Raw genomic sequence first — 72089 nt, 5'->3', positions numbered from 1 at the left:
AAGAGGGGGCAGAATCCATGCGGGAGTCCATGGAGATCAACGAGGCAGACTTCCACTGGCTGCGCCACGTCCTTTCCTCTGAGCACGCTCCCTGGGAGCCCTCCGGCGCGGAGCACAGCCCCGACATCAGCATCACCACGGATACGGGCCAGACCACTCTGAAGCTGGGACAGACCACTTCAGAAGGGGAGGAGTGTTGGGAAGAACCCCGACTCCCTTCCTCTGGTGGGCCGGACGTTGACCCCTACCCTGAGCTACGCCCCTGTGTGAGGGAGCCGGGGGCGGAACCCGGCGGACCCCCAGACATGGTGCAGCGCAGCCATGCCCTTGTTTACCCCGACATCACCAACTTCCTGTCCGTGGATGCCCGAGCACATTCCCACTTCTTACGCTACAGCTAGTGTACCGGTAACTTTATTGTGGACGAGGGGGAGATGTCGCGCACTGAGATTGATTCCTGCGACCAGTACTCCATGGCGGCGGAGAAGGACTCGGGCCGCTCGGATGTGTCAGACATGGGCTCTAATAACTGCTCCCTGGCCGATGAGGAGCAGCCTCCCAGGGACTGTCCCAGCCACCGCTCCCTGAGCACAGCAGCCCTTTCCCTGAAGCTACTGAAGAACCAGGAGGCTGACCAGCAGAGCGCCCAGCTCTTTGTCCAGTCTCTGGCCGGCCTGCTACCTCGCCTGCTGGGGATGCACAGCACAACAGACGTGGACACTTCTCTGTAGAACTTCTCCTCCAAATTCTGCTCTGGTGTACAGGCGGGTAAGAGAGAGATTTTTATTTAACATTTTATTTAACTAGGCAAGTCAGTTCTTATTTACAATGACAGCCCACATCAGCCAAACCTGGACGATGCAAGGCCAATTGTGCGCCGCCCTATGGGACTCCCAATCACGGCCTAGATACAGTGATACAGCCTGGATACAGTGAGGATATGAAGGGAGATAGCATTAGATAATGAAGAGAGGACGTGAGATGACATCCGATGTCATTGAAACTTCCATTAAAGTAATGATAGTATCTTATTCTGCTAAGACATCATCTAATATTTCTAGGTACCACTGTTTGATAGAGACACTAAGGGATAATATTGACCTTATGTTCTCTCCCAGGTGGCATCCACTCTCCAGGTTCACACTACCCTCATAGCCTGAACTGTCAGGCCCTGATGAACGCTGACGGCCTTTACCTGGTCTCCTACTACGCCTTGCTCCTCAGCCTCAAACTCTGCTGGCAGGACTACTACCGCAGGAGGTCCATGCCCGTGCTGGTCAGCCTGGTGAGTGGAGGAGGTGGAGTCTATCTTAGTGCATAATAATATGATAAAAGTGGACTCTGAAATGATCCGCTGTCCCATCGCGCACTAATGACTCCTGTGGTGGGCCGGGCGCAGTGCGCGCTGACACGGTCGCCAGGTGTATGGTGTTTTCTCCAACACATTGGTGTGGCTGGCTTCCGGGTTAAGTGGGCATTGTGTCAAGAAGCAGTGTGGTTGTGTTTCAGAGGACAGACGGCTCTCTACCGTCGCCTCTCCCAAGTCCATACGGGAGTTGCAGCGATTAGATGCTACAGCCCAATGGGGTTGAATCAGACCCTTAAACAGGATACAGTACATCCACATCTATTGACAAAGACCCCTTGCCTGAAAAGGCACCAATGGGAGATAAGTCAGAACCTACACTATATCTATCTGTGTATTGACCCAGCAGTTCTGTAATGTGCTGTAGGCAGGCAGTAAACAGGCAGGCAGTGAACTAAGTCCAGTTAGAGAGACCTTGAGAGATTTAAGAGCTATAAAGGCACTCTGCATGACAATAACATCTCATACACGGAAGTAAATAGTAGAACTGACAACGGCCCCTTTGTCAATCAGTGTAGATGAAGGGGAGGAGACAGGTTAAAGAAGGATTTTTAAGCCTTGAGACATGGATTGTGTATGTGTGCCATTCAGAAGGTGAATGGGCGATGCCTTTGAATGGGGTATGGTAGTAGGTGCTAGGCGCACCGGTTTGAGTGTGTCAAGAACTGCAACGCTGCTATGTTTTTCACACTCAACAGATTCCCATGTGTATCAAGAATGGTCCACCACCCAATGGACATCCAGCCAAATTGACATAACTGTGGGAAACATTGGAGTCAACATGAGCCAGCATCTCTGTGGAATGCTTTCGACAGCTTGTAGAGTCCATGCCCAACGAATTGAGGCTGTTCTGAGGGCAAAAGGAGGGGGGTGCAACTCGATATTACGATGGTCTTCCTAATGTTTGGTATGCTCAGTGAATACCGATGTATTCTTGACCAATAAAACGTAGAAATGCCTCATGAGCTTAGTTCAACTGTTGTACACCATCAATACCCAAAATAGAAGCATGTTTTACTCCAATGTTTGTAAACTACGTAAATGTAAACAAACACTGTATAGCCTCAAAACATGGTTAAAACTATCATTTAGATATCATGGATGGTAAGTCCTTGCATCTCCAGACCCATCCATCAGCTTTTTACCAAAACGGAGGCAGGATGCCGCTTTGTTATTGTTTCAACTACAGATTCTAGCTTCAAGGGTCTGACTCAACCCCCATTGATCCTGTTTCATACATATAGGTTGATACATGGTTCAATGCACAGATAAGGGTCTGACTCACTTACTCAACCTTTAGGCATAGTGTTTGCCCGCTACATCCTGACGGGCTGCTGGAAGAACCTGATGGCCACCCTGTCCACCCCCCTGACGGGGCGCATGGCGGGCAGCTCCAAGGGCCTGGCCTTCATGCTGGGGTCTGAGGGGCTGAAGGAGCAGAGCCAGAGGGAGAGAGACACCATCTGTCTCAGCCTGGATGGACTACGCAAGGCAGTCAGGCTCAGCTGTGCTCTAGGTAACAGGACCCAACACCATGGTGACTGGAGATAATGCCTGCCTGACTGACTAGAATCCCTAAACAGGAAGGATGTACTAAACCCATTAGCTAGTGTGTTTACATCCGAGGCAGGCTGGGTCAAAGTATTTGAAAGAAAACAAAAACGATTTAATCACGTCTGGTTTAGAGATGTTTCCAGGAAGACGTTTTAAGATAATCATATTCCTGAATACGCAGTTGGCCTATTTGTGTAGCTATTGAAAATAGATACTGTATGAATTAAGGCCATAAAGTGTTGTGATTCTCCATTTGACTGCAGATGCTGCTATTGGCCAGGCCAGCTTGTCTTATTTACTCTCATATCTAATGAATATTCATGCATTCTCTAGGTGTAGCTGCCAATTGTGCCTGTGCCCAGATGGCAGCAGCCTCGTGTGTGCAGGAGGAAAAGGAAGAGAGGCAGGTGGGCGGGTCTGGAGATGCCATCACACAAGGTACGTACAGCCCCTCACATAGCATACTGTGCTATCTGTACATAGCGGTTCAATGGGCTGTTTCAAACTAAGAGACCCACTGTACTATAAAACTACAGTAAACACAAACAATTACTTTGGACTTGTCATTACTGCACAAGACAGGATACACAATAAAAAATCTCTATTTCAGAAAAGATCCCATTGTCACATTTTTTTTTGGAGTGGTTCTGGGATCTGTTCTGGTCCTGTGTGTGTTCCCAGTCAAGCAGCGTGTGGAGCAGAAACTGGAGCAGATGGGACGTCCTCAGGGGGTGCGGCTACACACGGCCCATGTGCTCTGCATGGAGGCCATCTTTAATGTCGGCCTGGAAATGGGCAGCCACAACCAGGACTGCTGGCCCCACGTCTTCAGGTAACACAGCAAAGCTGTGGCAGAGCAGGCGATGCAGAGAGAGAAGAAGAAACACTCTCCATAACAACTCAGAAAAGGCTGAGACAGGCATTCATGACAGCTTTGACGGATGCGTTCATGACAGCTTTGATATTGGATGCGTTCATGACAGCGTATGACAGTGGATACATTCATGACAGTGTAGGACAGTGGATGCATTCATGACAGCGCAGGACAGTGGATGCATTCATGACAGCGTAGGACAGTGGATGCATTCATGACAGCGTAGGACAGTGGATGCATTCATGACAGCGTAGGACAGCAGATGCATTCATGACAGCGTAGGACAGTGGATGCATTCATGACAGTGTAGGAGAGTGAATGCATTCATGACAGTGTAGGACATTGGATGCATTCGTGACAGCGTAGGACAGTGGATGCATTCATGACAGTGGGTGCATTCATGACAGTGTAGGACAGTGGATGCATTCATGACAGTGGAGGACAGTGGATGCATTCATGATAGCGTAGGACAGTGGATCCATTCAGGACAGCGTAGGACAGTGGATGCATTCAGGACAGCATAGGACAGTGGATGCATTCATGACAGCGTAGAACAGCGGATGCATTCATGACAGCGTAGGATAGTGGATTCTTGATACAGTTGCAGCCACAGGTTAATAACACTCATCTCTGTAACGACACTGAACAATACAGTAGCGTACCTGTCTCTGTCTACCCAGGGTTAGTGAATATGTCAGCTCTCTGGAGCACAGCCATTTCAGCGACGGAAGCTCCCAGGCCACCATGACCATCACCCAAGCCCAGCAGGCCGTAGATCTGGGGCTGGATTTGTGCGGCGAGGCCAGTCCGGACAGAGAGATGTGGACCTGAGCAGCCAGCCGGTCATTCAGCCCCAGTCCATCCAGGAGCTGCTGAGAGAGCAGCAGGGGGAAAGACCTGGACCGCAGCCTGATGACGGGGACCAGTGCATCCAAGGCCGTCTGCACTCTATCTACACAGTACCGTATTATAGGCTACAGGACTGTAATGTTTTGTCCACGGTCTCTGAATCACATACTCTGTTTCATATTGTGATTTCTGTTTCATTGACTTTCATGTCTGAATAGCAATATAAAACAATGTAGTTGCTGTTGAGGAATGCTACTAGGCTGAAACACAAATGTTTAAGTCAGTAACAAAACAGCCGGCCATGTAAAGAAAGTAGCCACCAGGTGGCAGTGTGGATCAAGCGCAGCTCAAATACTTAAAAGTATTTGACTGTATTTGACCCAGGCCAGTACTGCTGCATTTACACATGCATGCAAATTCTGATATTTTTCCACTAATTGGTCTTTTGACCAATCACATAAGATCTCTTCTTTTCAGATCTTTTTTTAGAGGTGATCTAATTTGTCAAAAGATCAGGATTGTCTGCATGTGTAAACGCAGTACTGCTACTATTGATTGTACAAAGAGTCACATGGTCATGCAGCATGTTCTCTTCTGGACATAGGCCATGATGGATGAGCTATAGCCTGATGGTTGAGAGAATGCCAAGCTGTCATCAAGGCAAAATTGCTTCCAACACTCTACTCAGCAAACTGGATGCAGTTTATCACAGTGCCATCCGTTTTGTCACTAAAGCACCTTATACCACCCACTACTGCGACTTGTATGCTCTAGTCGGCTGGCCCTCGCTACATATTCGTCGCCAGACCCACTGGCTCCAGGTCATCTACAAGTCCATGCTAGGTAAAGCTCTGCCTTATCTCAGTTCACTGGTCACGATGGCAACACCCATCCGTAGCACGCGCTCCAGCAGGTGTATCTCACTGATCATCCCTAAAGCCAACACCTCATTTGGCCGCCTTTCGTTCCAGTTCTCTCCTGCTTGTGACTGGAACGAATTGCAAAAGTCGCTGAAGTTGGAGACTTATCTCCCTCACCAACTTCAAACATCTGCTATCTGAGCAGCTAACCGATCGCTGCAGCTGTACATAGTCTATCGGTAAATAGCCCACCCATTTTTACCTACCTCATCCCCATACTGTTTTTATTTATTTACTTTTCTGCTCTTTTGCACACCAATACCTCTACCTGTACATGACCATCTGATCATTTATCACTCCAGTGTTAATCTGCAAAATTGTAATTATTCGCCTACCTCCTCATGCCTTTTGCACACAATGTATATAGACTCCCCTTTTTTTCCACTGTGTTATTGACTTGTTAATTGTTTACTCCATGTGTAACTCTGTGTTGTCTGTTCACACTGCTATGCTTTATCTTGGCCAGGTCGCAGTTGCAAATGAGAACTTGTTCTCAACTAGCCTACCTGGTTAAATAAAGGTGAAAAAAAGGAGGGAAAAAAAGGGTGGCTACTTTGAAATATATTTTGATTTGTTTAACACTTATTTGGTTACTACATGATTCCTTATGTGTTATTTCATAGTTTTGATGTTTTCACTATTATTCTACAATGTAGCAAATAGTAAAAATAAAGAAAAGCCCTTGAATGAGTAGGTGTGTCCAAACGTTTGACTGGCAAATAATTTCATAAAAAATCCTACAATGTGCTTTTCTGGATTTTTTCTTCTCATTTTGTCTGTCATAGTTGAAGTGTACCTATGATGAAAATGATAGGCCTCTCTCATCTTTTTAAGTGGGAGAACTTGCACAATTGGTGGCTGACTAAATACTTGTTTGCCCCACTGTATTATTCTATTTTTTTTTTTATGATAATGGCGCCGGAGGGGACGGCTGCCATTTTACGGGCTCCTAACCAACTGTGCTATTTGTTTTGTTTTTTAGTATTGTTTGGAACTCATTTTGTATATAATGTTGCTGATACCGTCTCTTATGACCGAAAAGAGCTTCTGGACATCAGAACATAAAGAAAATAATCTTAATGAGTCTGACGCAAAGGATATACTGATTTGTCGAGACAAGGCCCAAATCCCCGTCATTAGTGTGAAGAAAAGACAAAGCAAAAGGGGGAGGGTGCCTTGTGAGAATTCGCAGACGAGTAAGTAAACCACCACTACCCTCCGTATTATTGGCCAAAACAAACTGGACATTCTACGATTTAAGAATATCCTACCAAACAGGACATTAAAAACTGTAATATCTTATGTTTCACCAAGACATGGCTAAACAACGACACGGAAACTGGCTGGTTTCTCCATGCATCGGCAGGAGAGAGCAGCTATATCTAGTAAGGCGAGGGGAGGGGGTGTGTGTCAATTTGTCAGTAACTGCTAGTGCGAGATGTCTAATATTAAAGAAGTCTCAAGGTATTTTTTTAACCTTTTTTTAACTAGGCAAGTCAGTTAAGAACAAATACTTATTTTCAATGACGGCCTAGGAACAGTGGGTTAACCTCTAGCGACGAGCAATCCCATATCCGGGAGCGTAATCATAGCCTCAAGCGCATTACCATAACGCAACGTTTCCTATTCATGAAAATCGCAAATGAAATGAAATAAATATATTCAAACACAAGCTTAGCCTTTTGATAATAACACTGTCATCTCAGATTTTCAAAATATGCATTACAGCCAACGCTAGACAAGCATTTGTGTAAGTTTAGCATGGCATAATGCTATGCTAGGCTGTGCTGGCAGCAGGCAACATTTTCACCAATATAAGAAAAGCAACCAAATTAAATAATTTACCTTTGAAGAACTTCAGATGCTTTCACTCAGGAGACTCCCAGTTAGATAGCAAATTTTCCTTTTTTCCCAAAATAATATTTTGGTAGGCGAAAAAGGTCACGTTTGTTCATCCTGCTTGGCTGAGAAATCGACAGAAAAATATTCAACTATAACGCATTAGCATAACGTGACTTTTTCTATTCATGAAAATCGCAAATTAAATTAAATAAATATATTGAAACACAAGCTTAGCCTTTTGTTAACAACACTATCATCTCAGAATTTCAACATATGCTTTTCAACCAAAGCTACACAAGCATTTGTGTAAGAGTATTGATAGCCTAGCATAGCATTAAGCCTAGCATTCAGCAGGCAACATTTTCACAAAAACAAGAAAAGCATTTAAATAAAATAATTTACCTTTGAAGAACTTCAGATGTTTTCAATGAGGAGACTCTCAGTTAGATAGCAAATGTTCATTTTTTCCCCCAAAATTATTTGTGTAGGAGAAATCGCTCCGTTTTGTTCATCACTTTTGGCTAAGAAAAAAAAAACGAAAATTCATTCACTACAACGCTGAAGTTTTTTCCAAATGAACTCCATAATATTGACAGAAACATGGCAAACGTTGTTTAGAATCATCCTCAAGGTGTTTTTCACATATCTATTCGATGATAAATCCTTCGTGGCAGTTGGGTTTCTCCTCAGTTGCAAACGGAAAAGTACTGCAGCTGGAGATTACGCAATAATTGCAACGGAGGACACCAAGCGACCACCTGGTAAATGTAGTCTCTTAGGGTCAATCTTCCAATGATATGCCTACAAATACGTCACAATGCTGCAGACACCTTGGGGAAAACGTGGAAAAGGTAAGCTGACTCCTAGCTCCTCCACAGCCATATAAGGAGTCATTGCCATGAGGCGGTTTAAAAAAATGTGGCACTTCCTGATCGGAGTTGAGCGGTCGGAAATCGCGCTCATTGGTCATGGAGCAGCTCCCTTTTTATCTGTTTTTTTTCTGTAACATCAGTTCTGTGGCACTCACAGACAATATCTTTGCAGTTTTGGAAACGTCAGAGTGTTTTCTTTCCAAAGCTGTCAATTATATGCATAGTCGAGCACCTTTTCGTGATAAAATATCTTGTTTAAAACGGGAACGTTTTTCATCCAAAAATTAAAATAGCGCCCCCTATATCCAAGAAGTTAACTGCCTGTTCAGGGGCAGAACGATAGATTTGTACCTTGTCAGCTCGGGGGTTTGAACTTGCAACCTTCCGGTTACTAGTCCAACCACTAGGCTACCCTGCTCACCTGAGGTAGAATACCTCATGATAAGCTGTAGACCACACTATCTGCCAAAGGAGTTCTCATCTATATTATTCGTAGGCATCCATTTACCACCACAAATCGATGCTGGCACTAAGACAGCACTCAATGAGCTGTATACGGCCATAAGCAAACAAGAAAATTCTCATCCAGATGCGGCGCTTTTAGTGGCCAGGGACTTTAATGACAGCAAACTTAAATCCGTTTGACCTAATTTCTACCCATATGTCACATGAGCAACCAGAGGGAAAAAAACTCTAGACCACCTTTACTCCACACACAGAGACTCATAAAGTGGTCAGATGACACAGATGCTACACGACAGGACTGTTTTGCTAGCACAGACTGGAATATGTTCTGGGATTCCTCCAATGGCATTGAGGAGTATACCACCTCAGTCACCAGCTTCATCAATAAGTGCATCGACGACGTCATTCCCACAGTGACCATACGTACATATCCCAACCACATATCCCTCAGACGAATCATCAAACAGGCAAAATGTCAATACAGGACCAAGATTGAATCCTACTACACCGGCTCTGAAGCTCGTCAGATGTGGCATGGCTTGAAAACTATTACAGATTACAAAGGGAAATCCAGCCGCGAGCTGCCCAGTGGCGCGAGCCTACCAGACGAGCTAAATGCCTTTTATGCTTGCTTCGAGGCAAGCAAAACAAATAAAATGTTATTTGTCACATACACATTGTTAGCAGATGTTAATGCGAGAGTAGCGAAATGCTTGTGCTTCTAGTTCCGACAATGCAGTAATAACCAACGAGTAATCTAACCTAACAATTCCACAACTACTACCTTATACACACAACTGTAAAGGGATAAATAATATGTACATAAAGATATAAGAATGAGTGATGGTACAGAACAGCATAGGCAAGATGCAGTAGATGGTATAGAGTACAGTATATACATATGAGATGAGTAATGTAGGGTATATAAACATAAAGTGGCATAGTTTAAAGTGGCTAGTGATACATGTATTACATAAAGATCGCAAGATGCAGTAGATGTTATAGAGTACCATATATACATATGAGATGAGTAATGTAGGGTATGTAAACATTATATTAAAACCTGTTATGGCTAGCGTTCACCTAGGGGAACTCCCCCCCAATTCAGCTGAAAAGGTAGCACGGGAAATTCAAAAAATATTCTTTAGAAATATTGAACTTTCACACATTAACAAGTCCAATACAGCAAATGAAAGATAAACATCTTGTTAACCTCTCTGCGCACGGAACCCGCTAGCGGGCTGAAATTCCACAACATATGGTGATCGCTACATAAATAGTCATATTAAACGCTACATCAATAGTCATATTGAAAATACAAGTGTCTCACATGTATCGAAAGCCTAGAATCTTGCTAATCCAACTGCGTTGTCAGATTTAAAAAAGGATTTACTGTGAAAGAATACGATGCAATTATCTGAGCATAGAGCCCCATAATTTTTTTTTTTTTAACCAGCACAGGCGTAACATAATCACAAACTGCATTCAAATAAATAGTTTACCTTTGACAATCTTCGTCTGTTTGCAATTCCAATGCTCATTGTTACACAATGAATGATCCTTTGTTTGATAAAATCCGTTTTTATAGCCTAACACGAAACATTTTGTGAACTGCTTGTGTCGTGAATTCCGTCTCATTCCATTTTCAACGACACATTCCAGGTAAATAACCCACACAGAACGTGACTTTTCCAGTCATGTTTGGTTTCACTGCAATTGTTTGTAACACAATCAAACCTGATGGGCCATTTCACGGGACGTATTGACTGAAAGAAACCGATTTGAAGACAACAAGTCATAACATCATTGTGCACCAATGATTTGCCCGCTGTTTCGTTGATTGACTGTCTTTTAACCCAATGACCACTGATCGTCTTGAAATCTAGCTGGGTGGATAGCCAATGAGCTGAGCTAAACGGCAATACGCCATGTTTATGTGTTGCAAGACCAACCCATGTAGTAAGCTCCAGCATAACGAGAGTCATTCGCTATTGAAGTTTCATACCGGAAGGAGAAGCACATATTACGCACTGCATTGTTTGTGGAACGCGCAGATTCAGCTGTTTATATATCAATAATTATGGCGACTAAGTCAGGGAAAGCTAAATCTATGTCTAGATATACAGATGTACATACAATTTTAGATTAAATTGATTGGGAAGGTGAGACAGAGATTGTTGTAGGACGCTTCATTTAGCGATTGTGGAGGAATATTTTTTGAACGGGAGAGGACATTGTTTTGGACTGGTAAGTTCTTATCATGCTAATGCCCTTGTTTGAAATTAATAATATAAAATATTATTTGTGATTTTTTTTTACATTTTAGAAGCAATATACAAACATGTAATGTCATGAAATATGAGATGCATGTGTCTGCCGCCCCACCCCAACCCACATGAAATAGCCTATTTGAGGCTGTTGAGGAGAGGGCAGGACCACATCAATGGCCAAAGTGAAATGGAGACAGTAGATCTAGCTGGTCTGTCGTAATATAATAGAGACAGTAGATCTAGCTGGTCTGTCATAATATAATAGAGACAGTAGATCTAGCAGGTAATAATAATATAATAATATATTCAACCTAATATATTCAACCTTCAACTCTCTATATATATATGTGTTTATTATACCTGTTGATACAGGGCTCATATGTGAAACTATTCTAACTGAACATTTTCTTTCAAAGTGACACTGACTCCGAATGGGAGTCTTATCCGGTGTCCTGTGTGAATTTAAGTATGCTCACTCTAATTCTCTCTTTCTCTCGGAGGAGGACCTGAGCCCTAGGACCATGCCTGGCATGATGACTCCTTGCTGTCCCCAGTCCACCTGGCCTTGCCGCTGTTCCAGTTTCAACTGTTCTGCCTGCGACTATGGAACCCTAAACTGTTCATTTTTACTTTTGAGGTGCTGTCCTGTTGCACCCTCTACAACCACTGTGATCTGCACCCGGAACAGCCAGAAGAGGACTGGCCACCCCTCATAGCCTGGTCCTCTCTAGGTTTCTTCCTAGGTTTTTGCCTTTCTATGGAGTTTTTCCTAGCCACCGTGCTTCTACACCTGCATTGCTTGCTGTTTGGGGTTTTAGGCTGGGGCTATATAACTTGATTTGATAAGAGGACTGAGGGTCTTCCAAATATTGAAAGTGTGTAAATAGTTACCCATGTTATTTTGTAAATGTATATATATATATATATATTTTTTTTTTCATATATTTTTGAATCAATAATTATTATTTTTTCAATTTTTTTCTCCATTTTTTGGGGGGTGTGTGTTAGAATACCATTTTGGTATTTTGTATATAGTTATTTGTTTCAAAATGTATACCTTCACCAATTTGGCCACTTGGGTACATTTGGGCTACTTGTGTGGGATACCTGGGCGACTTCATGATAAATGTCATGTAGCACACTCATTTTGGAAGTTATCATTCTGAAACTTTGCACAAGTACTGTTGCCATCTTATATTTTTTCACTGAAATTTTCCCCATCATCCTATCTGAATGTTTGTTTTATCTTGTTCATTTTAAAAATGATACAAAAATAAAAATCTTGTGTTTTTTTTCATTGTTTTATCTAAACCAGATCTATTGTGTTATATTCTCCTACATTCAATTCACATGTACACAAACTTCAGAGTGTTTTCTTTCAAATAGTACCAAGAATATGCATATCCCTGGTTCTGTGCCTGAGCTACAGGCTGTTAGATTTGGGTATGTCTTCAGGCAGAAATTGCACAAAGTAGGGGGGAGCTGTAAGAGGTTTAACCTGTTATGGTTTCAGAGTGACAACTAAAAATACAATTTCGTAACATTAAACATTCTTGAAAATGCAAGTGTCTTACACCCTTCAAAATATTAGAATCTTGGTAATCAAACTACGTTTTCCAATTTAAAATAGCTATTACAGAGAACAAATACCATGCTTTTGTTTGAGAAGAGCAATCAACAACAGAAACATTTTCCGCCATGACAGTTTTTACACATTCACATCTGAAGGTAAAATTATGACTTACATTCTGATATCTTGCTCTTATTTCTCTTCCTGGGGGTCCCAGTGATCAAATGAAGTCCCGTTTTCTTTGATAAAATCCATTTTTAGAGCCTAAATCGAAACATTTTGTAAATCGTTTGTGCCGTGAATTCCATCTCTATCAATTTTTTACAGAGCATTCGACGTGATTACACACCGTAAACAATCGTTTACCCCGTAAACAATCGTTTATCTAGTCATGGTTGGTTTCAGTGCATTCCTCTGGATGTTTGCAACACAGCCAAACATCATTGTTTTTTTTGCGGGGAATATTGACTGAAGTGAACTGATTTGAAGACAACAAGCAATGACTACCTTACGCACCAATAATTTTAGGGAAGCTTTATTGATTGACTATATTTCTGCCCAATGACCATTGATCTTCTTGAAATCTAGCTGGGTAGATAGCCAATGAGCTGAGGTAAACGCCAGTATGTAATGGTTTTGGGTTGGACCACCATTCCTTGTTTGCAATCGCACGCGCAGGGAACTCCATTCTCGCCTTGACGATCAGAGGAGTTGCTGTAAGGCTTTTTACGCGCAGCTGTATTTCGGAAAGTTGTATTTTCAACGATTTCATTGAAGATATCATGGCGAATAAATCAGGAAAAGCGAAGTCAAAGTCTAAAGTGAAAGTGAGACATTTTGTTTGAGGAATCTTGGAGTGTTATGATTCAAACAAACTGAGGAGCCGTTTCTGCAAGGACAGGACGTACTTCTGGACGGGTAAGTGCCAATGCAATGACATGTGTGGTTTGTTTGGGTGTGTGTGTGTGTGTATATATATATATATTTTTTTTCTCCCCATGTCAGATTATATTTTCCATTTTTTTATTCAAATGGAATGGAGTAGAACAGCAAACACACACGTGGCCACTGCGCCTGCTACTCCTCTCCATTTCCATATCAAATAGCCATTGGGTGCTGTTCAGGAGAGGGCAGGCCCACAACAATGGCCGGAGTTGAATGGAACAGCACTTCACCTTAGTGACTGTTCCCTCTGCTCTATACAATATATATCTGTTTATTTTATATGATGATAAAAGGCTCATACAATACAAATATTTTTTTAATGTTTTCTTTCACAGTGATAGCGACTCTGACTGGGAGCCCCCGGTGCCAAGCTGCCCGCTCTACCTCTGCCCCCAGTGGTGTTCATATGCCACAGTTCATTACTGCAGGCATGACTGTGCCTTAGGGCCAAAAGGGCACACCATGGAGGCATCGTTGTGTTCTGTGTCGCATGAAATGCACCACTTGTTCAGTTTGCCTCTGCTTTACATCAGAAAGAGACTGATATGGGACATGGCACAGGCAGCAAAATATTGTGACAAGGACTTCCAAAGGGTGTACTGTTTTTTTGTGTGTGTGTGTGTGTTAGAATTGCTTGATATGTTGTATATAGTTATTTGCACTGCTGTATATAGTTATGTCATTTCACCAATTCTGCAACTTGGGTACATTTGGGCAACTTGTGTGGGACACCTGGGTGACTTCATGCTAAATGTCATGTAGCTTACCCATTCCTGAAGTTATCAGTCTGAAACTTTGCACACCTACAGTTGCCCTCTTGTGTTATCCATCAAAATTATCTCCAGCATCCTATTCTAGTACATGTAAAAGATGACACTACAACAATAAAAAACAGAAAACGTATGCTCTTTCTTTCTCTTTTCTTCCACCAGATCTACTGTGTTATATTCTCCTACATTCAATTAACATTTCCACAAACTTCAGAATGTTTCCATTCAAATAATACCAAGAATATGCATATCCTTGCCTCTGGGGCTGAGCTACAGACAGTTAGATTTGGGTATGTCTTCAAGCGGAAATTGAGAACAAAGGGATGCAGCCATAACAGGTTTTAAATTCATGTCAGTTCTTAAACATTTGCAGAGTCTTCTGAAGGAGTCTGAAGGAGTCTTCTGCCCTGGGATAATCAATGTTCTAATGGACACTTACATGGCCATTTTCCCCCTATGGAGTGGAATACTGCTGGGTAACCTTACAAGATATTGTAATGTGACCAACACAACATTGCAATCAGCGAAATCACAGGACACCAACTGCTATGTGGAACAGTAGTTCTGGATAATGAAGCATTCCATTTTGCAAAAGAAGAAATTCCTCCATCCAGCTGAATTCATTTTGAAAATGCATGCCACCCTCCAAGGAAGGTATATGGAGCACATAATAAAACATGATCTGCCAGAATCACTGTTCACTAAATCCCCCTACCGCAACAAGCCGTTGGACCAGGAAGAGGAGCAGTGGGCATAGAGACAAAGAAAATACTCACCTCACAAATGCAGGTCAAAGTATTTCCAGCCTCCCAGATAATTACTTGAGACAAAGAAGAAGGGTAAAAAGAAACCAGCAGGGAAGGCACACCACAAGAATATATGTAAGCAAGTAAGCATGTAAGTTTTTATGACATAGTGTGAAAAACTCTTGGCTGCTGGCTGTCACTTTTAGACATGCGCAAAGCAGACTGAAAGGTAGCTATTGACTTGAACTAGATGTTATGCAATATGGGTGTATATCTACTGCACGCTTCTTAGGTGTATAATTGACATGACCAAGAAGCTATTGAAATTTAAAACTATGAAAAATGTACATTACACCAGATGATTTCACAGTACACAAACAAGAGTGTGCAATATATAAGGCTAGTCCGTGGACATTCTAAAGTTTGAGTCCAGTAGGTCACATGACCAAAGAGCTATTGAAGATTTAAAATTTGGAAAAATAAATGTAAAAACATGTGAGATGAAAATGGACAAACTAAAGGTTGTGCAATGTGTAGGCCCACTGAGTGGACATTCTGAACCTTGTTTGAAGTCAGTAGGTTACATGACCAAGAAGCTATTGAAATGTTAACGTTTTAAAAATTAATGTAAAATCGAGTGAGATGAAAATGGACAAACTAAGGTGTGTGCAATATATAAGGGTAGTCAGTGTACATTCTGAACCTTGTTTTAAGTCAGTAGGTCACATGACCAAGGACTTATTGAAATGTTAGTTTGAAAAATTCATGTAAAACGGTGCGAGATGAAAATGAACAAACTAAAGGGTGTGCAATGTGTATGCCCACTGAGTGTACATTATGAACCTTGTTTGAAGTCAGTAGGTCATACAGCCAAAGAGCTTTTGAAATTCAAAAAAGTAAATACATAATTTAAAATAGTGCGAGATGTAAATCGACTAAATGTTTTCGGTCCTTAACTGCTGTTGGAGGACGTAAGGAAACCTACAGGCGAATATCCAACCTGGAACTGTCTTTACCTCGGTTTCCCCATGACAGTCAGACTCTGTGCTGGCTGTTTTTGTTTCCCGCCGAAAGGCAGATCATGATTTGGCCAGATTACAAAACAGACGCAGCCGGAGACAGTCAAACATCCTGACCCTGTTAGCCCAGTTAAACCCTTAATTTGGGGGTTAACATTTCCATACATCAGCAATATTTCGGGGCTCTTCCAATGCTTCATCCATCCTACGCTTCAAACACGAGTCTTGTTAGCTACAGTAGCTAGCTGGATAGCTAGCTCGCTTTAAAGTTAACGTTAGGTCAATTAAATACCGGTCGTTCGGAAATACGTTAGGTGCGAGTTGCTGTATTTTGGTTAGTGTTCTTACATTTAAGCAATTTAAATGGAACATTAACTTACCATATCATAAACGTTCAAAATGATCATCTCGTTTGCCATAAGGAATTTCTTCGGGTCCTGATGCACTTTCGCCAGTTTTCTTTTTCGATGCACACACTCTAACTAGTTATTTTTACTTATTTGTTGCACTGGTTTTATCTAGTTAGCTAGCTTCCTAACTACTAGGTTAATAGTACAAACAGGCAAATTATACCTTCAGTTCAGCAAGTAGTTCACAAGAGTCCCGCATCCGAAAGCTTTGTGCAATTTTCTCCATAAGCAAACAGCTGTGCAAGGCAGTCGGCTGGCTGGCAATATAGCTACAGTACTGACTGGGGACAGTTTGCGATGATATAGAGTTGTTAGTGAGCGTGCATCTTTTCTGCGTGAAATTGCCATTTAAACATCAAAATGAAATATCTTCTAATAACTATTTTTCGAAGTTGAATATTATTTCCCCACAAAAATATCCAACTGAAAATGTACACAATTCTCAGATAACGGGTGGCCACTGTCGTGCTGTAGTGAAGCGCTTTGTAACGATACATCGACAGTCGTTTAATCAACATGGAAATCGCTGATTTCACAGCTATCCATTAATCAACCTAACATTTATAAATACATCTTATGAAGACTCTGAGAAACGTCATCAAATAGCTATTGCTTTAAATAATCCATCTAATCTAGCAAAATAGTCATGAATGACAACTGAAGGTTAGACATAACTACCCAGCTTTGGTTTATATTCTCCTTGGTTTATTATACAATTTTTGAAAAAGCACCAAGAAATCAAGACAAAAAGTTCAAAGTTAAACATTACTTTTGGGATTGGTTCTTAAACATCTTATTTCAATTTCATTAACTGCAGAGACATGTTGGAGACCATAACAATCTATAAAATACTTTACTCAAAAATACATAACTGACATTAAACATATAATTACAAATAGTAAGATTGAAATAAAACCACTTTTAGTGAAAGTATTTGAATGACCTATTCATATTTATGCCTTTTGGTTGCCAGCAGATTCCTGAAAATAGTCACATATCGACAGTAACTGTAGCCCAGTATACAGAGTGAGAAAAGGGTAAAAACAATGGCCACATATGTAGTTAGATGCTGATACTTCCTGAAATGAAAAAGAATGCAAAGATAGTTGGTGCACAATTGACCTAGAACATTTAACAAATATGTCAGGTTATTTATCATAGCCATTTTCTCTGCCCCATAACTTACGGAATTGTAATGCCATAGGTCTGGACTGCAAACACAGCATGAAGATCACAGAAGCTGAGAAGAGAAAATAGATGAAGCTGGTTGAAGGCAGTGTTCCATTTTATTTTAATCTTTGGTATAGAAAAATACCAGGACCTGCTGAAAAGCACCGACAGACATGAGGTTAAAATGTGTTTGACAGCTGCCACCTGTTACTACAATAAATTATCAGCAGGGACCAATGACTTTCTAGGCATGCACACATGTAAGTCACACAAACAAGTCCACTCAACAATGTCACCTAAATACATTTCTGAGGTGTATACTACAAAGCAGGATCAATGACTTAGCCAGTTTACTTGCCAAAATATTCTGATATGAAGTTCATTTGAAAGATAAGCTTGAAATGTGATTAATCTAATTGATTCAACAACCAAAAACATATCTATGATTCCAACACCATCATTAAGTAAGCCTGATCACCAATGATGATGAGGCAGCCTATAGGGAGGATGTCAGAGACCTGGCAGTGTGGTGCCAGGACAACCTCTCCCTCAATGTGGGCAAGACAAAGAAATGATTGTGGACTACAGAAAACTGAGGGCCAAACACGCCCCCATTTACATCGACGGGGCTATAGTGGAGCGGGTCGAGAGCTTCAAGTTCCTCAGTGTCCACATAACTAAGGATCTATCATGGTCCAAACTCACCAACAGTTGTTAAGATGGCACGACAACATCTTTTCCCTCTCAGGAGGCTGAAAAGATTTGTCATGGGCCCTGAGATCCTCAAAAAGTTCTATAGCGGCACCATTGAGAGCATCTTGACAGGCTGCATCAACGCTTGGTATGGCAACTGCTCGGCATCCAAACGCAAGGCGCTACAGAGGGTACTGCGTATGCCCCAGTACCTCCCTAGGGTCAAACTCCCTGCCATGCAGGACCTTTATACCAGGCGGTGTAAGAGGAAGGTCCTAAAAATAGACTTCTCTCTGCTACCACATGGCAAGCGGTACAGATGCGCAAAGTCTGGGACCAAAACCCCCAATCTGTAAGACCGCTGAACAGTTAACCAAATAGCTACCCAGACAATTTACACTGACCCCCTTTATTATTTATCTTAATTATTTTGCACCGTCTTGATGCAGTCACTCGACTCTACCCACACACTCACATACTACACTGACACTCCCAACACACACATGCTTATTGACGCCACACTCACATTAGACACTTTCACACACGCTGCTGCTACTCAGTTTATTCTACATTGAACTAAAATAAACACAACATGTAAAGTGTTGTTTCACGAGCTGAAATAAAAGATCCCAGAAATGTTCCATACTCACAAAAAGCTTACTTCTCTCAAACAAAGTTGTTTACATCCGTTAGTGAGAATTTCTACTTTTCCAAGATAATCCATCCATCTGACAGGTGGAGCATATCAAGAAGCTGACTAAACATGATCATTACACAGGTGCACCTTGTGCTGGGGACAATAAAAGGCCACTCTAAAATGTACAGTTTTGTCACACAACACAATGCCACAGTTGTCAAGTTGAGGGAACGTGCAATTGGCATGCTGACTGCAGCAATGTCCACCAGAGCTGTAGGCAGAATTGAATGTTCATTTCTCTACCATAAGCTGAAAATGTCCCAGTTCTTCCATGGCCTGCATACTAGCCAAACATGTCACCCATTGAGCATGTTTGGGATGCTCTGGATCGTTGTGTATGACACCGTGTTCCATTTCCCGACAATATCCAGCAACTTCGCACAGACATTAATGAGGAGTGGGACAACATTCCAAAGACCAGAAATCAACAGCCTGAACAACTCTAGATGGAGATGTGTTCACACCAGATACTGAGGTTTTCTGATCCACATCCCTATTTTTTTTAAGGTCTCTGTGAACAACAGATGCATATCTATTCCCAGTCATGTGAAATCCATAGTTTCGGGCATAATTTATTTATTTAAATTGACTGATTTCCTTGAACTGTAACTCAGTAAAATCTTTGAAATTGCTGGATGTTGCGTTTATATTTTTGTCAGTGTATATTCTGATGGCCTAGTCACTTTTACCCCTACACATGTGTACATACTGTATTACCTCAATTACCTTATACCCCTGCACATTGACTCAGTCTTGGTACTCCTTGTATATAGCCTTGTTATGGTGTAACTATTTCCTTCTTTATTAAGCAAATATTTGTCTTACTTTTTAACTCTGCATTGTTGGGAATGGGCTCATAAGTAAGAATTATACTGTAAAGTCTACACCGGTTGTATCAGCATGTGACCAATAAAATTAGATTTGTGTGCGTTTGTTTCGGTTCAAAGGGGATGGAGTAAGTTATTTGTTCTGCAACCACTGGGGGGTCCCAATAAAACCACAGGACAGTGGCAGGGTTGGGATGCATTCCACAAATTAAATTCTCTCTCCTTGTAAATTCAATTGAATTAAATTCAAATTCCAGGTCAGTCTTTGAATTCAGAGATCATTAAATTCCTCTCAATTCCAATGTCAGGTAAATTCCCACATCTCTATTCCCAATTCAACATTATCCCCCAACAATTGCACAAATTATAATTCAATTCCCCTCAGGGTTTCAGGCTGATCATGCCACCATTCAGCCTAGCTATATTGGAATTATATACCGGTAAATGCAATTTCAAATTATTATTATTATTTTTTTTTTTTTTAATCCTGCAGTCAACTTTTAAAACCAAGTCCATTAATTCCATTGACTGGGAAATTTATAAATATCAAATTCCAATTCAATAGATTAAATGTTTTTATAATACTAATTCAAACAGTCCAAACAGTCTAATTCCAATTCCATAACTTGAAGGTTGTTGACGTTTCAAATTTAATTCAACATAAATTCTCCACTTGATGAGTGAATTCAAGAATTTAATTGGAATGAAATTGGAATTGACCCCAACCCTGGACAGTGGTCATTCACCTGTAATTGGGGTCCAGTATCTTGACATTAAACACATAGGTAGCACTGTCCACCTGGGAAAATGTCAGAAAATTTTTGGAGCTTCTGTTCATTATTTCATAAGGCTGGTCCAGGTTCCCCAACTTGCCAGGGCTGACCTTAAAACAAGTCCTGTAGCTCTGGAACGGGGATAAGAAGAAAATACGTTTATAGAACAACGTTTCTGGCATTGTGGCATTCTGGTAGAAATGTATACAGATCATGAGAACTACAGTATATAAAGAGTACAGCTCTGTACCTCCGGACCCCAGGCCTCCTCCAGGCTTTTCCCCACAGTCAGCATGGAGATCCAGGTCTGAGATTCACGGAGACAGGCAACCTGAAGGAGCCCCAGTGAGCATACCGGTAAGGAAAATTCAAATCCACCCCAGGTTCACTTATTTGATAGAGGAGTATAAACTGTACCTGGCGCATGGTTGCATTAAAAGAATAGTCCTTCCGACCAAATCTGTCCCATACTATGAAGTTGGCGTCGACGTTTCTAACATAGTTGTCTCCATCGTACCTGAATACATAAAAAAAAATGTAATCACGCATAGAAATATGTGAACCAATAAGAATTCCTCTGATAGTTTTAGTCATTCCTGTTAATGTATCATTTTATTTTTTTGACTTACAGGTCAATGCTTGGGAGAAATGGATTTTTATAGTGCGTTTTGAGTAGACATCCAAATTTCTCCCAGTCGTAATGCACAACCTATAACAATAATAAATGCATAATCAATGATGAAGGCAATTTAACTTTTATAAAAAATGACATAAATGTGATGTTTACAGTAAGTTAACTACAACACTAAAATGTCCAAATTTTAATACTCTATTTCCATTTCTAGCCTCAGGTGCAATACTAGCTATAGTAGTTACAGTACATATCTATACTAGCAAACAGGAACATTTAGTACGGTGTATTTCTGACAACCGCAAACTAAATTACTTACAATATCGTCTTGTTGTGGATCTCTGAGTACAGACCTAAGATGAAAGAGAATGTTTGAATGCAGAGAACTGATACTAATAGGAGATAATACAGTCCCTCAACATCCTTGATTACCCTAAAATGGTGTAGTTGGTGAGGCTGTACATCTCGCAAGGCATTCCCCAAGGCCTGGAAATAACAAGAAGGCATCACTACAATGCGGTCCTTTGTAGCTCAGTGGGTAGAGCATGGTACTTGTGACGCCAGGATAGTGGCTTTGATTCCCGGGATCACCAATATGTAAAATGCATGCATGACTGTAAGTCACTTTGGGTAAAAGCATGAACGTTTATCAGTTAAAGAATAGATCAGTCACACTAACTCTGTCTAGAGAATATAAATCTTACAGAATAGTTTCCACTTACCTAGCAACACGGATATGTCTATTTGGTGGGCAGCCAACATTAAAATGAGATATCTGTCAACAATATGAGAGTTGGTAAATAACAATGTGCTACAGTAAAATATAGATGCAGTAACTGTTGAATATGTTTGAAAAATTGTTACCCGACTCATTGGCAAATTACAAGTGTTGCCAATCTGGTTGGGTACTAGTTCCAGGGTAACAATGCCACTTGTTTTTTTTCTGTGAGGTAAATTAGCAGTTTATGTGAATATATTCCCAAAACTGATAAATTAAGCCTTTGAATGAACATCTATCACAAATTGACAAACAAAAAGGACTGACGTCAAATGTGTGTAACTCGTTGCGTCACTGTAATCCACTTTCTGGCTGATTATAAATGTCTGAAAAATCAAATAAAAGCATCAAATAAGTATTTAGAAATGTAGACATGGTAACTCGTCATGTATCCATTTCACTGAGCATTAGCAAAGTTCAGCAGAACAAAACATGCTACAAATCTGTTGAAAGGAAATCTGTAAAGAGCAGCACTGTATATGACATAATCAATACAGTAACAGCCTCACCGTGTTCACTGTGTCCACACTGTTCACACCCTCAAAGTGAGACTTCTGCTCAATATAAAGCAGGTCCGCATTGTTGCTGAGGAACTTCACGTGCACACCTTTTCCCTCTGGGTAGACTATCTGAGCCCACAGAACCATCTGGTCTCCCTTATCCATGTTATAGGAAATGGTGTTCATACTGTGCTCAAAGGAGATGAAGGGACAGTCATGGTAGCTGCCCTTCATGGCGCTCTTAGTCTCCATCATCATGGGGTACTTCTGGACGTGCAGCCCCTCAGGTGTCAGGGTGAGCATGTTGATCTGCTCTTTCTGGTTGAGGTAGAGGACCATGCGACTGTCCGGCTCCATCCACTTGTGCAAGCGCACCACCTCGTGCATGCCCACTTTACAGTAGAACAGGATATTGTTCTCCATCTTCACCAGCATATTCCAGGAGTGATCTGAGGCAGAAAGTAAAAGAAGATGCACACCAATAAAATGTACAACTACACTTTTAGAAAAAAAAATGCTATCTGGAAGGTAAACAAACGGGTTCTTCGGCTATCCCCATAGGAGAACCCTTTTGGTTCCAAGTAGAACTGTTTTTTGGGGTTCCATGTAGAAGCCTTTCCAAACTAAAGAAATCTTCTTCTACTTCTCTGCTATTCAAATCTGAAATAATATCAGAATTATCTGGTACCGGTCAAACGTTACAGCTGTTTAAGTAACCGCATCAACAAAATGTACTCACATTTTTATAAACAACTGAACTTTTAACCACTTTCCCAATAGGTTTGACAAAAAGTGAGAGGGGATGAAATCATCTACTTCTCTGCTATTCCAATCTGTCAGCAGAACAAAAATATCTGCAACGTATCTCACGATAGTTGTTTTAGTAACTGGAGTTTTTCCTAGCCACCGCGCTTCTACCCTGCATTGCACCTGCATAGGCTGGGTTTCTGTACAGCACTTTGAGATATCAGCTGATGTAAGAAGGACTTTATAAATAAATCTGATTAACACATTTTTCCCAAACTGCCACCGTTTTGACCACTTCCAACAATTCAGAAAAAATGTAGAGGGTATGAAATCTTCCTCTACTTCATTGCTATTGACATCTGGCTTTGAAAAAAATACATCTTATACCAATAAAAAATTGCAGGTGTTTGTTGTTTAGAGTGATGAAAAATAAGATAGATAGCGTCAGTTAACAGCTCTGTTATGTCACATCATTGAGTATGTTTACATGCACAATAATAATTTGATATTAAAATGATTACAACAGTAGGCAGATTATGCAATAGTCATGTAAACACTTTACTCTGCTTATCTTTATGGGCGTAAGGTCAAAATCGAAGTAAGCATGCGCTGATTAAAACAACTGGTTTTCTGAGCAATCTTTCGAATTATTAGGATATGTAACACCTTAAAATCGGCATTCCAGCTGTGTATTTGATCTGCCAATGTGCTAGCACAAGCCCAACGAACCTCCCTCTTTAGCGTGAGTAAGTTCAGAACAACTGAATGTTTGGGGTAACTTAGAAATGTCCTTGTTTTTTGAAAGAGAAGCACATTTTTTGTCCATTAAAATAACATAAAATGTAACATAAATAGTGCAGACAATGTTAATGTTGTAAATGACTATTGTAGCTGGAAACGCCAGATTTTTTATGAAATGTCTGCATAGGCCCATTATCAGCAATCATCACTCCTGTGTTCCAATGGCACGTTGTGTTAGTGGCATTAGGTAGCCTGATTTCAGATGTGTCCATGTAAACACGATTATTAGGGAAATCATTCTTCTTATAAATCTGAATATCCACAATAATCTCATTATTGTGTACATGTAACCGTACTCATTGAGCAGCTCAAACAGAACTCTTGCTATGGATACTCACACAAAGGTAGATAAAGAGGTTACAGCTGTTTGTCAAGAGTTTAGTGACGAAAAGCAGGTACTGTAGCTAACATCAGCTAAGAGCACTCTCGTATCGCATCATTGAGCAGCACAAATCGAGCCATTGCAATGGATACCAATGCATTCAATTGCAATGCAATTCAATAGACTAGAATGTTACAAATTTTAAAAAATTGAGACCCATCTCCTCTTTCACCGCTATTAACTCCAAATCAACGGTGAGATGTTTAGACGGACCCTACTTAGATTGCTTGTTGTCAAAAGACTTTTGATACTCCAGTATATATCATTTTTGAACTATAACCATTAAATGTGCATAAATTAAGATGGGTTTGAATGAGAACCATAGGAATACAGAGGTAGCAATTGAAAATGGTCCTGCTCATTGGCCAATTAAGCTACAAGACCAACTTTAAAACATTCAGGCTATGAAATTCTTTAAGACATTTATAAACTATAACTAAATAAATGTGCATACATTTGTAAACAAGAAGTCAACAGTAATTCTTGAACCGTTCAAGCTAGCGACACCCCGGGGCGGTAGGGTAGCCTAGTGGTTAGAGTGTGTGACTAGTAACCGGAAGATTGCGAGTTCAAACCCCCGAGCTGACAAGGTACAAATCTGTCGTTCTGCCCCTGAACAGGCAGTTAACCCACTGTTCCTAGGCCGTCATTGAAAGTAAGAATTTGTTCTTAACTGACTTGCCTGGTTAAATAAAGGTAAAATAAATTTAAAAAACAAGCCAACTTTCACAGGTTCAGGTTATCCTAACTTCAAAATCTTTACAACTTTTATCAACTGTAACTATATACAGTGCATTTGGAAAGTATTCAAACCCCTTGACTTTTTCATTTTTTTGTGCCGTTATGGCCGTATTCTAACATTTATTCAATTCATGTTGTTTTCCTCATCAATCTACCCCATAATGACAATGGGAGACCACACCGCGGCCTCCATCAATCTTAAATGGAAGAAGTTTGGAACCACAAAGACTCTTCCTAAAGCTTGCCGCCCGGCCAAATTGAGCAATCAGGGGAGAAGGGTCTTGGTCAGGGAAGTGACTAAGAACCCGATTGTCATTCTGACAGCTTCTGTGGAGATGGGAGAACCTTCCAGAAGGACAACCATCTCTGCAGCACTCCACCAATCAAGCCTTTATGGTAGAGTGGGCAGTCGGAAACCACTCCTCAGAAAAAAGGCACACGACAGCCCGCTTGATGTTTGCCAAAAGGCACCTAAAGGACTCTGACGAAAACAAGATTGAACTCTTTGGCCTGATTGCCATGCTTCACGTCTGGAAAAAACACCATCCCTACAGTGAAACATGGTGGTGGCAGCATGTACAGAGAGATCCTTGATGAAAACCTGCTTCAGTGCGCTCAGGACTTCAGACTGGGGCGAAGGTTCACCTTCCAACAGGACAACAACCCTAAGCACACAGCCAAGACAATGCAGGATTGGCTTTGGGACATGTCTCTGAATGTCCTTGAGTGGCCCAGCCAGAGCCTGGACTTGAACACGATAGAACATCTCTGGAGAAAACTGAAAGTATCTTTGCAAACTCTCCAAATTCAGGTGTGCCAAGCTTGTAGCGTCATACCCAAGAAGACTCAAGGCTGTAATCGCTGGCAAAGGTGCTTCAACAAAAAACTGAGTAAATGGTCTGAATACTTATGTTAATGTGATATTTAAGTTATTATTTTTATTTGCTGTTTTTGCTTTGTCATTATGGGCTATTGTGTGTAGACCGATGAGGGAAAAACGATTGAATCCATTAAAGAATAAGGCTGTAACTTAACAAAATGTGGAAAAAGTCAAGGGGTCTGAATACTTCCCGAATGCACTGTACATTTGCATTAAATAACACCAACATTAGGTAGCCTAGTGGTTAGAGCTTTGGGCTCCCTGAGCTGACAAGGTAAACAATCTGTTGCCCCTGAGCAAGGCAGTTAACCCGCTGTTCCTCGGGCGCGGGGACGTGTATGTCGATTTAAGGCAGCCCCCCGCACCTCTCTGATTCAAAAGGGTTGTGTTAAATGCGGAAGAGACATTTTAGTTGAAGGCATTCAATTGTACAACTGACTAGGTATCCCCTTTCCCTAACTCTTGAACAATTCAAGCAAGAGACACCAAACCAACGTACATATGTTCAGGCTATCCTAACCTTTCATCTACCTACTTTTTCCAACTATATCTAGTCCCCACCTTTACTACTGCAGACACTACCACTACTATAACGTTTTTCAAAACTTAACATAGTTTAAAACTGCTTTGCTTGAATTAAATAGTAAAGTAAAACTTCTACCATTACTACAAAAATATTTTTAAAGAAGTAACGCAAGTTCCAGAAACTGTACTACATGTACAATTACCATATAGTTATTATTATCATTCTGCACGCTACTCATCTTATGTCACGCCTACTCCCGCTCACCCTCTCCAGCGCTCGACGTTGCCGGTCTACGAACCACCTTTTGACTCAAATCAGCGACCTTCACTTTCCCTGACAACACACCGTAGACAAAAATGAGAGGGTATGACACCTTGGTCTACTTCTCTGATGTTCAAATCTGAAATCGAAACAGCCATAACTACTACCAATAACTACCCCCCCCCCACACACACACACGATCTGTCATGACGTTGGCCTGTAGGTAAGGTTTATGACCCCCCCTCAAAAAGACCTTTCTCCCTTCCATCTCTCTTGACTCTTGAATAGCCTCTTGAAGGGACTCTTGAATAGCCTTTGTTAAACAGAGAGTCTGGGAACATCAAACAAGTGGAGGGAAAGGAACCATATTTCAGTAATAGAACCAGTTGAAAATATGCGTTGGTACTTAATGAATATGATGTCAGTTCGGTTGTCATCTGAGACATTATGACTAATGACAGGATGACCTAAACTGTATCTGGGAAAGTCTACACATTATAGTTATCAGATTCACATGGAATTGTTGTGCAATTCAAATGTTTAAATATAAAATTATTGGTGAAAAGATTAAATGTAATTTTAGCTTCCAAATGAGAGATTTGGGTTTTCATAAGGTTAGGGCTCTGCTCAATCAGTGGCCCGCCCCTGTGAAGAGACATGGGCTATAAACTATTAAACACACCCTTCTCCCTCAACTATATAAGCCCTTGACGAAAATGTAACCTCCTGTTCAGGGTACATTAGGATGACGATCCGATGTCAGCAGGATTCAGATAATAGCTGTTCCGGGTACATTAGGATGACGATCCGATGTCAGAAGGATTCAGATAATTTGCAGTGCTAGCTGTGCCACCAGAGACTCCGGGTTCGCCCACAGGCTCTGTCGCAGCCAGCCGCGACCGGGAGGTCTATGGGGCGACGCACAATTGGCCTAGCGTCGTCCGGGTTAGGGAGGGTTTGGCCGGTAGGGATATCCTTGTCTCATCGCGCACCAGCGACTCCTGTGGCGGGCCGGACGCAGTGCACGCTAACCAGGTCGCCAGGTGCACGGTGTTTCCTCCGACACATTGGTGCGGCTGGCTTCCGGGTTGGATGCACGCTGTGTTAAGAAGCAGTGTGGCTTGGTTGGGTTGTGTTTCGGAGGACACATGGCTTTCGACCTTCGTCTCTCCCGAGCCTGTACGGGAGTTGTAGCGTTGAGACAAGATAGTAACTACTAACAATTGTATACCACGAAATTGGGGAGAAAAGGGGGTAAAATAAAAAAATAAAAAAGAAGGATTCAGTTAATAACTACAGAACAAAGCCAACTTCAGGGTTCGTGAAGATAACCAATAATTTACAACTTTCAGATGAGACTGAAATAAGGTGACGATTAATATTGACTGCTATTGATGTAAAATATTACTAGGTCTTTAAGAGTTTATTCGGAAGATAACAGTTCTATAAATATTATGCCCCGACTTTCTAGTTAATTACATTTACATGATTAGCTCAATCAGGTAATATTAATTACAGAGAAAGGATTTTATAGAATAGCATGTCATATCACTTAATCCGGCATAGCCAAAGACACGACACATCCATATTCCTTTATCACACCAATCAGTCCAACTTAACCTCCTTTCATCCCTCCATTCACCAGTTCGCCACTACCACAAAAATACTAATACTAAAGCAATTTTTCTTCATGGAAAATTACCATCTATACTGAATAAAAATATAAACGCAACATGTTAAGTGTTGGTCCCATGTTTCATGAGCTGAAATAAAGATCCCAGAAATGTTCCATAAGCACAAAAAGCTTATTTCTCAAATATTTTCCGTACGAAAATCCCTGTTAGTGAGCATTTCTCCTTTACCATGATAATCCTTCCACCTGACAGGTGTGGCATATCAAGAAGCTGATTAAACAGCATGATTATTACACAGGTGCACCTTGTGCTGGGGACAATATCAGGTCACTCTAAAATGTGCAGTTTTGTCACAAAACACAATGCACACACACACGTTTTGAGTCAGGGTGCAATTGGAATCCTCTGCAGGAATGTCCACCAGAGCTGTTGCCAGAGAATTAAATGTTAATTTCTCTACCATAAGCCGCCTTCAGCCTCATGTCATGTCAAACTCTTTGCGTTCTGACGGAGGTCAATCATTGTTAATGGGGCTGTCCGCAACGATGCGTTGGAGATGCCGCACTAGGCTGCAGTGCGTTCTGTGTTCCGCATGCGTTCAATATTTTTAACTGGAGCGTTGCTTTACCGTGCAGTGGTACAAACAGAAGTTCATAAACAGTCAAGCCAGTTAGCTAGCTATCTAATTACAAAGCTAACACCTTTGCTAGACAGCTTAGCTAAGAAATTGCCAGCACCTAGCTTCCACTTTCCAGCTAATTATTTCACATTCAACTGACCAAGGAATCCAATAATATTGGCAATGTGTCTCCATTCAGCATTTTTAGCATGGAGGTCCCAGTAGCAATCAGCGCTTTGGTCGAACAGGGCAGGGAACCAGACAGCGAAAATGACCTTCTCCATGCTGCAAACCTTTCTGCTGCCTCGCGAAGCACATGTCAAGTTCCAGTTCCCGCAAATATCCAGCAACTTCGCGCAGCCATTGAAGAGGAGTGGGACAACATTCCACAGGTCACAATCAACAGCCTGATCAACTCTATGCGAAGATGTGTTGCGCTGCATGAGGCAAATGGTGGTCATACCAGATACTGACTGGTTTTCTGATCCACCCCCCTACCTTTTGTTAAAACATCTGTGACCAACAGATGCATATCTGTACACCCAGGCATGAGAAATCCATAGATTAGGGCCTGATTAATTCATTTTAATTGACTGATTTCCTTATATGAACAAACTCAGTCAAATCTTTGAAATTGTTGCATGTTGCATTTATATTTTTGTTTAGTGTAGTTAAAAAATTTTAAAAATTATACAACTTAGTCCAATAGAATCACAGCAGGTCTTGGAATTGACCAAAAAGATTCAGGAGATCTTACCCAAGGTCACTTGGTGAATCTTACTGCCAAAGGCTGCAGCACTGAGATGTGATGCGTTGAAGGGTCTGATCTCGCCCCACTCGTTGTCATTGTGAAAGCTATAGAGGATGGTCTCTTTGTTCCACAGCAGCAGGGATGCATCGGCTGATTCCAGGAAGCGCATTTCAAATGGACCTTTAGGGATGTCCTTCAGCTTAAACTTGGTCATGAATGTGCTGGTTATCCAACTAGGGACCAGTTCATTGTAACTGGTGAGGAAGTTGCGTGAGATAGCGCCTGGGACGGAGTACATCACCAGAGTGGCCAGGGAGGCCGGGTGGGAACCGAATGATGCTGTTAAATAGGTGACTCTTGGAGGAACCTTCAACACAATTTTTAGGAAATTCTCCCTACCCGGGTTTTTAAATTTCTTTGGACCCACAAGCAACAAATTGTCTTTCCACACAATTAAAGAGCTCAGTTCCACATCCTAAAAACGCAGAAGAAAATGCATTGAGAAACAATATATGACTTTGTCTTATTTGGACTAAACCTACGTTATTTACAAGTGATTAAATGTGGAGATGGAAGGACTACACCTTTGATTTTCATATTTAATTCGATTTTCACATTTAACCACATTGAATCCCTTTGGGAGGAGCTGATGCTTACCTGAACAGGGTAGTTACTAGCGCAGCACGTTCTTTGATAGAGGCCCATCACTCCACTCGTGGGCAGTTGAGGATGTTCTGTCAGCACACGATCCTGGTTGTCCCTCCAGTAGAGGGCGCCATCTATTCTAAATATGATGCCGTCCTCAAGAAGAGCAGCTTGGTCCACAGTGAAATATCCCTCGGGAGGGACAGGCAAAGTTCCTGGGTCCACCTTCAGCTCCTCAGAGGTGAGGAAAGCATTCTTGGTTATGAGGGCGCCTGTGTCGGAGAGGAGCAGGCCGCGGTAGAGCTCACAGGTGCCCCACACCAGGGATAAAGGGCTTCCTGGGGCCAGACGCAAAGACACCTCCCTCTCCCCATTGGGCTCTGCAGGTTCTGGCCAGTAGAACGTGTGCTGACTGTCTATGACAAAGCGAAGCTGGAAACTGATTGGCTGACCATAAATGTGAAAATCGTTGAATCTTTCATCACCAGGGATGACTGCTTCCCAGTACCTATAGTAGAGGGTATATGTTGTGCATTATTTGTATGTCAGAATTCGTTTTTTTATGATATGGCTTAGGGTGGTATGCTTACCCATCTTTCTGGAAATGCCCCAAGTGAGTCTGCTTAGATTTGAACTTGATCACTGGGTACTGTCCGTTATTGTAGAAGTGCTTAGTGATATATCTGGATTGCTGAGGGACAAGAATGCAACTGAAAATCGTAGGTACAATTTAGATACTTTTTATGAATTTCTGACAGAGATGACGATGCCAGAACTGGTCTCACCGTTGAGGGTACAAGTGCAGTCTTGTTAATTTCAGCAGGGTCTGCTTGCTCTGGATCAATGATCCACATTCTCACTTGCTGATAGAAAAACAGACAATTTACATTGCTGAAAAGGTTAATGATCTTCCTGTTAAGCTGCCATTTATTACTAAATCTTTGTGTTGTAAAATACATTTTACCTTGGAGCTTGTTTCTGCTGAACCTCTAAATGAGAACAATTTAAAACGGCCATTATTAAAACACACAAAAACTAGAATCCATATTCTACAAAAATACAGAGAATAGTATTTTACCTGTCAATAGGCACTACAGCATACCAGATAAAACTGAAAAATGAATCACTGATGAAAAGATATCGTGCCTCTTCTTCCTCTGGTGACTGTTCAAATCATGCAATAGAAAGTATTACAAGTAAATATTTTTTTTGTTAACATTCAGTTCAATTTTTTGTTAACATTCAGTTCAAATGGAGAAGGTACTTACAGACACCAATGGCTTTACCATTTGGAAACCAGGAGAAGTGCATTTCATGATGGCATTTGGGGAGCTAAGTGGAGTTCACATTAAAAACAATAGTGTCAGATAGAAGTCAAGCCAATGAAGGTATCCTTTAAAACCAATGAGGAACTGTAAACTATTGTTCAATAATTACATACACTACATCTGCAGATACCAAATGGTGACTGTTTCATCATATTTTTCCTTTACCTTTTGTTGTTGACATTGCAACACTCTGGATACTCCCATTCAACAAAGTCAGATCCATCGTACTTGAGGAAAACCTAAATATAAAACTAGTTTTAAACACACTGAAGTCTGAGTAGCTTTTACAACCTTATACTTGGGGTAATAATATGAAAAGTGTGTGTAACTAATTTGATATATTTCTACAATAATAAAATATATATTCCTTCCAAGCATATGCATATTCTTCCCATGCACCTGAATTGTTTTAATTAATTGTTAGTGGAACCAATCTAGTATCCTGTTGGTTAAAGCTAGCCAGCATTAGCGTTAGCTAGTGTCTTTGCTAATAGTTAGAAGTTAAGAGTACTTACCGCATTTTGTAGTGTAAATAAGTTTTCATCCTCCAAAATATTATTGTATCTGTAAAATAAATTAATGTATTATATTAACATGAACACATTGTTATCTACTTGATACTCCCCTTTTTGTAAGCTTAGTTAGCTTGCTAAAAAGATACGAAGAGGCTACGTGAACTTGCTAATAACGTTCGCCCATGTTATCTAGCTGGATAATTTATTTTGGGAAGAATGGGTAGTTAGTTTAATTACCTCCATACTCCAACGATTAATTCGATTTTCAGAAGTACAAGGAGAGACAGAAAAAAAGGTAACCCCCTCATCCTGTCTAGCTTGATATTTAGCCACTCTCAAGCTCACAGATGCGGATAAAATAATTTAGCTCGTTCTTTTTTGTGCGTTGTGGCTGCGTTCCAGACAGCCAAACTAATTATGGGTGCTTTCGTAAATTCACTCTGATTCTATCTATTCCGATTTCAGAGCGCCCTCGTCTGAGTGTGCCAGAGCACAGAATAAAACAGATGGATTTACAAATACACAACACCCGTCGAATGTGACCTGTATACGTTATCGTCGGGGGAAAAAACGTTATGAAATTATTGCCAGCATCAGTTACAGTCTCCAACGTTTTAGATAACATGAAAACAGCCTAACCAGCTCTGCTAAGGCGAGTAAAATGGTCAGAGTGCGGTGTTTTTTGTGTCTGGAAGTAGCTAGCCAATTTAACCAGTTAGCTTGGGAGTTTGACTGCTGTTGTGAGGTCAGAACGCTCGGATCAACCCTACTCATCGGCCAGAGCTTCCGGTGTACGCTCTGAACGCTCTACCAAATACAAATAATATAGTGATGGGCATTCAGATTTTTGGGGAGCCTGATGTTTTTTTCTCTGTTCACCTAAAAGATACGTTAATTTGGCTCCCAAACATTATGGCCCCCACATATCCCATACGACAAATCAAATGATGTTGTCCGGTGTTATGATATTTGTACGCTTGTGGCTAGATGGAATACACTTCCATCTCGATGTGTCGGGGACAACGCAGGGCCGGAGCATCAATTAGGGAGATGATTGTGGACTTCAGGAAACAGCAGAGGGAACACCCCCCTATCCACATCGATGGAACAGTAGTGGAGAGGGTAGCAAGTTGTAAGTTCCTCGGCATACACATCACAGACAGACAAACTGAATTGGTCCACTCACACAGACAGCATCGTGAAGACCTCTTCAACCTCAGGAGGCTGAAGAAATTTGGCTTGTCACCAAAAGCACTCACAAACTTCTACAGATGCACAATCGAGAGCATCCTGGCGGGCTGTATCACGCCTGGTACGGCAACTGCTCCGCCCTCAACCGTAAGGCTCTCCAGCAGGTAGTGAGGTCTGCACAATGCATCACTACCTGCCCTCCAGGACACCTACACCACCCGATGTTACAGGAAGGCCATAAAGATCATCAAGGACATCAACCACCCGAGCCACTGCCTGTTCACCCCGCTATCACCCAGAAGGCGAGGTCAGTACAGGTGCATCAAAGCTGGGACCGAGAGACTGAAAAACAGCTTCTATCTCAAGGCCATCAGACTGTTAAACAGCCACCACTAACATTGAGTGGCTGCTGCCAACACACTGACACTGACATTGACTCAACTCCAGCCACTTTAATAATGGGAATTGATGGGAAATTATGTAAATATATCACTAGCCACTTTAAACAATGCTACCTTATATAATGTTACTTACCCTACATTATTCATCTCATATGCATACGTATATACTGTACTCTATATCATCGACTGCATCCTTATGTATCACTAGCCACTTTAACTATGCCACTTTGTTTACATACTCATCTCATATGTATATACTGTACTCGATACCATCTACTGTATCTTGCCTATGCTGTTCTGTACCATCACTCATTCATATATCCTTATGTACATATTCTTTATCCCCTTACACTGTGTATAAGACAGTAGTTTTGGAATTGTTAGTTAGATTACTTGTTGGTTATTACTGCATTGTCGGAACTAGAAGCACAAGCATTTCGCTACACTCGCATGTAACATCTGCTAACCATGTGTATGTGACAAATACAATTTGATTTGATTTGATTTGGATTTTAATCCAATCCCCTCACACCCTGGCTGTTGTTGTCCATTAATGGAGCTAGGTGGGCGTGTCTGTTTAAAATAAACTGTATTTCAGACCGCGCGCAGGGCTGGTTTGTAACCACTACTACCAAAGCCAGACTGCAGCGAAGAACGAGACGGACATGTCGGAGAGCCGGAGAAAAGATGCTGCTCAAAACGGTGCAGCCCATAGCACTAGTACAGAGCCACACGTGGCCAGACCAAATGTTGGCAACAGGGTGACTGTAGTGCTAGGGGCTCAATGGGGCGACGAGGGCAAAGGGAAAGTTGTGGACTTGCTCGCTCAGGACGCCGATATTGTTTGCAGATGCCAGGTAAATTACAGAGCCACTTTACCGTCTGAATGGGCTAAACGTATGCTAGCTAATAAGCTTGCTGAAGGACATGTAATTGTAAATAATGTAGCTAACATTACCTAGCTAGTTATATAACTAAGCTAACAAGTGAGCGAGCCAAGGTTGTGACAGTCAGTGTGTTGCAAAAGAAAACTAGCCCCAAAGGCTTAATTGTTGTGCCAGAGATTCTTATCCCTCTGGTGTTGTGTTTAACTAACGTTAGCTAAATCTGCATTTGTTGTTATTCCAAAACGTATTAACTAGCAAACACTAGCTCGTGAACTTGTGTGTTTGTGCAACTTGCTTTGCTAGTTAGCCGCCTAGGCTAGTGTTGGCTGGTTAGTTACCTAAATCTGTTTTTGTAATTGGGTGATTCTCACGAAACCTTGGTTTCAAAGATGAAATCTTAAAAAATACTTGCATCAACAAATTTCCCTTTTATGCATTAATAACAAGGTCTGAAGTGTTTGAGAATTTTTACAACATTTACTGAAAATGTAACACATTTTTGAACATATTTTCCAAAACAAGTCCTTAATCTTTTATTTTTATTTTTTATTTCACCTTTATTTAACCAGGTAGGCAAGTTGAGAACAAGTTCTCATTTACAATTGCGACCTGGCCAAGATAAAGCAAAGCAGTTCGACAGATACAACGACACAGAGTTACACATGGAGTAAAACAAACATACAGTATAAACAAGTCTGTATACAACGTGAGCAAATGAGGAGAGAAGGGAGGTAAAGGCAAAAAAGGCCATGGTGGCAAAGTAAATACAATATAGCAAGTAAAACACTGGAATGGTAGTTTTGCAATGGAAGAATGTGCAAAGTAGAAATAAAAATAATGGGGTGCAAAGGAGCAAAATAAATTAATTAAATACAGTTGGGAAAGAGGTAGTTGTTTGGGCTAAATTATAGGTGGGCTATGTACAGGTGCAGTAATCTGTAAGATGCTCTGACAGTTGGTGCTTAAAGCTAGTGAGGGAGATAAGTGTTTCCAATTTAAGAGATTTTTGTAGTTCGTTCCAGTCATTGGCAGCAGAGAACTGGAAGGAGAGGCGGCCAAAGACAGAATTGGTTTTGGGGGTGACTAGAGAGATATACCTGCTGGAGCGTGTGCTACAGGTGGGAGATGCTATGGTGACCAGCGAGCTGAGATAAGGGGGGACTTTACCTAGCAGGGTCTTGTAGATGACATGGAGCCAGTGGGTTTGGCGACGAGTATGAAGCGAGGGCCAGCCAACGAGAGCGTACAGGTCGCAATGGTGGGTAGTATATGGGGCTTTGGTGACAAAACAAAATCTACCGCAATGGTCTGAACGTCAAGGCCAATAGGAAAGCTAATCAATTATTTAAAAAAAAAAATGTATTAACAGTCATGCAGTTACTTGAAACTCTGAAATAATATATATTTTTAAATAATTTTTAGTTGTTGATTTTGACTGAACTCATTACCACAACACCTTCCGCAATCTACAACCTAATATTTTTGATATTCCATTGAAACCTGACATGTATTTCAAAATGGTGGCAAGCCTGTATTTAAAAGCAAACCACTATTTTTACTTTCATGAAAGTATCACCCGTTGTGGTAATTTTACATACGTTTTTGAAATGGTTGATTTCGGTAATGAGAGTAAGTATTTACGACTGCGGTATGGTTAAAAACATAACATTTAATGTAGGAAATAAATTAGATAATATTGGCACAATCATGGATTCAAGATCAATCAATTTAATTTTGCAGTGCTTCAAAAGTACATAGGCTAAAAACAAAGAACCTATACAAAAACATTAACAGCACATGTCATTGTCACTACACACACAGGCCTGTACAGTGTCCCTTGGGGATGATGTTTCTATGACCCCCAAGCTGGTGCAGCTTCTTTAACCTCTTGCCTCTACTTGGGACGCTTGCGTCCCAACTAGAGCTCTGGAAATGCAAATGCGCTACGCTAAATGCTAATAGTATTAGTTAAAACTCAAAAGTTCATTAAAATACACATGCAGGGTATCAAATTAAAGCTACACTCGTTGTGAATCCAGGCAACAAGTCAGATTTTTAAAATGCTTTTCGGCGACAGCATGAGAAGCTATTATCTGATAGCATGCACCAATACATTACAACACAAAAGCACAGCAGGGGACGTAAACAAAATAATTAGCATTTCGGCGTTACACAAACCGCACAATAAAATAGAAAACAGTCATTACCTTTCACCATCTTCTTTGTTGGCACTCCTAGATGTCCCATAAACACTATTGGGTCTTTATTTCGATTAAATCGGGCCATATAAAGCCAAGATATCGTTATATGTAGACTGTGTGATAAACGAAAAAAAACAGCGATTTCAACGTAACGTCATTTTTAAATTCAAAAGTAGACGATAAACTTTCACAAAACACTTGAAATACGTTTGTAATGCTACTTTAGGTATTAGTAAACGTTAATAAGCGATAAAAATCATCCATAGGCGATGTCAAAATCATTAGCTGTCGTCTTGGAAAAAATTTCACGAGAGAGCTCTTCCGGAATGATCTGGGCGGAGACCGGAGGTAAGTGGTGCCCCTGTTTCGGTTCAACCAAGAATCAAAGAGGATTCAATTCACAAGACTCTAGACAACATGGGGATGCTGTGGGAGTTGAATGCTCGGTCTTATCTAATTCGGCTTACTGTTAACAATTGCTGGAAGTGGCGCAAGGATATTTATTTCCATTTTCTGTGATCAGGTTTTCCTGCGCTTTCCGATGTAACGCACGTTATGTAATAGCCACAGTCGTGATTTAACCAGTTTTAAAAACGTCCGAGGGTTTCCTATCCACACATTCTAACCATATGAACGTACTATATTCCTGGCATGAGTAGCAGGGCGCTGAAATGTTGCGCGATTTTTAACAAAATGTTCAAAAAAGTAGAGGGTAGGAGCAACTAGTTTGTCACTACACACACAGGCCTGTACAGTGTCCCTTGGGGATGATGTTTCTATGACCCCAAGCTGGTGCAGCTTCTTTAAAGTAAAGCCAAACTTTTCATGCGTTTGCAAGCACATGTTTCTCTGTCTGACTCTTCGCTGGCCAATCCAAAATGGCTCAAGTTTAAAGAATTGAGCCTTGGAAAGGTTGTTCCTTGGATTCTCGGACACACATCTTCTGAAGATTTGCCATAATGTCTGTTAGGGCTCTCTTATGGAATATCTGGCCCTTTTTCCGACTATCTCTGGATTTCCCATTTATTACAGTGGATACTTCATCTTGATGAAGGAAGTGGCTAACAAGTTTGCATTAGTCTTCTCTGGCTGTTATTGGATAATTTTCACTGACTTTGTAGTTTTCTGGACCTCTGCCTTCCATGTTGACAATTACCTGCTTCCTCTTGGCCATCATCTCAAGTCTTTTCAGTCTTTAGGTTGAACATCTCTTTGGTCCTCTCCAGCAGATTCTCTTCTGTGTAGTGCAACTGACCTCAATTTTGATAGTTTTCTTTCTTGTGTTCCTCTTTTTTGGTGATTCCTTTGGGGTAGATGTCTTCATTGGTCCTGGTATCTGTAGAGATGTCTCTTATTTTAGGAGTTGATGGCAGGGCCATTCACCTGCTGAGGTGAGAATGGCTGTTCTCTTGGAGGCTGTGTCTTCTTGATGATTTTGAACAACTTCTTAATTTTGCTGCTTGAACATGTTGAAGTCTATCATCCTCCTCACTTGATGGTGTTATGGCCAAAACAGCTTTTTAGCTGTGTCTTTCTTCTGTAATACCTTTGAAATTCCCACCACTGTTTTGTCTTCATGTTGCTTTGTCAGATCTTGAGTTTTCTTGATTTTACAATGTTGCTTTCCTTTTTGATATCTGAAATGGAAAGGAAGCATGACATGAAATGAGCATGTATCAAAACATGGGGAAAATCTTACTGTTATGGAAATGTCATCCTATACTAGACTGAATGGCTTACTGTGTGTCTGTCTGTGTACACATCCTATAGTAGGGACTGAATGATTTACAGACTCTGTGGACATCCTATAGTATAAACTAAATGGCTTACTGATTGTGTGGTGGATGTGTGCACGCATGTGTAGACTTCCTAACACTGTAGGGTATTGACTCCCTATAGACACTGAGGGCATAGGCTTCCTATAGACTATATATGCTAATTATGCTTGCTATAACCTCTCCAACCCCTAACCTCTATCTCCTTCTTTCTGTACTCTTCCAGCAGTTCTGGGTTGGTGTAAACTATATCTAAATTGTCAGCCTAGTCTTCTGTAAAGCTTCTTTTTTTGTCACTTGCTGACTGTCAGCAATTAAACAGGACATAAAGCAAAATATCAACAGTTAGTAAATATTTACATTTATATTTTAAGTCTGATTAAATTTTCATTACCGAAACAGAAGTTTTCTCTACCGCAACTGGCCTTAAATTGCAGCGGTAAGTGAGATTGGCGCCGGAGGAGATGGCCACCGTTTTACAGTCTCCTAACCAATTGTGCTATGTGTTTTTTTTGGTGATATTTGTAACTTATTTTGTACATAATGTTTCTGCAACCGTATCTTATGGAAGAAAAGAGCTTCTGGATATTAAGACAGCGATCACTCATCTCGGATTAGACAAAGATTTCTTCTTCAACAACAACAACAAGCAGGACTCACACGATATTCTCCAAACACCCCACAGGGCAGACATCCCAATTATTCGCAAAAGGAAGCGACGCAGAGGAAGAAGAGCCGGATGCCCCGTCCAGATCCGCAGAAGGCAACTAGGAATGCTGCCTTTACCGTCAATATTACTCGCCAACGTGCAATCATTGGACAATAAACTAGACGAGGTAAGATCACGAATATCCTACCAACGGGACATCAAAAACTGTAATTTCCTATGCTTTACGGATTCGTGGCTGAATGACGACATGGATATTCAGCTAGCGGGATACATGCTGCACCGGCAGGATAGAACGGCACACTCCGGTGAGGGGGGGGGGGTCTGTGCATATTTGTAAACAGCTGGTGCACGAAATCTGAGAATCTCTAGATTTTGCTTGCCTGAAGTAGAGTATATTGTGAAAAACTTGCAGGCCACACTGCTTGCCTAGAGTTCTCAGCAATACTGGCGGTTTCTTTACCACCACAGACGGATGCTGGTATAAGACCGCACTCAGTCAGCTGTATAAGGAAATAAGCAAACAGGAAACCACTCACCCAGAGGCGGCGCTCCTAGTGGCCGGAGACTTTAATGCAGGTAAACTTAAATCAGTTCTACCAAATCTCTATCAACATGTTAAATGTGCAACCAGAGGGAAAAAAAATCTTGATCACCTGTACTCCACACAGAGACGTGTACAAAGCTCTCCCTCGCCCTCCATTTGGTAAATCCGACCACAACTGTATCTTCCTGATTCCTGCTTACAAGCAAAAATTAAAGCAGGAAGCACTAGTGACTCGGGCTATGAAAAAAGGTCAAATGAAGCAGATGCTAAACTACAGGACTGCTTTGCTATCACAGACTGGGACATGTTCCGGGATTCTACCGATGACATTGAGGAATACACCACCAGTCACTGGCTTTATCAATAAGTACATTGAGGACGTCATCCCCACAGTGACTGTACGTACATACCCCAACCAGAAGCCATGGATTACAGGCAACATTTGCATTGAGCTAAAGGGTAGAGTTGCCTCTCAAGGTGCGGGACTATAACCCGGAAGCTTACAAGAAATCCCGCTATGCCCTGCGACGAACCATCAAACAGGCAAAGCGTCAATATAGGGCTAAGATTGAATCATACTACACCGGCTCCGACGGTCGTCCTATGTGGCAGGGCTTGCAAACTATTACAGACTACAAAGGGAAGCACAGCTGCGAGCTGCCCAGTGATACGAGCCTACCAGATGAGCTAAATCACTTCTATGCTCGCTTCGAGGCAAGCAACACTGAGGCATGCATGACAGCATCAGCTGTTCCGGACGACTGTGTGATCACGCTCTCCGTAGCCGACGTGAGTAAGACCTTTAAACAGGTCAACATATACAAGGCTATGGGGCTAGATGGATTACCAGGACATTTGCTCCGGGAATGTGCAGACCAACTGACAGGTGTCTTCACTGACATTTTCAACATGTCTCCGAGTCTGTAATACCATCATGCTTCAAGCACACCACCATAGTCCCTGTGCCCAAGAACACAAAGGCAACCTGCCTAAATGACTACAGACCTGTAGCACTCACGTCCGTAGCCATGAAGTGCTTTGAAAGGCTGTTAATGGCTCACATCAATTCTTTATCCCAGAAACCCTAGACCCACTCCAATTTGCATACCGCCCAAACAGATCCACAGAAGATGCAATCTCTATTGCACTCCACACGGCCCTTTCCCACCTGGACAAAAGGAACACCTACATGAGAATGCTATTCACTGACGACAGCTTAGCATTCAACACCATAGTACCGTCAAAGCTCATCACTAAGCTAAGGATCCTGGGACTAAACACCTCCCTCTGAAACTGGATCCTGGACTTCCTGACAGGCCAACCCCAGGTGGTGAGGGTAGGTAACAACACCTGCCAGGCTGATGCTCAATATTGGAGCTCCCCAGGGGTGCATGCTCAGTCCCCTCCTGTACTCCCTGTTCACCCACGACTGCATGGCCAGGCACGACTCCAACACCATCATTACGTTTTCAGATGACACAACAGTGGTAGGCCTGATCACCGACAACGACGAGACAGCCTATAGGGAGGAGGTCAGATTCCTGGCCAGGTGGTGCCAGAATAACAACCTATCCCTCAACGTAACCAACTAAGGAGATTGTGGACTACAGGAAAAGGAGGACCGAGCACGTCCCCATTCTCATCGACGTGGCTGTAGTTGAGCAGGTTGAGGGCTTCAAATTCCTTGGTGTCCACATCAACAACAACACTAGATTGGTCCATACACACCAAGACATTCGTGAAGAGGGCACGACAAAGCCTATTCCCCCTCAGGAAACTAAAAAGATTTTGCATGGGTCCTGAGATCCTCAAAAAGTTCTACAGCTGCAACATCGAGAGCATCCTGAGCAGTTGCATCACTGCCTGGTACGGCAATTGCTTGGCCTCCAACCGTAAGGCACTTCAGATGGTAGTGCCTACGGCCCAGTGCATCACTGGGGCAAAGCTGCCTGCCATCCAGGACCTCTACACCAGGCGGTGTCAGAGGAAGGCCCTAAAAATTGTCAAAGACCCCAGTCATAGACTGTTCTCTCTACTACCGCATGGCAAGCGGTACCGGAGTGCCAAGTCTACGACAAAAAGGCTTCTCAACAGTTTTTACCCCCAAGCCATAAGACTCCTGAACAGGTAACCAAACCTAACAGGTAACCAAATCTAAAACATGTCATTTAGTACTATAACAAAAAGAAATCGATATGTAACTAACGACACCCCCCCCCCCCCCCCCCCCCCCAATCACTACTAGCCAGCTAGCTACACTGAACACAAATATAAATGCATCATGTGAAGTGCTGGTCCCATGTTTCATGAGTTGAAATAAAAGGTCCCCAAAATGTCCCATATGTACAAAAGCTTATTTTTCTCATTCTGTGCACAAATTTGTTTACATTCCTGTTCGTGAGCATTACTCTTTTGCCAAGATAATCCATCCACCTGATGGCTGTGGCATATCAAGAAGCAGCATGATCATTACACACATGCACCCTGTGCTGTGGACAATAAGAGCCCTCTCTAAAATGTGCTGTTTGTCACACAACACAATGCCACAGATGTGGGGGCGTATTTCTGTATGTAATAAAGCCCATTTGTGGGGCCTAATTTTATTTAAATTTACTGATTTCCTTACAGTTCTTATAACTTAACAAAATATTTGCAATTGTTGCATTTTTATATTTTGTTCAGTATACATTCATATTACACAACCCTAATACCAGAGCCTGGTCTTACCATGTCTTGTTGGTACAGTCTGGCATTGCAAGGTGACTCAAACTCCTAGTACTGTTGAAGGTACTGTATATGCGAGCAAGTGATTTTTGTGTACCTTCTCACTTGCCGTTGAAGTATCAAAAGCATGATGGAATGTCTGAAGACAGCAGTTAATGCATCTGACCAAAGTTTAATCATGTCTATGCAAGTTAGATTTGGCTGTCAATAAAGATACTATATATTGGCAAGCCACCTAGCTAAGCCTATGGGTTGAGTGATTACCACAACCATGGCGTCTACCTTGTGTAGACTGAATTCAGTCTGTTTTCACAGTTTTACTTTGACAAAGTCATATGCTCTGAATTAAACATGAAATTCTTACTTATGAGCCTTTTCCCAACAATGCAGAGTCAAAGAAAGGAAATGGTAACACAATAAAATCACAATGAGGCTATATACAAGGAGTCAATGTGCAGAGGTACGAGGTAGCTTCAAGAGAATCTGTGCAAAAAAACAAAGGGCGTCAATGCTAATAGTCCGGTAGCCACTTGATGAATGGTTCAAGCAGTTGCCATACACACCAGGGATGCAGCTGTATAACTTTGAGGATCTAAGGCCCCATGCCAAATCTTTTCAGCTTCCTGAGGGGGAAGAGGCGTTGTCTTGCCCTCTTCAAGACTATGTTGATGTGTTTGGATAATGATAGGTCAAGAAGGAACTTGAAGCTCTCGATGCTCTATTGCAACCCCATCGACGTGAATGGTAAACGCCTAACATAGCTGTTATTAGGGCTGCACGACATGGTACCCTTTTCTCCACTGCCATTATGAGCTATTAAACAACCTAAGTTAATTATTTATTCAGGCAGCCTTAGGAAGCTTATGATAGGGATAGGTATTTGAGCTTTTTTGACTGTTCCGGTACTACCATTTTTTTCTGCCAAGTACTCAATGTAAAACATAAAGCTGTAAAAGAAAATTGCTAGAACAAGGGCAGCACCGGGTCATATTTTAAACGTGTTTATCTATATGCATCAATGCCTAATTTATGATACCCGTTACAGATAACATAAATAATGAGGCAATTTAGCATACATCACAGATGTGCCATTTTAAGATTCATTTATTGAAACGGTAATATCAACTGGTTAAATTATATCATGGAGCACGATCTTCAAAAGGGTAGTAACCTCAGCCGTGTGGCACTTGCTTGTAGAAGGCTGTGCAATGGCATAGCCTTGATTTGTTAAACAATTCTTGTTTATCTAACTGCACTGTCCAATTTACAGTAGCTATTACAGTGAAAACATACCATGCTGTTTGAAGAGTGCACAACAAACTTACCATGGCAACTGGTTTGATACATTCACCTCTGAAGGTGAATTTACTTACTCTTGCTCTGATTTGTCATTCTCGGGGTCGCAGAGATAAAATGTAGCATAGTTTTGGTTGATGAAATACATTTTTATATTCAAATGTAGGAACTGGATTCTAATTTTTGAACACCCATCACTATCTTTTACCATATCTAATGTTATGTTCCCCTATATTAATTTCACATTTACACAAACTTCCAGTGCTTTTAAAAAAATATTTCCTTTCCATTCGTATCAAGAATATGCATATCCTTGCTTGAAGTCCTGGGCTACAGGCAGTTGGATTTGGGTATGTCATTCACCCTCTGAATTGCACATATACACAATCCATGTCTCAAAGGTTAATGAAGGATTTTTAATCCGTCTCCTGTGCTTCATCTACAAGTGATATCAATAGGGGATCATAGACTTACCAGGTGAAAGCTGTCATTGAAAGAGCATGTTTTATGCACGGTGCATGCAGGGAGCACCAGATCAATGTGCAGGGTTGAGGTATTTAAGGTAGATATGCACATGAAGGCATGGTAAAGTGACTAGGCATCAGGATAGATCATAAGGTATTTGAGGTAGATGCAGTGCATTCAGAAAGTATTCAGACCCGTTGCCATTTTCCACATTTTGTTAGGTTACTGCGATTTCTAAGATTGATTAGGGGAAACAACTTAATCTATACACAATACCCCATAATGACAAAGCAAAAACAGGTTTTTAGACATTTTTGCACATTTATTTAAAAAATAAACATGACATTTACATAATTCAGGCTCTTTACTCAGTACTTTGCTGAAGTGCCTTTTGTAGCAATTACATACTCAAGTCTGCTTGGGTATGACACTTCAAGCTTGGCACACCTGTATTTGGGAGTTTCTCCCATACTTCTCTGCAGGTCCTCTCAAACTCTGTCAGGTTGGATGGGGAGCTGCACAGCTATTTTCAGGTCTCGCCAGAGATGTTCAAGTCCGGCCTCTGGCTGGGCCACTCAAGGATAGTCAGACTTGTCCCGAACCCACTCCTGCATTGTCTTGGCTGTGTGCTTAAGGTCATTGTCCTGTTAGACTGGGGTGGAGGTTCACCTTCTGAGGTCCAGAGTGCTCTGGAGCAGGTTTTCATCAAGGACCTCTCAGTACTTTGCTCTGTTCATCTTTGCCTTGATCCTGACTAGTCTCCCAGTCCCGCCGCTGAAAAACAGCCCCACTGCATGATTCTGCCACCACCATGCTTCACTGTAGGGATGGTGCCAGATTTCCTCCAGATGTGACACTTGGCATTCAGGCCAAAGAGTTCAATCTTGGTTTCATCAGACCAGAGAATCTTCTTTCTCAATGTCAGTCTTTAGGTGCCTTTTTGGCAAACTCCCGAGCGTGATGCCATGTGCCTTTTACTGAGGAGTAGCTTCCGTCTGGCCACTCTACCATGAAGGCCCGATTGGTGGTCCTGCAGCGCCGGTGTCCTTTTGTAAGATTCTCCCATCTCCACAGAGGAGCTCTGTCAGAGTGACCATCTGGTTCTTGGTCACCTTCCTGACCAAGGCCCTTCTCCCCCGATTGCCCAGTTTGACTGGGCGTCCAGCTATAGGAAGAGTCTTGGTGGTTTCAAACTTCTTCCATTTAAGAATGATGGATGCCACTGTTCTTCAGGACCTTCAATGCTGCAGAAATGTTTTGGTACCCTTCCCCAATCAGTTTAGTTTACCACAGGGGTACTCCCAAGTTGTAGAAGCATCTCAAGGATTAATGGAAACAGGAAGTGCCTGAGCTCAATTTGGAGTCTCATAGCAAAGGGTCTGATTACTTATGTAAATGAGGTATATATTTAATTTGCCAAAAAAATCTACACCTGTTTTTCGCTTGAACTTTTTTTTTGTATTTTACTTTTCCTCGATCTTATCGCTGCAACATTCCAACGGGCTCGAGAGGCAAGTCATGCTTCCTCAAACATGACCCACCAAACCTTGCTTCTCCCCCTGTATGCCAATGAAACCCTCCCCAACCCGGACGATGCTGGTCCAATTGTGCACCGCCCTATGGGAGTCACGGACTGTTGTGACACATCCTGGGATTGAACCCGGGTCTCTAGTGACGCCTTAAGCAATGCAGTGCCTTCGGGGTCGGAATACGTTCCGAATGCACTGTATGTTCTATTTAGAGGCCAATTGGCTCTAGAATCAATGTAACATGGAAATATGGCTGTGTGGGAACCCTATAAAGGTGTGTAATTATTTAACCATTTTTTGTTTTTGACAATTAATTCTCGCCAATATGAAAGATACTTTCCTTATGTTTCTGAAACCCTACTGTAAGCATGTTAACGTTTAGAGCATGCATTGGGACTCTTAGCATCTTCTGGCCAGGGGAGTTTTATTGTCGTCAATAGGCGCTAGGTTGTCAGTGTCTGAATGGGCTCTTCTGATATCTGTGTCTGAGTTCCAGTGTCAGAGACTAGAGGCCAAACCACATTATCTGTACTATTATCAAACTGTACAAATATGGGTGAAATGTTGACGTGCTTCTGCTGTATGTCCAATATTGAGTCGTGAAAAGCAAGGCTATAGCCTTTCACATTGCTTATGGTGGTGTGGTGATTTGTTTCATAATGTTGGATGTCTTGTCTCTGACTCTCCCGCTGTCCCTCTGCAGGGTGGTAACAATGCAGGACACACAGTGGTGGTGGACTCTGTTGAGTATGACTTCCACCTTCTACCCAGCGGCATTATCAACCCTAAGGTTACTGCTTTCATTGGTGAGTAGAACTCCGCCTCTGGTCCCCTATTTACTGGACTGAGGACTGAACAGGAAAAATGGCTGATTTCACAAGAATTGAGCTATGAAGAAATGCTAATGGTTTACTATGGTCAGTTCTCTAGTCTTTGGTTCATACAGCTTTCTGTTTATTGAATCTCCTGTGCAGTTTGCATCCACACTTTCATATGCTAGCAGCTAAAATGAATGACTTCCCGATCTAGCCAATCTGTATTATATTCTAATATTTACAGTTTTGTCTGATGCCACACAATGTGATTGACTTGACTGGGAGCCACCTCGCAGGCTTACAGAGTGGTACAGATCACATTTTATCTGCAGTAACATTTCACTAATGGGCTGACTGTCTAGTCCAATGGTCACCAACCGGTCGATCACGATCGGCTTGTCGATCAGGATAAAGCCTTGTGTTCCTTTTTAAATTTGTTATATATATATTTGTTTTTATTAGTCTCAGGCTGTTGCTGGTAGGTGCAGCCAATTCACCTGCCCTGCGTGCCGGGTAGGCAAACTGTTGCCATTTCATGTGTCTGAAAGTACAAACTCGGCCTTCCCGGTGGGCCTGGAGAGGAAATCAAGTGCACTATGCGACCACTGGCCAATCAGATTGCTCAGATGTCTGAGTCTGCAGTAACGTAGCAGGCAATAAAGAAATCCATGACAAAATTGATACTGATATTTCAAAAGGTTTAAAGCCATGAGTAGAGACTGTCAACAAATACAGCAAAGAGCTGCTGTTTTTATGACTGAGTTGTTTAAGTTCTTTCTCAGCTCTGTCAACACTTTGTATTCAACACTTTTATAAGCCATAAAATGTTTGTTCTTCCTATTTCCACTCAGCGCTACAACATGCAGTGCAGCAGTAATAGGATATAGTATTGATTGTATTGATAGGCTTGTGTTGTTATTAGTGGCGTGGGTCTTCATTTATATTGAGGAATATTCTAAATTTGTCTAACTCACAAACGCTAGAGAAGCTTAACCAAGTTGAATCCTTCCCAAAGGGTCGATACAACTGTAACACAGATATGGCTTCCCCCGTGGTGGTATTCATACCATCACTCTTGCTAAGCAGGGAACTAAGTGATATGAGCCTTCAATGGTTTCTCCCCTTCAGTACTGTCACATGCAATTGTTTCCCCTGCACTCAGCCCCTCCTAAACTTCATTAGTTACAAAAGAGACATGAGGGGTGCCATAATTTTCCTATACTTTTCAGTATAACAATGTTCCAAGTTTAACCTTGAATCCAAAACTCTCTTCATAGGCGTAACAACATGAATTTGTGCATGAGGCAGAAAAATGCGGTGCGACTAGAGTTTCACCATCATCTGGAAGGTGTCCCTTTTTGGTCAGTGTCAGTGGAGGGAAGGGAGAGGGGAGGGATGTTGAGAGACGGACCCTCAGTCTGCTGCTCTCTCCCTCCGCTGAGACTGACCCTCAGTCTGCTGCTCTCTCCCTCCGCTGAGACTGACCCTCAATCTGCTGCTCTCTCCCTCCGCTGAGACTGACCCTCAATCTGCTGCTCTCTCCCTCCGCTGAGACTGACCCTCAGTCTGCTGCTCTCTCCCTCCGCTGAGACTGACCCTCAGTCTACTGCTCTCTCCCTCCGCTGAGACGGACCACCAGATGCAGGTACCATCAGCCCAGTAAAATAAACAGCAGATATGTTCACTCAGATGTGCCTCACAAGGAATACAACAATGGATCTATTACCAGTGTGATCATATAGGCGACCTCAAATTTTGAAATATATATTTTTTTAATGTCCCGAACAACAATGCATTGGCAGGTAAATTCATGCAAAGTCATTATGTGGTGATAATGTATTGGGTCTATAGCGTACTGCACAAACCTCATTGCTGCAGTATTGTTTTTAATTGGTTAATGATGCGTGGGCTTACATTTTTTTTAAAGTCATGTTAATAAAAAATCAGAGCAGTAGGTTTCGGCATGCATATTGACTCAAAGGTTGGTGACCACTGGTCTAGTCTATTTTGGTGACACGTAACAAAGATGTCCTCTGGCTCTTAACCACGACTCGTAAGCAGTTGAACATATAGAATGTTAACTTGCATATTTATTTACTTCATGGGAAAGTACTTTTGTTCACTTCCCTGTTTGGTTACTGATGCATCACTTTCTCCACATCTTCCATGTTGCCTGTGTCTGTTCCGCAGGTAATGGGGTAGTGATCCATCTGCCTGGCCTCTTTGAGGAGGCTGAGAAGAATATGCGCAAAGGCAAAAGTGAGTATGAAGCAGCTATCCTGTTTTAATATTCCCTTTTACTCTGATGCCTGGATGATTGCCGTATTGCTTAAAGGGGCTACTGTCAGATGTCTTGTGTGTTTTCAGGTCTGGTGGGCTGGGACAAGAGGCTGATCATTTCAGACCGAGCACACATTGGTAAGCCCTGCCTCAGGCTTTTCTTTAAGGGCCTTTACATTACAACTTCAGCTGCATTATAAGCTCTATTTATAAAAAATAAAAAAATGTTTAACTAGGCTAGTCAGTTTAAGAACATTCTTATTTACAATGACTGCCTACCCTGGCCAAACATGGACAATACCGGGCCAATTGTGTGCTGCCCTATGGGACTCTGCCATGATGCAGCCTGGATTGGAACCAGGTACTGCAGTGATGCCTCTTGCACTGAGATGCAGTGTCTTAGACCACTGTGCCACTCGGGAGCCCCATACTCTCTACTAAAGGTGTCAAACTAATGTTGTCCCTGGGGCCGCATTCGTTCTTCAACGACGTTTGGAAGACTGGACTGAATGTGTTATTTCATTGCTGTCCATCCATTCCATGCCATCATTTTGGGAATTTTCTATGCTCCCTGACTGTTTAGCTTACATTTCAGTGATTTATTAGCTAGATACAGTCAATAAACTGTATGAATGTGGGTCCATTTCTACACAGTTTTTATTTGGTTTTAGTCATTTGAAAGTATCTTGAGTTTGTTCCACTTGCTGGCCTGGATTGGATCCCCTCACAATGTTTGACACCCCTGCTCTATACTCTACTATATAGAATGTTACAGGACTACAGTTCATGGGGATAATGAATCAGCTTTCTCTTTTCCGTCAATGTTTTTATTTTCATCATAAATGCATTCCAATTGTCACATTTTGAAAAGCAGAGCTTATCATACTTTATTCCATAGGGGATGGCACACAATTGGCCCAGCCCCGTCCGGGTTTGGCCGGGGTAGGCCGTCATTGTAAATAAGAATTTGTTCTTATCTGGCTTGCCTAATTACTATTTTTTATTTTATCGGTTTATCAGTTAAAGTTGTGCTCTTAGTTAGTGAATACCACTGCCAGGGTCTGTGCAAAGCTGCTGCCCAGAAGAGATCCAAAAATGCTGTGTGACTTGGAGGCTTTCATGGAGAACATGTTTATGTTATTTGGGGGAGGGGGGGGGGGGGGGTGTGTGAAGGTGGCCAATAGATTAGCTTAGCTGTTTAAGGAACCTTTTGTATTTTGTACATACAGTACATTTACATCGGAGTCATTTAGCACATTATCTTATCCAGAGTGACTTAGTGCATTCTTAAGATGGCTAGGTGGGACAACCACATATCAGTCATGGTAAGTTGATTTTTCCTCAAAGTAGCTATAAGGAGGGGTTGATTTGACCAAAGATGCACTCCGAAGACCTGTTTTAAGTCAAATGTTACATGAATCTTGTTCACTCTGACTTAAGCTTTTTTGTTGTTGTGAAAAGCAGAATCTCTTAGACTTTTATTAGGCTACATTATTCAGTCTTCTTCCCCCCCCCCCCCCCTTAGCCCAACCTTGGTCCATTTTATGCATAAAGAGGTGTGGAGGGAAAAGGGAAATTAGTTTTTTACACACATAAATGACTGAATTGTTTGTTGTATTATCTGTCCTTTGATCCTGTTTGGTTTACCCTTTAAGTGGTAAACTCTACTCCACTAGACTTGTTGTTCAGAGAGCCTTTAGATGTTTTGTCCGTGTGCTCAGTGTCAGAAGTGCCAAACTGTCCAGTCAGCGCAGCGAGAAATTCCCCAAAAAGGACCCTACTTATAAACCGCTTTTGCTCAGTAGTGCCTTAGCTTTAGGGACTATAGGGCCCAACAAAATTCTGAAATGCATAGTAGGGAATCCACAAAATGTATTGAACATGTATTAGTTTGCCCAAGTTTATCATAAGACATGAACAAAATGAATCAGTGATATGTATTTCCTGCAACTTTCTGAAGAGACAATGAGAATTCCCTGTCTGTGCAGTGGGCTTGTTTACCACGTTGTGTAGCCGTTAGCGACAATGTTAATAAAGTCTTCTGGTAGCTGGAAAGGCTTTCCTAAAAACCTTCTCAATGAAATATTAACTACAAAGTAGCCTATGCTTACCTGGCAGAATGATATCATTATTTTTTATCCATCCAGTAAATATTTGTTTTGCAAACTACCATCACGTGCGCTACAAAACACCCCTAAAAACAGCCTCTTGCTGGTGCACAGTGGAATTAAAGGGTAACTAAGCAAAAAAAAAAATGTTTTCCCGCAGACCTCAAAAGTAACCTCCTGATGTGGTTTAAGCATTGCTGTGTACTTAGAAAAACTCATTTGGATTTCTATCAAAATGAGTTTTGAGGGCGAAAAACCTGAAACTAAATGGAGAAAATGCAGATTTTATACGATACTGTAGTCCCAAAAGCGGCCTTGTGAAGGCTCTACTAAGCGAAAAAAGGGAATTGGGCAAAAGAAATCTGATTTTCTATGGCCCCTGTGAGAAAGAGGGGTAATTTCTGACTGGAAAAGAGCAACAGACACTACTGCTCACTTCCCTTCATGGATTTTAAAATGAAGGATTGGTGTTAGAACTGTTGTGGATTCTCCAACCAATCCAATGCCTTTAAATGGGTGTCGAGTGCACAAGGGAACACTTCCGGGGAGATAATTGGGATACTACGCTAGGTTTTAGTGAGGAGCAGAGAAGCGGGGGTGAGGTGACCAGGATTGTGAGTTTGCCCTTCTCTACCTCCCACAGTGTTTGATTTCCATCAAGCGGTCGACGGTGTGCAAGAGCAGCAGAGACAAGAGCAAGCAGGCAAGAAGTAAGAACCCGCCACCTGTCATTCTCCTGGTTTATGGCTCAGTAATGGTTCAGCTTGCAGCAGTGCTGTAAAACATCATTTTGGGGGGTTGAATGTGTAGTATATTAGCCCTTCCATGCGTCCAGCCTTGTAATATGAAACAACCGTAACTGGCTCCAGCTTGAAGCAGAGCTGAAAAACAAGATTCCCTTCCTATGGAGGATACGCAGTATAAACCTTTTCAGCATAAAGTCTAGCTACCATAAGTACTGGAACAACCTCAACTGACTGAAGACTCCAAAGATGTCAAATATGAAATATCCCAACGTTGTTCTCTGCACCGGTGTTGTGGAGCGGTTTTAACAGTTTTGCCTTGTGCGTTCTGCCTGAAAGAATTGGCTGTGATTAGCCACATTTCTCTCATACTGTAGTCGGGTTTATTCCATATTCAGGAATAGCAAACAAATCCTACACTAATGTAGCTATTGCAGGTTCCTGTTTGTTACCAGTTAGTCATAGAGCTATTGCAGGTTACTACGGTTACCTGCTAGTCATGTGATGGCTTATATAGGCTTATATTACCAGTTATGGTGTTGAAATTCCACAAGGCTTTACAACTTCACTCTTACCTCAGAGAACAGAGGCTTAGATTAGATCTCCTGCAGTAACAGTATGACTTGTTCCAGGAGTCTCGTGGTGGACCTGTTATTTTTCTGTCTTGCTGGAGGGTTTCGTACTCATGATACCCTGTCTCTGCTCCAGAAGACCACTTATATCCTCACTGATAAGGTCTTTCTCACATGAGAAGTCATCCCCACATCAGACCAGGGACGTTATGACACCAGACTAGCAGCACCATGTGACTGTGATGATGCTCTCCAACCCTCACGGCAGCGCCATTGTTTCAGTCAGCAGCAGGCGATGTTCCAGACCCATAAACACTACTTAGAATAGTAGCTACTTCCCTACAACTCCATCACGTCTGACCTTACACAGTCACACACAAATACATGTTGAAGGACCGGTGTGTGTGGTTGATGTCGAGGCAGTGACTCCGTATTGTTCCCTGTATTCCACACCCAGCCTCGGAACAACAAAAAAGGGGATTGGCCCAGTGTACTCAGCCAAAGCAGCCCGCAGCGGCCTCCGGATATGTGACCTCATGTCTGACTTCACGCAGTTCTCTGAAAGGTGAGGGTGTGGCCTTGTTCTCATATGGCCAATAATGGCTATCCTCCTGTTAGTCAGAGTACAACTAGCTCTGGTAAGATTCAAATGGAACTGTATTGATGTCTATCCTCTGTAGATTTAAAGTCTTAGCCTCGCAGTATCAGTCTATGTACCCGACCCTGGTGATTGACATCGATGGAGAGTTGTGCAAGTTGAAGGTCAGAATCAGGTCCTCCATATCAGTTGAATTAGCAGATCACTGGATACATTATGTCCTTCCTACATTTCAGTGTATTTTTAGCGTTACGTGTGTGTGGTGTTCTTGTCCAGGATTACGTGGAGAAGTTAAAGCATATGGTGAAAGATGGCGTCTTCTACATGTACGAGGCCCTACATGGACCTCCCAAAAAGATCCTGGTAGAAGGAGCCAACGCTGCCCTCTTAGATATTGACTTTGGTGAGTATCCCCCACTATGTCATAATGTCAATTAACCCCTTTCACTGTGTCAATTGCCAATTAACCCCCATTGAACTGGTCAAGCTAACAAACGGATGGTCTTCAAGAAGTCGGCTGGAAATTCAAGCCGTTTTTACTGGTGAGTTAACTCTACTGAAACAGTTGTATCGGAGCTGTCATAAGGATTGGAACAACCTGTTCACTGCTCCGAACACCAGAGAGCACTCTTATACCGTGCATGACTCTGAGCTATGCTGTCTAGTGTCACTTTCAGATATTTCTGTCACAAAGCATGCCATAGTCCATAAACACAACTGCTGAAGGAGAGGGTTGCTACTTACTGACGGTCACCATTTTCTTTTTCCTTGACACAATGGTAGTAGGTGAAAGGAGGTATCATATGGCTTTGCTAATGTTTTGCATAAAGGAGAATGTTTTTTGTTTTGGCACCTGTGCAGACATTTATGGGTGGGATTTCTCAACCCCTCGGATCTGAAAGGCCCATTAACCTGGACTGGAAAATCCACCTCTGTTTAAGCACATCTGATAGGGAGATTGTTTGCATGTCATGTTAAGACTGAAGCATTTAGTTTCCTTTACTTGTATTACAAGCTATAGTACCAGTCAAAAGTTCTGACACACCTACTCATTCAAGAGTTTTTATTTTTACTATTTTCTACATTGTAGAATAATAGTGAAGACATCAACTATGAAATAACACATGGAATCGTGTAGTAACCAAAAAAGGTTAAACAAATCAAATATATTTGAGATTCTTCAAATAGCCACCCTTTGCCTTGATGATAGCTTTGCACACTCTTGGCATTCTCTCAACTAGCTTCATAAGGTAGTCACCTGGAATGCATTTCAATGAACAGGTGTACCTTGTGAATTTGCTGAATTTCTTTCCTTAATGCATTTGCGCCAATCAGTTGTTGTGACAAGGTAGGGGTGGTATACTGACGATATCCCTGTTTGGTAAAAGACCAAGTCCATATTATGGCAAGAACAGCTCAAATAACCAAAGAAATTACAGTCCATCATTCATTTAAAACATGAAGGTCAGTCAATCTGGAAAATTTCAAGAAAAACCAAGCACTGATGAAACTGTCTCTCATGAGGACCGCCACAGGAATGGAAGACCCAGTTACCTCTGCTGGAGAGGATACATTCATTAGAGTTACCAGCCTCAGAAATTGCAGCCCAAATAAATGTTTCATAGAGTTCTAGTAACACACATCTCAACATCAACTGTTCAGAGGAGACTGTGAATCAGGCCTTCATGGTTGAATTGCTGCCAAGAAACCACTACTAAAGCACATACACCAATAAGAAAAAAAGACTTGCTTGGGCCAGGAAACACGTGCAATGGACATTAGTCGGGTGGAAATCTGTCCTTTTGGTCCGATGAGTCCAAATTTGAGTTTTGGTTCTAACCGCCGTGTCTTTGTGAGATGCGAAGTAGGTGAACGGATGATCTCTGCATGTGGTTCCCACCGTGAAGCTTGGAGGAGGCGGTGGTGGGGGTGCTTTGCTGGTGTCACTAGGATTTATTTAGAATTCAAGGGATACTTAACCAGCATGGCTACCACAGCATTCTGCAGCGATACACCTTCCCATCTGGTTTGCGTGTTGTGAGGCTATCATTTTGTTTTTCAACAGGACAATGACCCAACACACCTCCAGGCTGTGTAAGGGCTATTTGATCAAGAAGGAGAGTGATGGAGTGCTGCATCTGATGATATGGCCTCCACAATCACCCAACCTCAACCCAGTTGGGATGAGTTGGACCACAGTGTGAAGGAAAAGCAGTCAACAAGTGCTCCGCATATGTGGGAAAGCATTCCAGGTGAAGCTGGTTGAGCTTATGCCAAGAGTGTACAACGCTGTCAAGGCAAAGGGTGGCTACTTTGAAGAATCTCAAATATAAAATACATTTTCGATTTGTTTAACACTTTTTGTTTTGGTTACCACATGATTCCATCTGTTTCAAAGTTTTGATGTCTTCATTATTCGGCAATGTAGATAATACTGGTACTGTATGTTAACACAGTCATTGCTATTATAATCATCTGCTGTAACTTGACTGCAGCACCAATGCATTGTCATGTCTTATCTGAGGAAGACAGAGAAGGAAATAAGATGGTGTTGTATCCCTTTGGCATGTTGGTTTCAGGAACGTACCCTTTCGTGACCTCGTCTAACTGCACAGTAGGCGGGGTGTGCACGGGCCTAGGCATGCCGCCTCAGAACGTGGGTGAGGTGTACGGCGTGGTCAAGGCCTACACCACCCGGGTTGGCATCGGAGCCTTTCCCTCTGAGCAGTTCAATGTAAGAATGTCAGCCTGTCTACCTTGAGGGAAGCCAGGCCTTAATGTCTTTAACCGCTGCAGGCTACAGTCATATTGGTTCACAAGGCTGTGTTTCCTGCTCTCTGTATCCAGTGTGAGTAGACTGTAGTGTCAATGTGGGGGGGTATGGCATAGTTGCTGATTGAGTCATCAGAGTTCTGAAATCCAGTGTGTATTCTGTGAACATCACAGGCATGTGACTGTGTGGGTGTCAAACAGTTTTGGGAACGATAGTTGGTTGTTAAACAGCTCCCTCTGGTGGAGCTTGTGAAATAATCCATAGAATAACGGAACTACCAGTTTCTTCACCTGGACAGGACAGAGAATGGCGACATTTTAAAACTTGACAAGGCCATGGTTTACTTTGTCAGTGATCTTAAAGTGATTATTGAGTGCGTCTTTCCTTGAAGGACGTTGGGGAGCTCCTGCAGACGAGGGGGAAAGAAGTGGGTGTGACCACGGGCCGTAAAAGGAGATGCGGTTGGCTGGACCTCGTGCTCATCAAATATGCCCACATGATTAACGGCTTCACTGCGTGAGTTCCCACTCCTTCAACTCTGTACTGTCCATCACCACACCTCCCGCTTTTTACCTACGGTCTCAGTATACTTAAATAGACCTTATCAGCGTTGTACAGATCCTGCATTTGGGTGTTGGTAACATGCCTGCTAACCTCCCAATGTTCTGTTGTCTTCCTGTTCAGCTTAGCTCTCACCAAGCTAGACATCTTGGATGTGCTCCCTGAGATCAAAGTTGGTGTGTCATACTCTGTGGATGGTGAAAATATACCTCATTTTCCAGGTAGGCTGGATGAAGTGAACCAGATAAGGGAGCATATTATATGCCTAATTGCATTATTCCCCCAAAAAACAATGTTTTATTGTCACATAAATGTGAAATGTGTTTTACATGGTCGGCCATAGTAGGATTTGTATTTAATAAGGATCCCCATTTAGTTCCTGCCAAATCAGCAGCTACTCTTCCTGGGGTCCAGCAACATTAAGGCAGTTAACACATTTAATACATTACATTTCACAACACATTGTGTTCTCTCAGGCCACTACTCTACTATCACATCTACAATCACTATGTATGTGTGTGTGTGTGTAGATTGTGTGTGTCTCTTCACAGTCCATGAGGTTCCATAAGGCGTATTGTAATTTTTGCTCAATCTGATTATGCTGCTTGCATCAGTTACCTGATGTGGAATAGAGTTCCATGTATTCATGGCTATTTGTAGTACTGTGCACCTCTCATAGTCTGTTCTGGACTTGGGGACTGTGAAGAGACCTCAGGTGGCATGTCTTGTGGGGTATGCTGGGTGTCGGCGCTGTGTGCTAGTAGTTTAAAGACACCTCGGTGCTTTCTACATGTCAATACCTCTGACTTCATCACTAGTTGTTTTTGTGAATCTCTCTTCCACTTTGAGCCAGGAGAGATTGACATGCATATTATTGTTAGCTCTGTGTACATCCAAGGGCCAGCCATGCTGCCCTGTTCTGAGCCAATTGCAATTCTCCTTAGTCCCTCTTTGTGGCACCTGACCACATGACAGAAAAGTAGTCCAGGTGTGACAACTAGGGCATGTAGGGCCTGCCTTGTTGATAGTGTTAAGAAGGCAGAGCTGTGCATTTATTATGGACATGCCTCTTCCCATCTTAGCTACTTTTGTATCAATATGTTTTGACCATGACTGTTTACAATCCAGGGTTAATCCAAGCAGTTTAGTCTCCTGAACTTGCTTAATATATGGTGCTCCTGGAACCAATTAGGGGTAAGTGCCTTGCTCAAGAGCGCACAGACTGATTTTTCACCTTGTCAGCTCGGGTATTTGAACTAGTAACCTTTCAGTCACTGGCCCAACGCTCTAACCGCTAGGCTACCTGCCAATACCCCGCTCAGCTGCCACCAAGTCTGATCTTAAGACGTTTATGGTAGCCAATGGCCTGACATTGTCCCCACCTCTCCCCAGCCAACCAGGAAGTCTTACAAAGTGTTGAGGTTCAGTATGCCACCCTGCCAGGTTGGAACAGTGACACCTCTGCCGTCAGAACGTTCGATGAGCTGCCAGAGAACGCCCAGAAATATGTCCGCTACATTGAGGAGCACCTCGGTGTGCCCGGTAAGAACCCCCCCCCCCTCCTTACCACATTCATGTCCAGTTGTAGAGGTCATAGGTATATCTGGGGACATTTGGTGTTTTTATTGGTAAAGCTTTTCAATAACTCCTCTTCACCCGCAGTGAAATGGATTGGAGTCGGAAAATCTCGGGAGTCCATGATCCAGATCTTCTAAGAGCTTCTCCTCCAGACCACACCCTCAGTCCCCTCTCCCTACCTCCGGATGGCTGCCTGGTTCCAGGGGCCTGTGGTCTGGGAAGGTGGTCTATGCTGCATGACACCCCCCATTGGAGACTCTTCAAAATTGCCCCTCTGGTTGTTAAGATGGAAGTACACTTCAGTTGCTTGCCAGCCTACACCTGTTACTCCCCACGTATGGCTTGTGAGAAAGCCCCCTCTTCTGGCCTTTCTGGATCTGCTCTTCTGCCACACTTGCACATGCACTACATACACACTCCTATCCATTCAATATCCCCATATTCCAACCTCTGATCCAGATATGTGACACAGTCATTGACCCGTCTACAAGCCAATGTCAGACTGTTCAGTATGACCATGTGTACAGAGCTGCAGTGGAACTTGGTTGATTCATTAACAGATATTTTGTGGCTGTACTGTGATGAAATCACTTGTGCCCGTTTGTGTAGATGTATTCTTTATACCTAGCATGAGCCCATGGCCATGAAACAGCCCTCTAGCAACTACAGATTTCATGTGTTCTGCATGGGCAACGGTCGATGACAATACCAGTCTCTGTATTCAAATTGCAGAAAATGTAGAATCTGTTTGTTGTTACAAAGACCTTGTTCCCAGCAACATAGCTGGAACGAAGCCATTATGCAAGAAAAAATATATTTAGGTTCCATTACAATCTTAAATGGGCCTTTTGGAGGTGTCAATCAAACAATCTCTTCATTTCCCCAGTTGACTAGAAATGTTGTCTCATTTCAAAGCAGTAAAAAGTTGTACTACTAAACAGTGAGCATGTTGATGGGTCATCTTGCTATCAAACTCCACATTTGAAATGACGCATGAATGCAATCCTAAATTTAAGCTCCAACACAAACACGATGTAGATATGCTAAACTCTAGTCTCAAGACATCTACACAATCATATCAGTGTATATTTTATTTCTAGGACTAGGTATGGTTGATTCTGTTCTGCTACTATTAGACGTGTGGGTGTTTCTGCAGATGTAGTGTATTAGACAGCAGATTGTCTCCTGACTCAGTGACCCACTGTAACGCGTGTTTCCTGTTTGTATATTAGTGATTGAAATAGAACTATCTAAATATTTAAAATTAAATACATTAAATGATCTTGCCTGTTTACATATGGATTGAATATATAAACCTCAATGGCTCAATTATGAAATAAAAATAGTTACGGGGAGAGGCATGTGTTCAAGTTCAACCTTGTACATGCGGTGCCTATTCATGTAGAATTGGAAATTGCTCAAAAAATGAGTTTGCCTTTATCTGCAGGTCTCTACAGAGATGGGTGTAGACTGCTGTGAAAGAAGGGCTTTCTACATTGGTGGTGGGGTGCTTTCTCTTTTTTATATGTGGACGTGTCAGACTAGTGTCAGACCCCTTACCCTTTTCACAGGAATGGGGTCTTTTTGTCACAGCCTTATTCTAATAAGGATTACATTCAATGTTTTCCTCATCAATTTACACACAATACCCCATAATGACTACGTGAAAACAGGTTATTAGAAATGTTTGCACATTTATACAAAATAAATACCTTCTCTACATAAGTGTTCAGACCCTTTGCTACGAGACTCCAAATTGAGCTCCGGTGCATCCTGTTTCCATTGATCACCCTTGAGATGTTTCTACAACTTTATTGTACCTGTGGTAATTCAATTGATTGGACATGATTTGGAAAGGTGCACACGCCTGTCTATATAAGGTCCCACAGTTGTCAGTGCAAAAACCAAGCCATGAGGTTGAAGGAATTGGCCGTAGAGCTCGAGTCGAGGCACAGATTTGCATCATTTAAGGTCCCAAGAACCGTGGCCTCCATTGTTCTTAAATGGAAGAAGTTTGGAAACCAAGACTCTTCCTAGAGCTGGCTGCCTGGGCAATCGGGGGAGAAGGGCTTTGGTCAGGGAGGTGACCGAGAATCCGATGGTCACTCTGACAGAGCTCCAGAGTTTCTCTGTGGAGATGGGCGTACTTTCCAGAAGGACAACCATCTCTGCAGCACTCCACCAACCAGGCCTTTCTGGTAGAGTGGCTAAGCGGAAGCTACTCCTCGGTAAAATTCACATGACCATCCGCTTGGAGTTTGCCAAAAGGCACCTACAGGACTCTCAGACCATGAGAAACAAGATTATCTGGTCTGATGAAACCAAGGTTTAACTATTGGCCTGAATGCCAAGCGTCTGGAGGAAACCTGGCACCATCCCTAGGGTGAAGCATGGTGGTGGCAGCATCATGCTGTGAAGATGTTCTCAGCAGCAGGGAGTGGGAGACTAGTCAGGATCGAGGGAAAGATGAACGGAGCAAAGTACAGATGTCCTTGATTAGCGCGTGCTCAGGACCTCAGACTGGGGTGAAGGTTCACCTTCCAACAGGACAACGACTCTAAGCCCACAGCCAAGACAACGCAGGAGTGGCTTCGGGACAAGTCTCAATGTCCTTGAGTGGCCTAGACTTGAACCCGATCAAAGATCTCAGGCGAGACCTAAAAATAACTGCAACGACACTCCCCATCCAACCTAACATAGCTTGAGAGGATCTGCAGAGAAGAATGGTGCCAACCTTGTAGCGTCATACCCAAGAAGACTCGAGGCTGTAATGGCTGCCAAAGGTGCTTCAACAAAGTACTGAGTAAAGGGTCTGAATACTTATGTAAATGTAATATTTACAATTCTAAACCTGTTGCTTTGTCATTATGGGGCATTGTGTAGCTTTGATGAGGGGGGGGACACACACCTATAAATCAGTTTTTAGAATAGGGCTTTAAAGTAACAATGTTGAGGCATCTGAATCATTTCCGAATGCACTGTAGTTACGGTGTCGGGTACATTCTTACATAAGAGATCACCGTTTTCAGTAGAGCAGTTAGCTTAGCTTATGTTCACTGGTAAAGTCTGTTTCGTTGTTCCATGTGGATTTTAAGATAGACTTATTTTAGTGGCCTTAAATGTTAACCTGGGCCTTGTATGTCAGAGGTATTCAGACATCTTTCTTTTCTACCTTGAGGCTCGTCTGGAAATGAGTGGATAGGTCAAAAGAAGGCTACACCAAAGCTTTCACCTACACTACAGTGATGTCCTCAAGGAAGGAAGGGTGTATTTTATAAATAGTCAAAACAGGGTCCAGGTCTTACCCCCCCGTGTAGTGTCTTGAAGGTGGCTTAGTATTGTGTTCTCTATCCCACCACATCAGTGCAACATGGCATGCTTAACATTGTTGTTTGAGTGGGATCCAAACAACTTTGTCAGTTAATTAGGCTTTGAGGAGCAATGAGTAAAATGAATTGACAACGAGCCTCCTTCAGCCAAAAACAAATGTGTGGGGTGCAAAAGGAGTTTTTGATGCTTTGAGACAAAGGGATGAAATGTAGAGTACAGTGGATCCTGATCCAGGTGAAAAATCCAGATTTTGTTCATGTTTGCTGTACAGTGTTTTCTTCCCAGCACTACCTTCCAAAGTCACTAAACTCAGTAATAATATTATTAGTGCCATTTTAAAAGAAACATTCATTGGCTTGATGACTAGGTTTTAATCTAACTCCACTTTTTATCCTGTTTTCATTTGAACATTGCACATGTTAACATATTTGGTCTTTTGTTTTGAAACTATTTACCTACTTTCAGTTCTGCAATGTGTTGCTGCTTTGTTAACTCTATAAGTGTGTGTGTATATATGAAATCCAATACCATATGATCGTCATCTTATTGTGGCTCGGTGTTCAATATGCTTTTTTCGACTGGAGTTTTATCAAATGTCATTTGTACAGTACTGGTCTTACATTTTCTTTTTTTATTACAATGTAATTTCAATATTAAACAATTGTTAATACAACCCTAGAACAAGATTCCAACTAATTAATTAAACAAATATATCATCTGTTTTTTTTTACATTTCAAATTCATCGATGTCTGTTCTAGAGGGGTCAAATGTTTTCTGTTTCTCAACTGTCTTTGAAGAGTAGCTTAACTCTCATGGCACCCCCCCCCCCCCCCCCCCCCCCAACACCACCAGGGTCAGAATCCACCAAGCTATCTGTCTCCCATAGCTATCTTAACACAACTACACTAATTGTTAGAAATGCCTGTGTACTTTGTTACAGGGCCACCAGAGGGAGTTGTTTACCTTTGAGTACTCTCATTTGTACCGCTAGAAATACATGGTACTGGCTGAGAATTAAAATACTACTCTGAACAAAAAGATGCATGCAACAATTTCTAAGAATTGACTCAGTTTATATAAGGAAATCAGTCAATATAAATTAGATCTTTATGGATTTCACATGACTGGGAAAACAAATGATTCTCTGTTGATCCAGAGCTTCCCAAACAGGCTCAATGGGTGACATATCTGGTGAGTATGCAGACCACGGAAGAATTGGAACATTTTCAGCTTCCAGGAATTGTGTACAGATCCTTGCAACATGGAGCTGGGCATTAATCATGCTGAAACATGAGGTGATGGCGGCGGGTTAATGGCACAACAATGGGCCTAAGGATAAAATGGTATCTGCATTCAAAGCATATGCTTTCCCGTACCATAGCCCCACCGCCACCATGGGGCACTCTGTTCACATCATTGACATCAGCAAACCGCTGGCCCACACGCGCTGTATATGCTGTCTGCCATCTGCCTAGTACAGTTGAAATGGTAATCAATCCGTGACGAGCACACTTCTCAGGCGTGCTAATGGCCATCGAAGGTGGGCATTTGTCCACTAAAGTCGGTTCAAGACACTGGTGAGGACGACGAGCATGTAGACGAGCTTCCCTGAGACTGTTTCTGACATTTGTGCAGAAATTCTTAGGTTTTGCAAACCCACAGTTTCATAAGCTGTCTGGGTGGCTCGTCTGACTGTCCCGCAGGTGAGGAAAATGGATGTAGAGATCCTAAGCTGGCGTGGTTACACGTTGTGAGGCTGCTTGGACGTACTGCCAAATTCTCTAAAACAACATTCAAGGCAGCTTATGTTAGAGAAATGAACATTCTCTGGCAACAGCTCTGGTATACATTTCTGCAGGCAGCATGCCAATTGCATGGCCCCTCAACTTGAGACATCTGTGGCATTGTGATAACTGCAAAATGTAGTGGGCTTTTGTCCCCAGCACAAGGTGCACCTGTATAATGATCATGCTGTTTAATCAGTTTATTGATATGCCACACCTGTCAGGTGGATGGATTATCTTGGAAATGAGAAATGCTCACTAATGGGGATGAAAACAAATTGCACAAAATATGAGAGATGAGCTTTTATGGACATTTCTGGGATCTTTTATTTTAAAGTGTTGTGTTTACAATGCATTTGGAATGTATTCAGACCCCTTGAATTTTCCACATTTTGTTATGTTACAGCCATTTTCTAAAACTGATTAAATTGTTTTTTCCCCCTCATCAATCTACACACTACCCCATAATGACAAAGCAAATTTATTCAAATGAAAAAAAAGAATTTTCATTTACATAAGTATTCAGAAACTTTACTCAATACTTTGTTGAAGCACCTTTGGCAGTAATTACAGCCTCGAGTCTTGGGTATGACGCTACAAGGTTGGCGCCTATATTTGGAGAGATTCTTCCCTGCAGATCCTCTCAAGCTCTCAGGTTGGATAGATGGGAGCATCGCTGCACAGCTATTTTCAGGTCTCTCCAGAGATGTTCGATCAGGTTTAAGTCCGGGCTCTGGTTGGGCCACTCAGGGATTGTTGAGACTTGTCCCGAAGCCACTCCTGCGTTGTCTTGGCTGTGTGCTTAGGGTCGGTGTCCTTTTGGAAGGTGAACCTGGAGTCTGGAGGTCCTGAGTGCTCTGGAGCAGGTTTTCATCAAGGATCTCTCTGTACTTTGCTGTGTTCATTTTTGCCTCGATCCTGATTAGTCTCCCAGTCCCTGCCACTGAAAGACATGTCCACAGTATGATGCTGCCACCACCGTGCTTCACCGTAGGGATGGTGCCAGGTTTCCATGCCTTGGCACAATTCTGTCTCGGAGCTCTACGGACAATTCTTTCGACCTAATGGCTTTGTTTTTGCACTGTCAACTGTGTGACCTTATATAGCCAGGTGTGTGCCTTTCCAGATAATGTCCAATCAATTGAATTTACCATAGGTGGACTCCAAGTTGTAACAACATCTCAAGGATGATCAAAGAAAACAGGATGCACCGGAGCTCAATCTCGAGTCTCATAGCAAAGGGTCTGAATACTTATTTGCATAAGGTATTTGTTTTATTCTTTTTATTTTTTGCCTGTTTTCGCTTGGCCATTATAGGGTATTGTGTGTAGATTGCTGAGAATGTTTTATTTATTTAGTTTAGAATAAAATGTAATGTAAAAAATATTGAAAAAGTCAAGGGGTCTGAATACTTTCCAAAGTCTTTTTTTTTTTTTGACCAGTGTTTTTAGTCGACCTTATGACTCCTGGCTCATTTCCCTTGTTTTGCCAAGCTTCCTCTGATAGTTGACTACATCTAAGTAAAACCAAATTTATTCCAGTCATGGTCGAAGCTGAAGGATGATGAAACTCAACCATTGTTTGTGATTCCAGGGAAATGGATAAGAACAGCTGATCATTGCCCACAAATATACCAAATGCCACTTGACAAGCATGTATGTATCCCCTTCATAAAACAAGCAGTCCCAGGTAGACCACATCACACAGGGGCCTGGCCAAGGCTGTTGCTTCTCTTTCCGGTTTGGATGTTAAGTATTTGCGTCGAACCTCAGTGTTGCGGCCACCGTCCAGGGCTCTCCACTTTGTTTGCCCTTCATATTTAAATCCTCTTGTATGGCCTCTGTTTGCCAGCAACCACTGTATTATACTAGAGAGGAAAGGAAATTCTATAGACATCCAAATAAGTTCTGCAGGAACCAGGCATGCCTCTCACCTGCAGCCTGGACACACAGGACACGGTAGAAGCATTGGATGTACTGTAGAGTAGACAGCTCCTACTTGAATGTGGTTTGAGGTAATGACCTCCACACTTTGGACTTCATCCATTCCCACCACATCCCCTTGATGTAAAAAGCACACCCATCCAGGAGCAGGGTTGGGGAGTAACTGATTACATGAAATCATGTAATTTGATTACAAAAAAATGAATCAGTTACTTTACCAGCTAAAATATTGTCATCAGATACTTTTGAAAAACTAGATTACTTTTATTTAATTATTTTAAATTCAGAAAGGATGTTGGCAAAATGTTTAAGTTTGTTTCACCTGAGCAAGTCTGACCTCAAGTCAGAGACACCTATGATCAAAGTTTATTGGTTGCGTACACAGATTTGCAGATGTTTTCGCAGGTGCAGGGAAATGCTTGTGTTTCTAGCTCCAACAGTGCTGTAACACCTAACATGACTAGAATACAATATACAGTGCCTTCGGAAAGTATTCAGACACCTTGACTGTTATGCAACAGCCTATTCTAAATTTGATTAAATTAATAAAAATCCTCAGCAATCTACACACAATACCCCACAATGACAAAGTGAAAACAGGTTTTTAGACATTTTTGCAAATTTATAAAATGTAAGAACAGAAATACCTTATTTACATAATTATTCAGACCCTTTGCTATGAGACTCAAGATTGAGCTTAGGTGCATCTTGTTTCCATTGATCACCCTTGATGTTTCTACAACTTGATTGGAGTCCATCTGTGGTAAATTCAATTGATTGGAAATTATTTGGAAAGGCACACACCTGCCTAAATAAGGTCCCACAGTTGACAGTGCAAGTCAGAGCTGAAACTGAGCAATCAGGGGGGGGGAGGGCTTTGGTCAGGGAGGTGAACAAGAACCCATGGTCACTTTGACAGAGCTCCTGAGTTCCTCTGTGGAGATGGGAGAACCTTCCAGAAGGACAACCATCTCTGCAGCACTCCACCAATCAGGCCTTTATGGTAGAGTGGCCAGACAGAAGCCACTCTTCAGTAAAAGGCTCATGACAGCCCACTTGGAGTTTGCCAAAAGGCACGTAAAGACTCTCAGACCATGAGAAACAAGATTATCTGGTCTGATGAAACCAAGGTTTAACTATTGGCCTGAATGCCAAGCGACACGTCTGGAGAAACCTGACACATTCCCTACGTTGAAGAATGGTGCTGGCAGCATCATGCTGTGGGGCTGTTTTTCAGCGGGAGGGACTGGCAGACTAGCCAGGATCGAGGCAAAGATAAACTGCAAAGTTCAGAGATCCTTGATGAAAACCTGCTCCAGAGCGCTCAGGACCTCAGACAGGGCAAAGGTTCACCTTCCAACAGGACAACGACCCTAAGCACACAGCCAAGACAAAAGCAGGAGTGGCTTTGGGACAAGTCTTTGAATGTGCTTGAATGGCACGGCTAGAGCCCGGACTTAAACCTGATTGAACATCTCTGTGCAGCAACGCTCCCCATCCATCCTGACAGAGCTTGAGAGGATCTACAGAGAACAATGGGAGAAACTCCCCAAACAGAGGTTTGCCAAGCTTGTAGCATTAAACCCAAGAAGACTTGTACCGACAACAAAGTACAGAGTAAAAGTTCTGAATACTTATCTAAATGTAGTATTTCCTTTTTTATTTGAAAAATATTTCTAATAAATTGTTTTTGCTTTGTCATTACGGGATATTGTGTGTAGCCTAAAAAAAATGTGTAAAAAGTGAAGGGGTCTGAATACTTTACGAAGGCACTGTATACATATGAAGTGGTCACATGTAGCTCTGTTAGAGTATTGTGCTTGCAACGCCAGGGTTGTGGGTTTGATTCCCATGGGGGACCAGTATGAAAAATTGTATGCACTCACTACTATAAGTCGTTCTGGATAAGAGCTTTTGCTTAATGACTAAAATGTAAGTGGCTAAAACAGTATGTAAACATGATTAAAGTGACCAGTGTTTAATGAATATGTCCATAGGGCAGCAGTCTCTAAGGTGCAGGGTAGAGTACCGGGTGTTAGCTGACTAGTGACCGTGACTAATGTTCAACGCAGGGTACTGGGCACAGGCCGGCTAGTGGTGACTGTTTAAAACCTGTTATGGCTTCATCCCTTTGTTCTTAATTTCCGCCTGAAGACATATCCTAATCTAACTGTCTGTAGCTCAGCCCCAGAGGCAAGGATATGCATATTCTTGGTATTATTTGAATTGAAACATTCTGAAGTTTGTGGAAATGTTCATTGAATGTAGGAGAATATAACACAGTAGATCTGGTGGAAGAAAGAGCATGTTTTCTGTTTTTTATTGTTGTAGTATCATCTTTCACATGTACTAGAATAGCCACACAGTCAGATAGGATGCTGGAGATAATTTTGATGGATAGTAAAAGAGGGCAACTGTAGGTGTGCAAAGTTTCAGACTGATAACTTCAGGAATGGGTGAGCTACATGACATTTAGCATGAAGTCACCCAGGTGTCCCCACACAAGTTGCCCAAATGTACCCAACTGGCTGAAATGGTGAAATGACCTATAACTATATACAGCAGTGCAAATAACTATATACAACATATCAAAAAGCAATTCTAACACACACACACAAAAATTGTTTAAAAAAAATATGAGAAAATAAATATAAAAAATAAAAAAACAGTACACACCTTGGAAGTCCTCTTCACAATATTTTGCTGCCTGTGCCATGTCCCATAGCAGTCTCTTTCTGATGTAAAGCAGAGGCAAACTGAACAAGTGGTGCATTTCATGTGACACAGAACACAACGATGCCTCCATGCTGTGCCCTTTTGGCCCTGAGGCACAGTTATGCCTGCAGTAATGAACTGTGGCATATGAACACCACTGGGGGCAGAGGTAGAGCGGGCAGCTTGGCACCGGGGGCTCCCAGTCGGAGTCACTATCACTGAAATAAAACATTAAAAAAATATTTGTATTGTATGAGCCTTTTATCATCACATAAAATAAACAGATATGTATTGTATAGAGCAGAAATAACAGTCCCTAAGGTGAAGTGCTGTTCCATTCAACTCCGGCCAGTGTTATATATATATATATATATATGTATATACACACACCCAAACAAACCAACACACACACACACACACAAACCACACATTTCATTGCAAAAAAAACATTTTTTTTATATATAATATATATATATTTTTATATTTCATAAAATGGCATTAGCACTTACCTGTCCAGAAGTACATCCTGTCCTTGCAGAAACAGCTCCTCAGTTCGTTTGAATCATAACACTCCAAGATTCCTCAAACAAAAAAATCTGTCTCACTTTCACTTTTTCACTTTAGATTTTGACTTCGCTTTATGAAATCGTTGAAACTACAACTTTCCGAAATACAGCCTCCGTAAAAAGCCTTACAGCAACTCCTCTGATCGTCAAGGCGATCGTCAACCCAAAACCATTACATACTGGCGTTTACCTCAGCTCATTGGCTATCTACCCAGCTAGATTTCAAGAAGATTAGTGGTCTTTGGGCAGAAATATAGTCAATCAATGAAGCTTCGCTAAAGTGATTGGTGCGTAATGATTGGTCTCCCCCTCCCCCTCCCCCCTTAAAAGACCTAGATGCACTATTGTAAAGTGGCTGTTCCACTGGACGTCATAAGGTGAAAGCACCAATTTGTAAGTCGCTCTGGATAAGAGCGTCTGCTAAATGACTTAAATGTAAATGTAAATGTAAATGTAAGGTAGTCATTGCTCGTTGTCTTCAAATCAGTTCACTTCAGTCAATATTCCCCGCAAAAAAAAACAATGATGTTTGGCTGTGTTGCAAACATCCAGAGGAATGCACTGAAACCAACCATGACTAGATAAACGATTGTTTACGGTGTGTAATTACGTTGAATGCTCTGTAAAAAATTGATAGAGATGGAATTCACGGCACAAACGGGTTACAAAATGTTTCGATTTAGGCTATAAAAATGGACTTTATCAAAGAAAACGGCACTTCATTTGATCACTGGGACCCTCAGGAAGAGAAATAAGAGCAAGATATCAGAATGGAAGTCATAATTTTACCTTCAGATGGGAATGTGTAAAAACTGTCATGGCGGAAAATGTTTCTGTTGTTGATTGCTCTTCTCAAACAAAAGCATGGTTTTTTTGTCCTCTGTAATAGCTATTTTAAATTGGAAAACGTAGTTTGATTACCAAGATTCTAATCTTTTGAAGGGTGTAAGACACTTGCATTTTCAAGAATGTTTAATGTTAAAAAGTTGTATTTTTAGTTGTCACTCTGAAATTTCCCCTGATGTTGATCCATGTATGGGGATCGCAGCCATAACAGGTTTTAAGAGTCTGATGACACACCAAATGCGTTTGATGGATCCTTTTTGTCTTCTTCTAATGGATTTTAAGGGGAAAGAAATCAGATTACGTTACTGAGTTTGGGGAATCCAAAATTACGTTACTGATTACAATTTTGGACAGGTAACTAGTAACTAATAGATTACATTTAGATAGTAACTTACCCAACTCCCCTGCTCTGAATGCACACATAGGGGTCTCTCTCTCTGGCCGGGTGCTCTGGTTAGCACACGGATTGGGAAGCTAGGTCATAAATGAGCCATTGCCGGGGCGGCGAATGGGCAAGCTGGTAGCCCTGCAGCCTGAGCCATACAAGACCTGCCTGGTGCCCCATAACAGCCTCATTAGAGCAGGGCTGTCTACTGTGTTGCTGCCTCTGCCCTCCCCTTCCTCTGTACCTTCCATTGGCCTGAGAAGCCCAGCAGCTGTTCACCAAGGGGGGGCCTAGGCCAATGCCTGCCTGATCCCTGAATCTCACTGATGGGGGTAGGGATGCAGCAGATGGGGTCGGTCAGTGGAGGGATTGGCCTGGGTAGGGTGAGGTGTTGTGGAAGGGGGAATTTACAAGGGGGTAGTAGTAGTGGTTGTTGCTCAGACTGGGTTGAAAGAGTTAGTTGGTTGGACGTATGAAGGGGGGAGTAGGGTTCTCAGCAGGTTCTCAGCTACAGTAGGATCTAAACAGGGTCTCAGCTGGGGTCTCAGCTGGGGTCTCAGCTGGGGTCTCAGCTGGGGTTCAGCAGGGTTTCAGCAGGGTCCCGGCTAGGGTCTCAACAGAGTCTCAACAGGGTCGCAGCTAGGGTCCAGGCAGGGTCTCAGCTGGGGTCTCAGCAGGGTCTCAGCAGAGTCTCAGCTGGGGTCTCAGCAGGGTCTCAGCTACATTAGATTCTCGGCTGGGTCTCAGCTAGGGTCTCAGCTGGGGTCTCAGCTACAGTAGGGTCTAAGCAGGGTCTCAGCTAGGGTCTCAGCAGGGTCTCTGCTTGGGTCTCAGCTAGGGTCTCTGCTTGGGTCTCAGCTAGTGTCTCAGCAGGGTCTCAGCAGAGTCTCAGCTGGGGTCTCAGCAGGTTCTCAGCTACATTAGATTCTCGGCTGGGTCTCAGCTGGGGTCTCAACTACAGTAGGGTCTAAGCAGGGTCTCAGCTAGGGTCTCAGCAGGGTCTCAGCTAGGGCCTCAGCAGGGTCTCTGCTTGGGTTTCAGCTAGGGTCTCTGCTTGGGTCTCAGCTAGTGTCTCTGCTTGGGTCTCAGCTGGGATCTCAGCAGGGTCTCAGCAGGTTCTAAACTACAGCAGGTTCTCAGCTACAGTAGGGTCTCAGCAGGGTCTCAACAGGGTCTCAACCGGGTCTCTGCTTGGGTCGCAGCTGGGGTCTCAGCAAGGGTCTCAGCTAGGGTCTCAGCTGGGGTCTCAGCTACAGTAGGGTCTAAGCAGGGCCTCAGCAGGGTCTCAGCTAGGGCCTCAGCTGGGGTCTCAGCTACAGTAGGGTCTAAGCAGGGCCTCAGCAGGGGTCTCAGCTGGGGTCTCAGCTGGGTGTCAGCTAGGGTCTCAGCAGGGTCTCAGCTAGGGCCTCAGCAGGGTCTCAGCTAGGGCCTCAGCAGGGTCTCAGCTAGGGTCTCAACAGGGTCTCAGCTGGGGCCTCAGCAGGGTCTCAGCTAGGGCCTCAGCAGGGTCTCAGCTACAGCAGGTTCTCAGCTACATCAGGTTCTCAGCTACAGTAGGTTCTCAGCAGGGTCTCAGCAGGGTCTCGCTAGGGTCTCAGCTGGGGTCTCAGCTGGGGTCTCAGCTGGGGTCTCAGCTGGGGTCTCAGCTACAGCAGGATCTAAGCAGGGTCTCAGCTGGGGTCTCGGTAGGTTCTCAGCTACAGTAGGGTCTCAGCTAGGGTCTCAGTTTAGGGTCTCAGCAGAGTCTCAGCTAGGGTCTCAGCTGGGGTCTCAGCTGGGGTCTCAGCTGGGGTCTCAGCTAGGGCCTCAGCTAGGGCCTCAGCAGAGTCTCAGCAGAGTCTCAGCTGGGGTCTCAGCAGGTTCTCAGTTACAGCAGGGTCTAAGTGGGGTCTCAGCTGGGGTCTCAGCAGGGTCTCAGCAGGTTCTCAGCTACACTAGGGTCTCAGCAGAGTCTCAGCACGGTCTCAGCTGGGGTCTCAGCTCGGGCCTCAGCAGGGTCTCAGCTAGGGCCTCAGCAGGGTCTCAGCTCGGGTCTCAGCAGGTTCTCAGCTAGAGTAGGGTCTAATCGGGGTCTCAGCTAGGGCCTCAGCAGGGTCTCAGCTCGGGTCTCAGCAGGTTCTCAGCTACAGTAGGTTCTCAGCAGGGTCTCAGCAGGTTCTCAGCTACAGTAGGTTCTCAGCAGGGTCTCAGCAGGGTCACAGCTAGGGTCTCAGCTACAGTAGGGTCTCAGCAGGGACTCAGCAGGGTCTCAGCTACAGTAGGGTCTCAGCAGGGTCTCAGCTTGGGTCTCAGCAGGGTCTCAGACAGTAAACACAAGGGCAAACGGCCTGGGAGTGAAAACGTTTTTCGCTTTTTGAGTTTTTGTGACTTGAAGTTTCCATTAGTCATTAAACGTGTGTATCTGTTTGTTTTGTGTGGATGATAATGAGACAGATAC

At 42.5% G+C, this 72089-nt stretch overlaps 2 protein-coding genes and 1 pseudogene across 2 annotated transcripts; 2 read left to right on the top strand and 1 right to left on the bottom strand.

The window, feature by feature from the left end:
- LOC115115911 (brefeldin A-inhibited guanine nucleotide-exchange protein 3-like) overlaps nucleotides 1–5487 on the top strand; it is an 8620-nt pseudogene extending 3133 nt beyond the window's left edge.
- Nucleotides 5488–17155: 11668 nt separating this feature from the next.
- LOC115115914 (cation channel sperm-associated auxiliary subunit epsilon) lies at nucleotides 17156–33131 on the bottom strand. Its single transcript, XM_029644396.2, has 22 exons — nucleotides 32609–33131; nucleotides 32372–32420; nucleotides 32022–32095; nucleotides 31797–31860; nucleotides 31607–31692; nucleotides 31493–31517; nucleotides 31314–31391; nucleotides 31119–31219; nucleotides 30541–31036; nucleotides 29890–30358; nucleotides 22551–22990; nucleotides 22309–22367; nucleotides 22128–22206; nucleotides 21986–22038; nucleotides 21696–21749; nucleotides 21583–21616; nucleotides 21262–21341; nucleotides 21050–21149; nucleotides 20883–20963; nucleotides 20606–20763; nucleotides 17659–17712; nucleotides 17156–17551 (listed from the first exon to the last, which is right to left on the bottom strand). The coding sequence occupies exons 1-22, from the start codon at nucleotides 32677–32679 to the stop codon at nucleotides 17416–17418; spliced, it is 2841 nt and encodes a 946-aa protein (XP_029500256.2). The 5' UTR covers nucleotides 32680–33131; the 3' UTR covers nucleotides 17156–17415.
- Nucleotides 33132–34556: 1425 nt separating this feature from the next.
- Nucleotides 34557–62085, top strand: LOC115115913 (adenylosuccinate synthetase isozyme 2-like). Its single transcript, XM_029644395.2, has 13 exons — nucleotides 34557–34820; nucleotides 46758–46860; nucleotides 49060–49128; nucleotides 49237–49287; nucleotides 51901–51967; nucleotides 53030–53137; nucleotides 53253–53334; nucleotides 53447–53573; nucleotides 55750–55904; nucleotides 56335–56459; nucleotides 56628–56725; nucleotides 57897–58046; nucleotides 58167–62085. The coding sequence occupies exons 1-13, from the start codon at nucleotides 34629–34631 to the stop codon at nucleotides 58217–58219; spliced, it is 1380 nt and encodes a 459-aa protein (XP_029500255.1). The 5' UTR covers nucleotides 34557–34628; the 3' UTR covers nucleotides 58220–62085.
- The last annotated feature ends 10004 nt before the right edge of the window (nucleotides 62086–72089 follow it).

The sequence above is a fragment of the Oncorhynchus nerka genome, linkage group LG28 (genome assembly GCF_034236695.1).
Source record: "Oncorhynchus nerka isolate Pitt River linkage group LG28, Oner_Uvic_2.0, whole genome shotgun sequence".
NCBI lineage: Eukaryota > Metazoa > Chordata > Actinopteri > Salmoniformes > Salmonidae > Oncorhynchus > Oncorhynchus nerka.
This window is presented reverse-complemented; position numbering and strand designations above follow the sequence as displayed.

Bases quoted from the DNA above. Each gene is read 5' to 3' on its own strand.
- LOC115115914 (XM_029644396.2), bottom strand. From the start codon at position 32,679: ATGAGGGGGTTACCTTTTTTTCTGTCTCTCCTTGTACTTCTGAAAATC. The intron at 31,220-31,313 runs GTGAGACCAGTT...CTTGTCCCTCAG, and splicing joins CTGCACTTGTACCCTCAACG to CAATCCAGATATATCACTAA. The intron at 17,713-20,605 runs GTGAATGACCAC...TTCTCTTCTCAG, and splicing joins ATACTGGACCCCAATTACAG to CTTCTGTGATCTTCATGCTG.
- LOC115115913 (XM_029644395.2), top strand. From the start codon at position 34,629: ATGTCGGAGAGCCGGAGAAAAGATGCTGCTCAAAACGGTGCAGCCCAT. The intron at 53,335-53,446 runs GTCAGAATCAGG...GTTCTTGTCCAG, and splicing joins GAGAGTTGTGCAAGTTGAAG to GATTACGTGGAGAAGTTAAA. The intron at 58,047-58,166 runs GTAAGAACCCCC...CTTCACCCGCAG, and splicing joins GGAGCACCTCGGTGTGCCCG to TGAAATGGATTGGAGTCGGA.